Source organism: Aedes aegypti, chromosome 1, assembly GCF_002204515.2.
Source record: "Aedes aegypti strain LVP_AGWG chromosome 1, AaegL5.0 Primary Assembly, whole genome shotgun sequence".
Classification (NCBI taxonomy): Eukaryota; Metazoa; Arthropoda; class Insecta; order Diptera; family Culicidae; genus Aedes; species Aedes aegypti.
Window position 1 is genome coordinate 45764547 of NC_035107.1, and position 72089 is coordinate 45836635.

General features: G+C 39.1%; 4 protein-coding genes and 1 long non-coding RNA gene across 8 annotated transcripts in view; 2 read left to right on the forward strand and 3 right to left on the reverse strand.

The window, feature by feature from the left end:
* Positions 1-3093: 3093 nt before the first annotated feature.
* Positions 3094-3687, forward strand: LOC110675981. Its single transcript, XR_002499979.1, has 2 exons — positions 3094-3350; positions 3413-3687. It is a non-coding gene; the product is annotated as an uncharacterized LOC110675981 (long non-coding RNA).
* A 4252-nt stretch (positions 3688-7939) lies between these two features.
* On the reverse strand, positions 7940-42664 carry LOC5576277 (4-coumarate--CoA ligase). The gene is made up of 3 exons (XM_001662516.2): positions 42366-42664; positions 9218-9785; positions 7940-9160 (listed from the first exon to the last, which is right to left on the reverse strand). The coding sequence occupies exons 2-3, from the start codon at positions 9769-9771 to the stop codon at positions 8077-8079; spliced, it is 1638 nt and encodes a 545-aa protein (XP_001662566.2). The 5' UTR covers positions 9772-9785; positions 42366-42664; the 3' UTR covers positions 7940-8076.
* On the forward strand, positions 34723-40632 carry LOC110676034. Of its 3 annotated transcripts, none has more exons than XM_021842480.1 (3): positions 34723-35493; positions 36497-36615; positions 40326-40632. In XM_021842480.1, exons 1-3 carry the CDS (start codon positions 35208-35210, stop codon positions 40527-40529), a joined length of 609 nt encoding a protein of 202 aa, XP_021698172.1. In that variant the 5' UTR covers positions 34723-35207; the 3' UTR covers positions 40530-40632. The 3 variants fall into 3 exon arrangements, 1 of the variants encoding a protein (XP_021698172.1); XR_002500034.1 differs by lacking the exon at positions 34723-35493 and adding an exon at positions 36208-36419 and having other exon boundaries at positions 40326-40629; XR_002500027.1 differs by lacking the exon at positions 34723-35493 and adding an exon at positions 36212-36426 and having other exon boundaries at positions 40326-40629.
* On the reverse strand, positions 40692-42185 carry LOC110676016 (putative nuclease HARBI1). The gene is made up of 2 exons (XM_021842372.1): positions 41616-42185; positions 40692-41553 (listed from the first exon to the last, which is right to left on the reverse strand). The coding sequence occupies exons 1-2, from the start codon at positions 41880-41882 to the stop codon at positions 40762-40764; spliced, it is 1059 nt and encodes a 352-aa protein (XP_021698064.1). The 5' UTR covers positions 41883-42185; the 3' UTR covers positions 40692-40761.
* Positions 42665-70797: 28133 nt separating the features above from the next.
* LOC5574009 (probable 4-coumarate--CoA ligase 1) overlaps positions 70798-72089 on the reverse strand; it is a 2244-nt gene continuing 952 nt past the window's right edge. For both annotated transcript variants that reach the window (XM_021842648.1, XM_001661042.2), the window contains one exon: positions 70798-72089. This exon is cut by the window's right edge and continues 149 nt beyond it. In XM_021842648.1, coding sequence (XP_021698340.1) covers positions 71155-72089 — 935 coding nt within the window. In that variant the 3' untranslated portion in view covers positions 70798-71154.

Consider the following 72089-nt stretch of genomic DNA (forward strand, 5'->3'; position numbering starts at 1 on the left):
CGAGAATTTCAAGGATTCTCTCTGGGGGTATTCCTAAACCTCCTTGGATATTTTTTCCAGGAATTCAACAGGGGATTTCTATAGCAATTCCTCCAGGGATTTCGTCCAGGATTTTCTTCAAAAAATCTGTTGGGGATTTTTTTTTTCAGAAGTTTTTCGGAGATTTCCTTCAGGAATTTCTCTTGTGATTTGAATTAGGATTTTTTCTTGGGATTTCAACCAAGAATTTCTCCGGGGATTTTCTCCAGCAATATCCCCAAGAACTCCTCTGAGAATTTTCGCCAGGAATTTCTCAGGGGATTTACAATAGTAATTCCTCACGGGATTTTCTCCAGGAATTCCTCAGGGAATTTCCAATAGCAATTCCTCCGGAGATTGCGTCGACGATTTTCTCTTGGGATTTCGTCCAGAAATTCATTTTGAAATTCATCTAAGGATTTTCTTCAAAAAAGTTTTCTGGGATTTTTTTAGAGATTTTTTTCTTTTTGAAACTTTTTCTGAGATATCCTCCAGGAATTCTTCTGGAAATTTCGTCCAGAAATTCCTCCAGGGATTTCGTCCAGGAATTCCTCCAGAAACTTCTTTGACGATATGCTCCAGGGATTTCTTTCAGAGAATTCCCCCAAGAACTCCTCCGGGGATTTTCTTCAAAAATTCTTCAGGAGATCTCCAATAGCAATTCCTTCGAGGATTTGCAACAAGAAATTTCTCCGGGGATTTCATCAAGGAAGTTCTCCGGGGATTTTCTTAAAAAATTATCCTCCGGGGATTGTTTTATAGAATTCCTTACTCCAGGAATTTCTCCGAGAATATCAAATAGCAATTCCTTCGGGGATGTTCGTCAAGACCTATATTGATAATTTTCTCCAGGAATTCCCCAAGGGACTTCTAATAACAATTCCTACGGGGATTTCGTCCAAAAATTCGTTTGTGCTTTCCTCCAGGAATTGCTTCGGGAATTTCCTCCAGAAGCACCTTCGGAGATTGGTCCAGGAATTCCCCTGACCATTTCCTCCAGAAACTTTCCTGGGGATTTGCTCTAGGAATTACCAAGGGGATTACCAAAAGCAATCCCTCAGGGGATTTCGTCCAAAACTTTCTCTGGGTATTTCACCCAAAAAAATCATAGAGAAATTTCTCCGGGGATTTTCTTCAGAAATTCGTTCTGGGATTTTTTTCAGAGAATTTTTCTGGATATTTTCTCCAGGTAGTTCGTGGAAAATTTGCAACAGGATTTTTTCCGAAAAATTTTTCCAGGAATTTCTTAGAGGATTTTCTTCAGACATGCCCCCGGGGATTTCTTCCAAGAACTTTTCCGAGAATTCCCTCCAAGAAATAATCCGGGGATTTCCTTCGCAGATATTCTCCAAGAATTCCTCCGGGAATTCTTTTGGAGCTCCACCAGGAATTCCTTCGAATTTCCTTCTTAGTTTCTTCAGGAATATCTCTAGAGTTCGTCAAGCAATTACCCCGGAGTTTCTCTAGAAACGCCTCCAGAGTTCCTCCAGAAACACATCCGGAGTTCCTCCATAGTTTTTCTACGATTTTCTTTTGGAGATTCTGTAGGATTTTATCTAGAGTTCCTACAGGAATTCCTTTAAAGTTCTCTGGGTATTCCTTCGGTGCTTCACCGTTCATTCCTCCTGAGCTACTTTGGAGTACCGTCTTAGCTCCTTTGGAATTGTTGCGTAGTCCTTTCTGGTATTCCTCAAGGAATTTTACGGGTTGTCCCCATGAATTCCTCTGTAGGTGCTCTAACAATTCTTCCGGCGTTCCTTCAGAAATTTCTCCGGAGTTCTTCCTGAAGCTTTGAAGAAACTTCGATGCATATGCTGGATAAAATCCAAAAGAATTGCTGAAAGAACTCCAGATGAAATTCTGGAGCAACTCAGAAGGAATCACCGGTGAAGCTCCGAAGGAACTCTAAAGAAATTCCTGTAGGAATTTTGGACATAACCCTAGAAAATCTCCAAAGCAAATCCTGGAGTAACTACGAAGCAATTCCTGGAGAAACTAAGAAGAAAGTTCAAATTCCCACAGTTGGAAGGAAACTCCGGAGGAACTTTCTAGAAATCCAAATGAATCGCTGGATGAATTTTTGGAAGAAATCTAGGATAACTGCCGGGTTTGGTCAAAATATGCATCGTACTGAGGCGCTTCTAATTGCAAAGTTTCAGACGATTCGGCCGAGAAAAACCCCCCTGCCTATGTGGTTCTGCACAGTACTTTTTGTCTAAATGTCCAAACAATGCGGAACAAACACTTCACGTTATGTCGTGCAAACACTGTAGCTGTCAATAATGATAAACAAGAAGCAAGAATAGCAACTACCGGTGCGGAAACAGGGTCGTACTCTACCAACCTTGATATCAACAATCGGTGCAGAAATGAAAGAATAGCTAAAATAGAACCGCTTTGCGTATTCATTTTATGCACGCATCTGTGAACGCACTGGTGGGCATCGTCTTAATTATTTGGCAATGGTAACTAGATTGTAAATGATAGTGAAATGAGCAACAGTGTTAACAGTATAAATTATGTTTAAAATCAAACATATAAACATTTAATTTTACTCATAATTGATAAATATTATCAAAGTGTCCGGATATTGGTACCGTCCGGATTTTGATTCACCACGGTATTACCTTCTACCTTGAACCGGATTGTCACCAGCCAATTTCCGTTGCCTACTCCAGCTCGTGCTTCGGAAATCCGTTCTTCGAAAAGGTCGTGCCAGATTCCGCCGCTTCCAAATTCTCTCGTCGCCACTAAAATGCCCGCTCACTACTATTTAACCGAGAAGGGAGACTGTTTACGGGTATTCTTCCGGAGGGTCAACCGATAGATAACTTCACGATCAGAACTGATCTTTCGATCTCTTTATTGACATCAGAACAGCTAGCAAGTAGCTAGCAGTGTTGCGCGTAATGCTTTCTTTTCTTAACATGGTTGCTGACTATGCATATGCACGTATAAATGTTTTCAGTCAAATGTTGTTTCAATATACAATAGATAGATGGATAGAAGATAGATAGATAGATAGATGAATCATTTAAAAATAATAATAGTTGAAACAAACATAGATATAGTTAAATCAATTATAATACATGGGCGACAGAAGGAAAGTGTAATGATATGATTGATCGACCAGTAATTATGATTTACTGTACAATTATTTTTTGTCCTTTTACTTGAAAAATCTTTATGAACATTAATTGATTTTGAACGTATTCAACAGGAACACAACCATGCACCAGGAAACATGCTGTGAAATCTGCGATGTCCTTCAGAATCAGCGACCTGCCGCCACTACGGGTCCCTTGCAAAATCGCTCTGATTGGACTTTGCAGGTTTGATTACTTAGCTTAAGTACCCTAAGTACACATAATATAATCAATTACTTCTATTCTAGAGCATGATGAGGAGGATCTGTGAGCAAAAGATTAATCATATGGTCGGTATAAAAAGGCAGCTGGTCGAGCATGGTTGCACCGATCGTCAACTGTTGAACAGCATTGTCGCGCGTATCAATGAACTGTACATGGAACGGGACGAGTTCCCAAGTATGTTTGCCAACATGTAACATCGATGGAACGCGTCAACTTTTCACTATGTAAATACAACAGCTCCGAACAATCACCATTTTCTACACAAGATAAGATACAATATAAATGAATTTGAATTTTACTCGTTGCGTCTGTTCTTGGGAGAGTAAGTAAAGTAAGGTGTAAGCATTCGTCAGAATAGGCACGCTTTGCTATGTACTATATATTGCGGCGCTCATTTTAAATCCACATCCTGCGGCGGCGGCAACGCGCAGATAATAAATATGCGCGCAGTTCAGCCGCAACGTCAAAATTCAAGTAGGCCTGGATTTTTTCGTTCTTCAAGGACGCAAATGTTCCAAATTTGCTAAATCTGTAACATTTGGTGATTTTTGTTATCATTGCTACGGTGTATCGACGTTTTCAGATAATCGCATTCCGTGTATTTTTCTTGTAGAACACAATAGTTAGATTTTGGAAGAAGAATTTTGTATGGAGAGGGCTATCTAACAATACGTCCTGCCAGACATTGAGAAGGCTTTCGATAAGGTTCCACGGATTAGAGCAAGCAAACTACTCAAAATATCTTATCAGAATGTTAAGAAACTACCAGTCCAACCATTTTTTTTCTAAGTTCATATTATAGGATTCAGACGTCAAAACGGTTCCGGTTGGCGTCTCTCAGGAGAAACTTCTAGGTCCTATTCTATACAATTCCAAGGCTGGTAGCACATGAGCATCTAAGAAATAGGAACTTAATTCTCACCGAAACAAATGGCATCATGGGAAGCACCCACATTCTTTCCGACTTATTGAGGGTCCGTAAGTTCAACATCGTAGCGCTGCAGGAGGTTCGCTGGAAAGGGTCGGCGGTATATACATATAGGGATGGTTATATCATCTACCAGAGCTGCGGCACCAGACACAAGCTGGGCACAGTATTTATCAAGGTGTGTGCATTGTACCAAAACCTTGGTTTTTATCGTGATAGGCGAAATGCAGAGAAGCGTTTGGGTTGATGGCCAATCGACAACAGAATGTTTAAGTTGAGGATCAAAGGCCGTTTCTTTAACTTCAGCATAAGCAACGTGCACAGCCCTTACCTAGCAAGTGACGATGACATTTATACACCTGGAGATCACCCCAACAGACTGAATCGCAAATTAACCTCCTTTTCAATTGATGGAAGATATTTCTCGGACATCATCGACGTCAGAACCTATCGCGGCGCGAACATCGATTCAGACCACTAAACTGCCCATAACTGCATATTTGTAACATTCGACAAAAGTAGGCATTGAGTAAATGGGGTACCAAGTTTGTATTTTACTGCAGTATGGGAGGAAACTAAAATTTCAAAAAATCATTAAGAATTCAAAAGCGCTTATTTGAGGCTGAAATTTTGCACAACTCATACCGCATATTGGGTGAATAGACAGAAAATTATTCTGATATAAATTTCGTTGCTACTACATTATGAGGCTCATGTATAATCTCAATGTGACTGTTATGCGGTTACATTTGCCAGTGTGACAAAACAACTTGGTATTTTTTTCGAATTTTCTAGAACAAACTCACAGATTTTAGTAAGTTGATCGAAAGTATTTATCATTTGATGACTCTCCCCGGTATTAACTCCAATTTGTCAAAAATGTCGAATGTGACTGTTATGCAGTTATGGGCAGTAAAGTGCTAAAGTGCGCCAAAGACTTTCCGTTGTGAACAACATTCGGTACCGATGCCTGCCATGGTACAATCTGGAACCACTCAAGCTACCCGAAGTCGCAACTGATTACGGGCAAAGTCTTGAAGCAGCGTTGCTGACCGAAGCGCCTATTGAGGACAGCTGGAGTAGTGTCAAAGCAGTCATTAACAACGCAGCGGAAGGCGGTTATTGAGTTCGTGGAAGGAAATCGACGGAACGGTTGGTTCGACGAGAAGATTGCAGAGCGGGCGATGATGCTGCAGCAAGGTACGCGTCAAAATGTGGAACGATAGACAGCAAACCCATCTATTCCGGGATAGAAAATGCTGCTTGGAAGAGTTGGAATGCGAAGAGATGAAGCAGCTGTATCGCTCCCAAGAAACGCGTAAGATGTACAAGAAACTCAATGCGTCCCGCAAAGGTTTTGTGCCGCGAGCCGAAATGTGCCGGGATAAGGATGGAGGTATCTTGACGGACGAACGTGAGGTGATTGAAAGGTGGAAGCAGCACTACGATGAACACCTGAATGGTGGAATAACTAGGCAGCAGGAGGAATGGCTTCATCAGTACGGATGTTGGAATAGATGAGGAAGCCGTGCCAACTCCCACAATAGATGAAGTTAAGGATGCTATCAAACAGCTCAAGAACAACAAAGCAACTGGGGAGGATGGTATTGGTCCGGAGCTCACCACTTTCTCGAAGACAGGAATTTTCTATCTCGTTTAGGTTCCGAGATATCCTTCAATATGAGTAAACCGGAAGTGTTTACGTACACTAGCGCCACGTAGTGGATGAATTTGGAACTATGCTAGGTCCCTCGGGGAAGCTAGGCTCACTCTGAACAACCTTCTCGAAGACAGGCATTTTCTATCTCATTTAGGTTCCGAGATATCCTTCAATAGCAGTAAACTGGAAGTGGTAACGTACACTAGCGCAACGCAGTTAACCGGAAATGTTTATGCACACTAGCGCCACGTAGTGGATGAATTTGGAACTTCGCTCGGGTAAGCTCAGTTCACTCTGAACAACTTTCTTGAAGACAGGAATGTTCTATCTCGTTTAGGTTCCGAGATATTCTTCAATATCGACAAATCGGAAGTGTTTACGTACACTAGCGCCACGTAGTGGATGAATATGGAACTATGCTAGGTCCCTCGGGGAAGCTAGGCTCACTTTGAACAACCTTCTCGAAGACAGGAATTTTCTATCTCATTTAGGTTCCGAGATATCCTTCAATAGCAGTAAACTGGAAGTGGTAACGTACACTAGCGCAACGCAGTTAACCAGAAATGTTTATGCACACTAGCGCCACGTAGTGGATGAATTTGGAACTTCGCTCGGGTAAGCTTTTGTGTGTGGGCTTCGTAGCCGTGCGGTTAGTGTCACCAGGCACTTAGCCGTATCGTGCTAGGGAGTGTGGGTTCGATTCCCGCCTCAGGCTGGTAAACTTTTCGTAAGAAATGTTTGCCGACTGTGCCACTGGGCGTTGCATGCTAGTCCGTTGTCTAGTGTGGTGCTTCCTTCAAAGGGCATAAATGCCCACTGGAAGCATTAACGTGTCAGTGTCTTTTTTAAAAAAAAAAAAAAAAAAAGCTTAGTTCACTCTGAACAACTTTCTTGAAGACAGGAATGTTCTATCTCGTTTAGGTTCCGAGATATCCTTCAATGTCGACAAACCGGAAGTGTTACGTAAACTAGCGCCACGTAGTGGATGAATTTGGAACTATGCTTGGTCCCTCGGGGAAGCTAGGCTCACTTTGAACAACCTTCTCGAAGGCAGGCATTTTCTATCTCATTTAGGTTTCGAGATATCCTTCAATATCGACAAATCGGAAGTGTCTACGTACACTAGCGCCACGTAGTGGATAAATTTGGAACTATGCTAGGTCCCTGGGGAAAGCTAGTCTCACTCTGAACAAGTTTCTCGAACGCAGGAATTTTCTATCTCGTTTAGGTTCCGAGATATCCTCAATAGCAGTAAACCGGAAGTGTTTATGTACACTAGCGCGACGTAGTGGATGAATTTGGAACTATGCTAGGTTTCCCGAAGAAGTTAGACTCACTTTGAACAACTTTCTCGAAGACAGGAATTTTCTATCTCGTTTAGGTTCCGAAATATCCTTCAATAGCAGTAAACCGGAAGTGTTTATGTACACTAGCGCCACGTAGTGGTGGAATTTTGTATCATTACGTATACCATAAGGAAGCGAGCACTGCCCTGTACAACTCTTCCGAAGACAGAACCCTTCTAGCTGGTCAAAATTTTGAAATATCCGGCCGCAAACCTAGTTCCGGAATAACCAACTTGCATGCAACGCTTGTATACAACCAGCAACCAGCTTGTAAGGTGGGCAAAAAATGTGGACGGTCTTGATCCGGCCAATTCTCAGCCATGGTGGCATAAAATTTCAATCGGTCTTCACTAAACGCATCCAGGATAGTAAACGGTTGCAATGGTGAAAAAATTATGAAAATTGATTGATTATCAGCTGAGATATCGTCGTGCGAAGGTTACCGTTCACATTTTTTGCCCATGTCGGTACTTAGCGTGTTTAAGCGCCTTTGTTTTGATGCGGTGAGCACCGACAAAAAATACCTTCAATGATCCATTGAAATTCACTGACCTTCAACCTGAGTCGTCTGTGGGCTGCACAAAGGATACTTCAAATGAATATCATTCTCTTCTGATAATGTAGATATTATGGCAAACACAATTTTTATTTCTTATAGAAATTAGTTAACATGCAGAATAGTCTAATGTTAAAAAAAAATCGGCTTGGAACCACATAAAATCTTAACTGAACACAAGTGTTAAACACATTGTCCTATTTGCTGCTGTTGTTATATCGTTCGATTAAAATATCCCTACACTGCCTTCGAAGAACTTTTCCGGAGGGCGTCATGGGAAGCTCCTTGGTGAAATAGACCCCTCCACGGAGTTGCTTGTAGCTGCCTAGGTTATTGCTTATCACCCTATGGATTTCCTCAGCACTGACGTCTGTTTCCGCGCATTTCACCACCAGTGCAGCGGGTAGGTCGTTTCCCGGAACCGGAATTCCGGCCACGCACACATTCAGCACTCCCGGTACTGATTGAATAACGCCCTCCAGCTCACTCGGGGATATCTGGTAGTTGCCGTACTTGATGATGTCCTTCTTGCGATCAACAACGTACAGCAAACCGTCCTCATCGAACCGACCAATATCTCCGGTGTGCAGCCAACCTTCCACGTCCACCATCTCCGCCGTAGCTTCATCGTTTCCATAGTAGCCCAGAAACCTGTAGACGGGCTTCAGAAGGATCTCTCCCTGTTGACCGATGTCCAATGCCTCCCCGTTCAAATCGACGATCTTGGCTTGGATCAGAGGTCTCAAGTATCCAGCGGTGCCAGCTTTGTAGATGTCCGCGTCGCTGAAGGTGGCAATGCCTCCTATTTCCGATAATCCGTAACCAACGCGGCTGCTATTGTGCGGTATCATCTTGTCTAGTGCGTATTTGAGCTCCGCCGAAACTGCCGATCCTCCACTGAATAGCAATCGAATGCTGGAAAAGTCTGTATTGGGAGCTTGCGGGTGCTTCAGAAGTTCTAGTGCCGCAGCTGGTGGAAAGAAGGCCACAGTAACCTTGAACTTCTGAATGATTTCCAATGCGAGAGCCGGATCGAAAACATCCCGGGTTATGATCCGTGTTGCTCCGATTGTGGTTCCAATCAGAAGGAAGAACATCCCGGACAGCCAATAGAGCGAACTGAAGCACAGCATCACGTCCGAGGAGTAGTTTTGCGAGAGGTTGGTCACGTTGGCAATGCAATTCGAGTGCGATAGGCAGACTCCTTTGGGCTTACCAGTTGTACCGGATGAACATAGGATCATGGCCATTCGGGTGGATGCGTCCTCAAAGTGCTCCGGTCTGCAAAGAACATCTACAGTTAGTTTTAAGCAAGCTCAAGAACCACGATCAACTCACACAAACTGATCCTCAGTTCCCGTTTCCACCAGTAGATCGTTGACGTGTCTGCAACCTTCGACGCCGCCTTCTCCAAAGATGAACACCACCGCATCGTTCTTGGTCATTTCCAGCGCAACCTTCATTTCGGGCCACGTGTCCCGATCGCAGAATACCACCTGGGATCGTATCAGGTTGAGCATGTGACTTAGATCGTCGCGTTCGAAGGAAGCGTCCAGAGTGTTAACCGGGATTCCCAGTGCGAAGCATGCAAATAGCACCGGGGCTGCGTTTTCCTCGTTTCGGATGGCCATGGAGAATATGTTCCCCTGTCCGTAACCCATCCGCGTGAGGTTCTGTGCTACGCGGATCGTTCGGAGGCGGATTTCTGCGCAGGTCAGTCGAACGCCGGTGTCGGCGCTAATCTGCGCTATCTGGCGGGGACTGCGGTTCAGCACGGATAGTAAGAAGGCGCCCAGCGATTGGTTCGGATTGTAGAGGGGTGGCTTGTTGTTGCCTCGCCATATCTTCGTGGCGGGATCGTAGAATGTGAAGATGTCTCGTGGAGAGCGCATGATGCAGAGTCGAACTAAAAGTGTAAGGCAGTAGATTAGAAGTTACAACTTTGCTGAAGACACGAACGTTTTAAATAGTCGGAACTGATATAATATGACCAAGTTAAATTTACACTACCGCCACATAGTGGTAAAATTGCTAACTAAACAGTGCTGCTTTGAATTGCTTTCAAGCTTCTGGACAACTTTGTTGAAAACTAATGATATAAATGATTTTTGCTATAAAATCCAATAAGGCAATCCATGAAACAGCTGCGATCAGCTGGTTTTTTGTTTACCATGAGATTTTGACGTTTCGCGGTCGGAGTGACCGATCGATTACAAAGGAAAATGTTAAGCTCTGTAGCACTCACATGTTTTGTTTACCCTTCCGATTCGGTTGCATGCACATTTTTAGCTGTCAGTCCTATCGCGGAAAGTCCTCATGGATAGCCTTATAAGTCCAACTGGGCAAATGCGATTCATGCCATCAGGATCGTTTACACAAACCCATGTGTAGACATGTTTTATTTGAACGGTTGCAGAGAAGTTTCAAATGCAGAATTTAATGAGTTTGTTCCAATATGAACCAATGCCCAAATATTTTTTTATGTGACAGAACGTCTAACAAACGTATCCTATGGCCTTTCCCATCTCATTAACATTCTACAATATCCCGTAACACCTATGAAAGGTTGTAAAGTTCTCTGCATCTTTCATAAGCAGGTGTTCAATTAATCATTCCTTCTCATTCCTCAGCATTCGTAAGGACGTGGCCAGGACAGCCCTCGATCGTTGGAGGATGCGTCAATCTTATCTAAGAGTTAAAGGGTCCCAAATCTTTGACTTTGGTAACGGACGGGAAGGAGGCAACTAAAGAAACTATAGGCAAAGAAGCGAAATGTTCCAATTGGAATTCCAAGTTTACTGTCAATGTCATTCCAATCGAGCAGGAGACTTGTCAAACACTTTTTCACACAAGCTGAAAACAACTCACACAAAAATGTCACCGCCCACGAAAATTTTGCTTCTTCTGAAGTAGCATATTTTCTGAATACTTGAGTGTCGGTTGCAATTTTCATGCTTTGTATAAAGAATGCTCTACTCATTACATTGGTTTTCCACACATTCAGTCAATTTTTCATTCGTTACCCAAACCTGTGAAAAATCAACACATAAAACCTGTGACTCACTTTTAGCGTGGGATTCAACATTGGCAGTGCTGCGTAATAGATTTGGCATAGTTGCTAGCTGATTTATTTTGAATATGATCAGATTTCGTCTCTTTATAATTTAGACTCTTTAGAGGCAACCCTCATGGTCTAGGACTGTACCACCTACGAATTTGTGCAGGAGGCTTAATCACAGACAAACAGACGTCACACTCTCATCGATGTCCATCGACCACCTTTTTAACGGCCGATCCAAATATATGCTTGGTGGTCAATCCACCACCCGCAGTGCTCGCATCGTTTTTGTTCGTGTTTGACGTTTGCACATTGCCGCCACCTGTTGGCCCATCGGCCAAAAACAGTGATTTTAGCATTGGGCGTATATGTTCTCGCGACTATGATTTTGATCGCAATTTGTTCTAAGTGTTATGTCTGTTTGTCTGTGGCTTAATGCTAATGCTAACTTCGCCGCGTCGCGAGTCACTTCGTTATAGTGCGCATCTATGCCCTCCGCCGTGTGTATTATGCGCACTATTGAGAATCGAGTTGCGACGCGGCGAAGTTGGTCAAAAATCAAACTTCGCACGTTGGTTAACCCATTTTCTATCGCGAAGCAGTATACTTTTTTTAAGTGCTACTTATCAAAAAAAAAAAAGAAACTCCAGTGGAAATTCATCAGCGAAGTGAAGTGAACATCAAATATGATCAAAAGTGTCAAGGTTTAAATTTGGACCAAATTTTAAATTTAAGGTTAAATATGATAAAGATGCCATTGGAACAAGAAAATTTGTCAAAGTAGTAGCAATGACACGCTTTGTCGTGTTATTTAATAAAAATGAAGATTGTATTGATAATCTTATGTTATCTGTGTTTCGAATTTGAAAGGCCTGTATTATCAGTGATCGGTGCGCTTATATTTGTATTTATCTTGGGGGATTTGTCTTGAAACAGGACCCTATTGTTTTCAGTTACGTAATGCATAATTACACAAATGATTCATTACCGTTTTGAATCATATTACGGACAGCTTCAAATTCCGGACACTCTACTTTCTATGGGAAACATTTCACGCGAAATGTTTCAATTTTTGCTGTTCAAAAGTTCTCAATTTCAAGGCTCGTTTTAGTAAACTTTTTCCATAAATATCTTTGAAAATATATAATGCCCAACTACCTTAGATGTCTCTTTGGTGGTTTAACGATTTCGATTGATGATTTGACTGTTCCATTAATGATTATCATGAGCTGTCCGGAATTCGATTCAAAGTGTCCGGAATATGAGGCAAAAGTGAGGAAGCGTCCGGAATAAGAATCATGAAAAGGCCACACATTTTGATTTATTTAAAATTATTGAAGTTGCGGAAGCGTATTCTTCACCCACCGTTCGAAAGTAAAGGGCTTCCGACGCTCGATAGCGCTAAGGAATCATACAGAATGATTTATTTTGTATGCTCTATGCTGGGTTATATTTCCCTGAGTCCTTAAGTGTCCGTAATATGAATCAAAATGGTACATAGCTGAAATAATTGACCAGATGTATTTTGCTTCAAAGCGGGACAAAATTTTAAATATCACTTCATGTTCCAGCATACCACTGTTCTGTAGTGGGAAATTATATGTTATAAATTCCAATAATTTCATAAAGTAACGAACTCACATTTTATTTGACAGTTTAGTTCAAAACAAGTATGCCAACATAATTCCATAAGAAGCAAATATGGTTTTTCCAAATAAATCAGATGATTTAATGAATGTCTAAGGGCACTTGAGCCTGTTAAATAAACGCAATTAAACAAAAATTAAATTAAATAAATGACGAATAAATTAAATTGACTCTCTATTGCAAAATTAGAATAACTTTTGTACATCTGGAAAACTTTCACGTGTTTGTAGTATTAGAGATTGAGCCAAATGAAAAGAAAAAAAAGCAAGCATACGCTTTTATAAGCAACCCTATTACTACTCGCGACTGTTCATTGGTCGATCAATGGTCACGACAGTGTTCTCTCCTTTTATATCTGTAATAAGCAGAGTATCCGCAGTACCGCGTTTTATAATTTAAAACTGAAATTCCAGTTAGATGATTTGAAATTGCTTCCTGATACTTTTAAATTAACTTGTTTTCTTGAAGGCAGCGTTGCTCATTTCTTTTGCCTGATAATTTTCACGCTTGAGTTGTAACTCAATTCGCTTGATCCATTCATTCACTTGATTCATTGGCTTTTATTTTCATAGTACTCCACGCAACGCACTTAGTTATTCTTTGTTTTTCTGCTAGAAATACAGTGATACCTCCATGAGTCGATGTTCCTTGACTCGATATCGACTCATGGAACCATCTTAAAAACAAATTTCCATGGTTACTATGATGGTCCCTAGAAGCAGCTTTCCAAAGGATCGTTGTTCCATCACTCGATATTTCCATGAGTCGATGGTCCCTTCAATATCGACTCATGGAGGTTTCACTGTATAACAATCCTGTATATCCTGTAGATATACACTTCCGAGACCTAATTATTACAGAAATCTGGTAGACTTATACATAAATCTAACAGAATTATGAGATATATTTTCATCAAACCTTGAACAGAATTCTCACAGGATCCTGAGAGAGATTATCACATAATATTGGTAAGGATTCCTACATCATCCTGAACAGAATTTTAGTAGGACACCGCAATTCATTCGACAAGTTGTTTCTATTGTATACAGGTTTGGGTGGGTACCAACGGGGCAAATGCCCCGGGCCCCCCGATCAAGAGGGTCTCCCGAAAAGTGAAAAAAATGAACTCAATTATTTTTTACATTAATGATTTTTAATTTAAAATACAAATCCTATACTATTTCTAACAGAGATTTTATTAGATACGATTTTTAAGTTTTTCAAATTTAATGAAAATCATAGTGCTCTATGTCCTGGAATGATCTTGAAAAGGTAATTCGTACATTTCTTGATGTTACTATCAGGAACTGAAACTGTTAATCTATCAACCACAATTAAAATTTTAACGGAAATTCGATATTTCCATATTCATTGAATCTTGTTAACTCTATTATGTTGCTTAAAATATTACAATACCATGACCCCACAGTTATGGATCAAATAGTGTGGAGTCCAACCTATAAAAATCAATAAAACGACATGGGAAACGTAAAATTGTAATTGAAAAGCACGAATTGAATCGTTTCAAATTGGAACTTCGGTTAGTAAACTGTTTTGAGTGTAATATTTACATAGGATTACATAAAAATTAAAAATTGCATCGGTTTCTGAAAACCATATTATGGATCAATTTTCATATTATGGATCAAATTGTGACATATTACGGATCAGTGCGCAAAATCAAGAGATTTTAAACTCAATGCATCTGTATTGCATTATTTGGTGAAAGTTAACAATGTGTCACATATTACTGCAAAAAATAGCATTGTTAGAGCTGGAAACAAGGGTAAAATGTCCTTTTTTGTGATATACTGCATTGTAGTAACTGAGGCATGAACTGTTTTCGCTCCACATCAAGTTTTCCACCCATTTTTGCCTGCTAAAAAATGAAACTCACCAACCTTGATGTTGTATTAGTTTTATTCTTAGTGCTATTGTCTGAAAATATCGAATCCAATGCTTAAAATGGTAGAAATCTACATTCTTTGGTAGTGATCCATAACCGTGGTAAACAATCATTTCCTGGTCCATATTATGGATCACTAGTTAGAAGTGCTAATATTCGGTATTTAGAATCAACAATCAAGAAAACTGTTTTCTAAAGATGAATTCACACTAAATCGAAGCGAACGAGCATGTTTTATGCTATAACATATGAATTTTACCACTTGTGGGAGCTTATGAATGTTGACGGCACTCTTACAGAAAACGACCATATAATGATAGCTGTGTGGTACCAACTAAACATTTGTCAAATACACCGTTATTAAGCGGTTTAATGTTGTGCTTAACTTTACAAATGCTAGAAGACAAATAGTATAACATGGGAAAAATATGTTTTACGTCAACGTTTATGTTTTGAGCGAGTTATCCGCTGTTGAACGCCTAAGTGATCCGTCACTGTGGGTGCTCCGTAACTGTGTGGGCATGGTAATAATATTAACTTCTCTATCAATGAGGGACATATTCATGATTTGAGTGAAATGCGGGACATTTCGCCAGTGGCGTAGCTAAAGTTTTCGGGGCCGGTGCTGAGGCGAATTTGAAGGCCCCCAAAACAGAAGTATGTTGAGGTACCAATTTCCAACCCCTACTGTGGAGATGCTCTTAGCGTGCGCATCACTGGAGTTGCTTTTAGCTAGCGCGCCATTCCTGTCATCACCGTGCGGTTAGCGCGCGCTTTTTGTTACTACCTCATTCGTGAAACAGTTGTCGAGCAAACAAGACTATGTTAACCTTTTTGCCACAGAATAAAGTTGTTTGTTAGTTTAAGTACATTAAACTAGTGTAGTGTTTTAGTTATTCCGGTTGATTGTCCGTTTTCCCATAAGGTTATGGCCCAGTAAATCGCAAATAGTAAAAATTCGAGAAGATGGAGAAGGACGATTTCGTGCGCGTACCGTTATTCGATAGTTCGAACTATCCGGCGTGGAAGTACCGGATACTGGTTGTGCTGGAAGAGCACGAGTTAACCGAGTGCATCAGTCGGGAAATCGCGGAAGTGGAAGAACTGAAAATCGAAGCAGCTGATACTGCTGCTGTCCAGGCGGATAAGAAGAAGCAGTTTGCTGCGCGGATAAAAAAAGATCGTCGGTGCAAATCTTTATTGATTTCTCGTGTGGTAGAATGCTCAATGAATATTAGTTCCTTCTTGCGCACTTCGTATTCACCCAGCTGCTGCTGGTATGAATGCTATGCCTAAATCACCGCCTCAGTTTATCCCCAACCTTCTACTGGTGTGTTTCGCTAGTCCCTTGCAGTGCTTCGCGCGTGGTGTGAAATCTATAAGAATCAAGGTCGTTACCACAAATTGGCGACGAGGTTTCAGAACCCGAATTGAAAATTGTGAATTTATTGTGAGTTGGTGAGAATCAAGGTAATAAAAATTACGACAAAAAGAAAAATGTTAAATTTTCAACTAACCGGTTGTCTAATTCGTGCGTGGCAAAGAAGAGCAGCAGAATGGACGGGATTGTGGTTGAATGGTGTGATCGATTAAATACAATGAAAAAAAGAAAAAAAAATGTTATACCTAATGTGAAGAAAAATTGATGAAGTGTGATTGGGAAAAATAAAACAAACGGGAAAAGGGAATGTGCGCAGAGAAAAAATACCCAAGAAAGCAGCGTGGCGTGATTTTTTTTTCATGCTGCTGAAAAAACCAAGGTCATAAGTGACGTGAATGTGTGTGAAAGGGTATCCGCTTGGCCTCATAGCCCTCCCTGCCAGTGTTGTTGCTCTAAGCATGTGTGAAAGCGGTGGGAGTGTGAAAGCTGATGTGATGCGTTGGTTTGGTGTTGGTGGTTTTCATTCGGTTGCTTGCTGAGCATCCACAGCCAAATCAGAATAAGTGAGCGTTGTATTTCTTATCCAATTGAACGGTAATTATATTTTACACAAAGGTGATTATTGTTATGAGTATGCTGAAATTAAAGGTAAGTGATTTTAATGCAATTTTAACAATGATGGCCAACTCCATACGCCAATGGTTTTTAATTGTTATTTTAAATCCTGCTATAGCTATTTTAAAAAGGTTTTCAAATGCCGTATTGCATTGAAAAGATTATCTTTGAGTTAAAAATAATAACTGTGTTTCGCTCAAAAGAGAAAGAGATTAGCCGGAGAGTTTTCGTCAATATAATACGTATTCATTCGAAGAAGTCAATGATGATGGAATGAATCATTGAGAATTGGCTGCGCATGCACTCTTCGATGATGTGCCTGTGCATGTGTAAGTATAGTGAAAGCAAGAAAGTGCGCTCTTGAATGGTGCGCTTGTTCAGTGAAAACAAATAAAAAAAAAAACTTGCTCTTGAATGTTGCGAGATAGAGACCCATACCTATTTGTTCGCTCTTCGATGATGCGTGTGACTGTATGATAGCTGGAAAGCTCTTCAAGGTGCTAGGAAAAAGCTTGCCTTTGGATAATGTGTAGGTGCGCTCTTGGATGATGCGTGTGTGTTGATTGAAATGTAGTTCGCCATGCTTGAAAGCTCGCTCTTAAGCGTTGCGTAGGTGCGCTCTTGGATGATGCGTGTGTGTTGATTGAAATGTAGTTCGACATGCTTGAAAGCTCGCTCTTAAGCGTTGCGTAGGTGCGCTCTTTGATGATGCGTGTGTTTCGATTGAAATGTTGTTTGACATGGGTACGAACTGTATAAATAGCTCTTAAATGACGCTTGAATGTCGCTCTTAAATGATGTGTAGGTGCGCGCTTGGATGATGCGTATGTATTGATTAAAATGTTGTTCGTCATGGTTACGGACTGTATGAATTGTTCTTAAATGATGCTTGAAAGCTCGCTATTAAATAATGCGTAGGTACGCTCTTGGATGATGCGTGTGTGTTGGTTGGAAAGTAGGGCTGAATGGTTTAGAATGATTATCACTCTTGAATGATGTAAAATAATACCACAAATGCATATAATGAAATGCAATGATATGAAAACTAAATTGATACAAATAGAGCAAAGCTGCAAAGAATGTAATGTATGTGTGTGTAACATGCCCTTATAATAAACTGTGACGTACAAGGTTGAAAGTTGATTTTTTTATTAACAGCGGCAGTGTTGTCAGAATGGCGAATGACCAGAATCGAATCGATGAGGAAATCGTTCAAGTGGTTCAACAAAATGTATCGTTGTTCAGTCCGTCATCCTATAATCTACCACATTTTAAATACAAACATTTGCCACCCTCTGAGATTCGTAATACATGGGTTGGATGGATACGGTGGTTCGAGAGCATTATGGCAGCAGCCAATGTGACTGATGGCGCCAGTAGAAAAATGCAGCTTTTGGCAATGGGTGGTCTTGAACTACAGAGCGCATTCTACGGCATACCTGGATTCGATGATATAGTCCCAAACCATGATCCGTATCAATCCGCAAAAGAGAAACTAGATCAACTCTTCTCTCCAAAACACCATGATAGTTTTGAGAGGTTCATGTTCTGGACTATGACCCCTGAGGAAGATGAGACGATCGATAAATTTGCTTTAAGAGTTCAGCACAAGGCTGCGAAATGTTCATTCGGGAAGTCCGAGAGTGAGAGTAGAAACATTGCCGTTGTTGACAAAATTATTCAGTTTACGCCAAACGATTTAAGGCAAAAATTGCTTGAAAAGGACATTTTGACTCTTGACGATACCTTGAAGGTAGTAAATGCATACCAATCAGTGCGTTACCAAGCATCAAAGATGAACCCCAAGAATGCCATATCGAATTCCACAAGTGTAAATCGATTGTACGATAAACCAAAACCGAACAATACAGTAATCACGAATCTACGTTGCATACGATGCGGCTATAAACGCCATTATGACAAAGATCGTTGTCCTGCTCTCAACAAGACTTGCTTGAAATGCAAAAAGGTTGGCCATTTCCAGTCTGCCTGTAGATCGAAGCCACCAATGAATAATGCTTCTCAAGATCGTAAACGAAAATCAGCCTATCCCAACAACCGCGATTTCGGCAACTCAAGCAAACGTCCTCGAAATATCTTCAATATTGACGAGGCTAATCAACGTGATCCGGTTTTTGAAGATTTACCTGTCTACAATGTAGGAGACAACGACGAAGAGTTAATAACATGCCGTGTTGGAGGTGTAGACATTGTCATGCTAATCGATTCTGGGTCAAAACACAATTTGATTGATGACACTACTTGGGAACTGATGAAATTGAAAGATGTCCAAATTACCAACCAAAGAGTCGACCAAGAAAAGAGGTTTCTGGCGTACGGAAGAATCCCCTTGAAGCTCATCACGACCTTCGACGCGACATTGGAAATTGACGATGGTGACAGGTACTTATTTTTGATATTTTAGTTCAATTAATTGGCTTAATTGCCGAAAATCAGACATGATGAGAAGTATTATTCAGGTAGTTAAATTGTACAAAATTTCACATTTATACAGGGTGTTAAGCACTACAACATCGTTCTATGTAATAGAAAAAGGACAACAGCCTCTAATGGGAAAAATAACAGCACAAAGTCTAGGAGTACTCAAAATTGGCCTGCCGAGCCAAAACAATGTTGTGGACAGAGTTGAAACTAAGAAAGAGTTTCCTAAAATTAAGGGTGTCAGTCTAAGCCTTCCTATTGATCGGAGTATTCCTCCGGTCATTCAGCCGCTGCGTCGTTGTCCAATACCGTTACTTCAAAAAGTCAAGTCGAAACTTGATGAGCTGTTGGAGATGGGGATAATAGAGAAGGTCACACGACCCACATCTTGGGTTTCGCCTCTAGTTCCAATCATTAAAGATAATGGGGAACTCAGACTGTGCATTGATATGCGAAGAGCTAACCAAGCAGTTCAAAGGCTCAATCATCCACTGCCGATTTTTGACGATCTGAGTCCGAAATTCCGAAATGCTCGATACTTCACAACGCTCGACATTAAACAAGCGTTTCATCAGGTGGAGTTGAATGAAAACTGTCGAGATATAACCACATTTGTTACAAACTGGGGCTTGTATCATTACAAAAGGCTTCTTTTTGGAGTAAATTGTGCGCCTGAACTGTTTCAGAATCTCATGGAGAGCATACTGGCAAGTTGTAGGAATACCGTGGTGTTTATTGACGATATCATGATATTCGGATCGTCTGAAGAAGAACACGACAGCTGTGTAAAGGAAGTACTAAAGGTTCTTAATCAACAAGGAATATTGCTCAATGATCATAAATGCAACTTTAAACAGCGAGAAACAGTGTTTCTAGGCCACAAGCTGTCTGCTGACGGAATCGCTCCCGCAGATGAAAAGGTAAAATCAATCCTTCAGTTCCGGGCACCGCAAACAAAAGAAGAATTGAGAAGCTTCCTGGGTTTGGTGACATATGTAGCAAAATTCATACCTGATCTTGCAACAGTTAACTCTCCATTGCGAAACCTACTGAGGCAAGAAACACCCTTTGATTGGAAAGCAGAACACCAGCAATCGTTTGATAAGCTCAAGAACCAGATAGGATCAGTCATGAACCTAGGATATTTCGACCCTCAAGATCGCACTCTTGTAGTCACAGACGCTTCCGGTGTAGGGTTAGGAGCGGAGCTTATTCAGTTTAAAGGGAATCAGCCTCGTATCATTTGCTACGCGTCAAAAAGTCTCTCAGATGTCGAAAAGAAATATCCTATTATTGAAAAGGAAGCGCTAGGAATAGTTTGGGCCATCGAGCGATTTAAGATGTATCTGATGGGAATAACGTTTGAATTGGAAACCGACCACCGCCCATTGGAAACTTTGTTTGCGATAACTTCCAAGCCAACAGCAAGGATTGAACGTTGGATATTGCGCGTCCAAGCTTTCAAGTTTAAGGTAGTTATTGTTCTGATAAGGTCTGTTTCTATTTTTTTTCTCTTCTAACTTAAAAACGTGTAATTGTAGGTTGTGTACAGAAAAGGTTCAGCAAACCTAGCCGACGTACTGTCACGATTAAGTTCTCATGTTGAAGATAGTCAATGGGTTGATGATTCAGAAGTGTACATACGGCATATTATGGTCAAGGCAATCTCTACTTTAAGTGAGAGTGAAAACCGCGAAATCTTCGATTCCAACACTGAATGTATGATAAGAACAGTCCAAGAGAGTGCAGCTTTAGATATCGTAGAGGTCATTACTGCAACAGAAAATGATTCTGAAATGCAAGCCCTGAAAGACTGTATTTTGAGTGGCAAATGGAGCAACGAAGCTTTAAAGCACTACTCGGCATTTCAGCTGGAGTATTCATTTGTAAATGGACTTATTATGCGAGGAACAAAACTTGTCACTCCCATGACATTAAGGCAGCGTATGTGTCAGTTGGCACATGAGGGTCATCCTGGTCAATCCATGATGAAGCGTAGGTTACGCGAACGATGCTGGTGGCCTGGCATAGACCGAGATGCTGTAAAATTCTGTGAAACCTGCGAAGGTTGTAGATTGGTTCAAATTCCAGATCCTCCTGAACCAATGGCACGGCGGCAGTTACCAAATAAGCCGTGGATAGATATCGCGATCGATTTTCTGGGACCATTACCAACCGGAGAATACGTCTTAGTGGTAATAGACTACTATAGCCGATGCATGGAGTTGGAGATCATGAGAAAAATAACTGCACAAGAAACCATCAAAAGGCTCAAAAGAATATTTCGAACATGGGGTTTACCAAGAACTATTACCTTGGACAACGCAAAGCAGTTCGTTTCGGCGGAATTCGAGGATTTTTGCAAGTTCAGTAGAATTCATTTGAATCATACTTCGCCGTACTGGCCGCAAGCCAACGGCGAAGTAGAACGTCAAAATAGGTCTTTGTTGAAACGGATGAGAATTTCTCATGCGCTTCACGATGACTGGAAGGAGGAACTCGATCAGTATCTGCAGCTTTATAATAATACACCGCATACGGTTACAGGAGTTGCACCCAGTGAATTGATTCAGAACCGGAAAGTTCGAACTAAGTTGCCACACATCGATGATCTAGAAACGACACCATCCAGCACTGAGTTCAGAGATAGAGATATGGAACACAAGATGCTTGGAAAAGAACGGGAAGATGCTGTACGTAAAGCAAGGACCAGTGAAATAAAAGTTGGAGATGTAGTTCTCATGAGAAACCTTCTACCAACCAACAAGCTTTCAACGAATTTCATGAAAGAGAAATTCACTGTTGTTGACAAGCAAGGCTCTAACGTGACAGTTCAGTCTGATGATACTGGAAAGACATATGATCGTAACATCTCGCATCTGAAGCTGATTCCTTCTTCATCGCCGGAAGAAGCAGAAAGTAAAGCAGAATCCAAAAGAACAGAGTTGCAGGATACGCGTCACACGGAAACTTCAAACTTCGAACCATTGTTAACATCGCCAAGCTCGAAGGTTCGGCGTTCGACAAGAGTAGCAAAACCTGTGCAGAAGTTCAACATATCAAGATAAGTATAAGTTTCAGAATTGATTTGTTTTCATATACTTTGAATCATTTTAAACTATAAGTATAGTTAACTTTTGTTGAAACAATATAAATTTACAATACATAACTTTCTACAGGGAAAAAGGGATGTGGTAGAATGCTCAATGAATATTAGTTCCTTCTTGCGCACTTCGTATTCACCCAGCTGCTGCTGGTATGAATGCTATGCCTAAATCACCGCCTCAGTTTATCCCCAACCTTCTACTGGTGTGTTTCGCTAGTCCCTTGCAGTGCTTCGCGCGTGGTGTGAAATCTATAAGAATCAAGGTCGTTACCACATCTCGGATTCATGATAATCAGCTGGAATACGTTCAGGATCAGCCGACGCCGAAAGCAATCTGGTCGGCGTTGCAGCGGGTGTTCGAACGGAAGAGCATAGCTAGCCGTTTGCACCTGAAAAGAAAGATGCTGACACTCCGTCACGAGAGGGGAAGTTTGCAGGAGCATTTCCTCGTGTTCGACAAAATTGTGCGGGAGTATAAAAGCACCGGAGCACAAATCGATGCTCTGGATATTGTTTGCCATCTTTTGCTAACGTTGGGGCCGGCATTCGCTACCGTCGTGACGGCGTTGGAAACAATGCCGGAAGAAAATTTGACAATCGAATTCGTGAAGTGTCGTCTGCTTGACGAAGAGATTAAGCAGAAAAGTGGTGGTGTGGAAGCTAGCCTGCCGGCTGGTGATTCAGCAGCATTTTCTGGAGCGAGTAAGAAGAAAACCGGCCAGTATCAGAAGAAACAGTTCAAGTGTTTTGGTTGCCACAAAGAGGGACATAAATTGTCCGAGTGCCCGGAGAAGAAAAGGAAGGGATCGAATAGGAGTAGTGCGCATTTGGGAGAAGAAGAAAATGGTGTGTGTTTTGCTGGTGCAAGGAAATTCTCAAGCCGTGAAGTTGGATGGATCGTCGATTCGGGTTCGTCGGAGCACTTGACAAACGACAAGAGTTTGTTCAAGCAGCTGTCGCCGATGAAGAATCCGATGCAGATCGCAGTAGCCAAGGAAGGAGAGTGCATCGTCGCAAAGGAACACGGTGAGGTACAACTTTACTCTCAAGTGAATGGTAAGTCGATTCCGATTACTTTGAAAAATGTGTTGTTCATTCCCGAAGCGAGAGTAAATCTGCTATCAGTGAGAAAAATGGAGACGGCCGGACTAAAAGTGATTTTCGCGGAGGGTAAAGTGTCGATTGAACGAGAATCCGGTGCAGTTGCGGTGGGTAACCGGCGAAAAATACTTTGTGACTTTCATTGACGACTGGAGCCGTTTCACCGTCGTGTGCTTAATCAGTTCGAAGGATCAGGTAGTGGACGTTTTCCGCGAATATGAAGCCATAGTGTCCGCGAAGTTCGAAAGAAGTATCTCGCGTTTTCGTTGCGACAACGGTACGGAGTACATGAATCGGGCTTTCCTGAGTTTTTGCAAGGAGAAGGGTGTGCAAATAGAGTGGACGGTGCCGTACACGCCGGAACAAAACGGTACCAGCGAACGCATGAACAGAACGCTTGTAGAGAAGACACGATTGATGCTGCAAGATTCTGGGGTGAGTAGTGAGCTGTGGGGTTCCGCTGTTCAAACTGCGGCGTTTTTGGCGAATCGCAGTCCAGCAAGCGCTATCGGCGAGAAGAAGACACCTTTCGAAATGTGGGAAGGAAAGAAACCAAACGTGGAAAAGCTTCGAGTATTCGGATCGGACGTTTTTGTGCACATTCCGAAGGAGCTGCGGAAGAAACTCGACGGCAAATCATGGAAAGGAGTTTTCATCGGATACTCACATAACGGCTATCGAGTATGGGATCCAAGGCGGAAGCGGATTGTGGTGGCACGAGACGTGATTTTTGTCGAGGATAGATGTGTGAAGCAAGCGGATCCTAGAAGAAGTATTGGAAACAGTGAAATCGTTCGGGTTCCTGTATCTTCCGGAGAAGCGGATTCTAGTGATGATGAAAGTGAAGAAGTACCGGATCCGGCGAATGAACATGAAAACGCAGAAGAGCAAAGTGACCTGGAGCAAAATGAAGAGGACAATGAGGGAGAATATGAATCCTGTGGGGACGATACGCTTCGTGGAGAAATATCGCAGGAAATGAGTGAAGAAGCCAGGAGTGACTGGCGGCCGCGGCGGAATCGACATGCTCCTTCTTGGCACAGTGATTACGATATGAACATTACCGGATATGCGTTAAACGCTACGAGCTACGTGGAGAACTTACATAGTTCGTTGTGTGAGATGGAAAAACGAGCGGATTGGCCAAAATGGAAGACAGCTGTTCAAGAAGAGATTGATGCACTGGAGCGGAATCATACGTGGACGCTAGTGAAACTTCCAGAAGGGCGTGCTCCGATATCCTGTAAGTGGGTTTTCCGGGTGAAGAGAAGTGAAAACGGCGAAGAAGATCGGTACAAAGCAAGACTTGTGGCACGGGGGTTTACGCAGCGATACGGATTTGACTATTCCGAAACGTATTCCCCGGTGGCAAAGCTGGACACGCTCCGTGCAGTTTTAGCCATAGCAAACCAAGAAAAGATGACAGTCCACCAAATGGACGTGAAGTCGGCTTTTCTGAACGGATCGATATCTGAAGAAATTTACATGACTCAACCGGAAGGATATGTGAAAGGGAAGAACCTAGTGTGTAAATTGAATAAATCGCTCTATGGACTAAAGCAGGCGTCAAGAGCATGGAATGAACGTTTTCATAGTTTTGTGGAGAGTCTTGGGTTCCGTCGAAGCACAAGTGATAAGTGTTTATATGTGAAGGGTACAGGACAGAATCAAATGTTTCTTGTACTTTATGTGGATGACGTTTTGCTAATTGGACGACACTTGAAGCTTATTGAAGTTGTGAAAAAGTGCCTTTCGACGGAATTCGAAATGACTGACGTTGGGGAAATTAACTGTTTTCTCGGCATGAAAATCAAACGAAATGTCGAGGAAAGGTTATTGAGAATTACTCAGCGGAGTTTTCTGGAAGGACTTTTAAAACGGTTCAACATGAGTGATTGTAAACCAGTATCAACACCGATGGAATGCAGGTTGCGGCTCAAGAAAGGAGAAGAATCGATGCGGACGGACAAGCCATATCGAGAGTTGGTTGGATGTTTAATGTACGTTACGTTGACATCTCGACCTGACCTGTGTGCGGCTGTAAATTATTTCAGCCAATTTCAAAGTTGCCCTACGGAAGAGCACTGGGTGCATTTGAAGCGCATTCTCCGGTACATACGTGGTACTATTGACCTTGGGCTGGTATTTCGAGGAGACGATGAAGCGCCGGCAATGGAAGCATACTCAGATGCAGACTGGGCTAACGACCTGGTAGATCGACGCTCGCTGACAGGATTTGTTTTTCGTGTGCACGGATGCACGGTCAGTTGGCTAACAAGGAAACAATCAACGGTCTCACTCTCATCTACTGAGGCAGAGCTCATCGCTTTGTGTGTCACAGTTTGTCATGGAATCTGGCTGACTCGGTTGCTAAAGGAACTAGGAGTGAAGCTGGAAGAACCAATAGTTTACTTCGAGGACAACCAGTCAACCATTCGAGTCGTGGAGGATGAACGAGATGTCGGAAGATTGAAACACATTGATATAAAATTCCGATTCGTACGAGAACTGATTCAGCGAGGGCAGGTAGCAGTACGATATATTCCAAGTGCAAATCAGCTTGCAGACGTTATGACGAAGGGATTACCTGGTAAGGCGTTTCTGCAACATCGTAACAATTTGGGATTGATGAAGTTCGGAAATTCAGCGAGGGTGTTGAGGTACCAATTTCCAACCCCTACTGTGGAGATGCTCTTAGCGTGCGCATCACTGGAGTTGCTTTTAGCTAGCGCGCCATTCCTGTCATCACCGTGCGGTTAGCGCGCGCTTTTTGTTACTACCTCATTCGTGAAACAGTTGTCGAGCAAACAAGACTATGTTAACCTTTTTGCTACAGAATAAAGTTGTTTGTTAGTTTAAGTTCATTAAACTAGTGTAGTGTTTTAGTTATTCCGGTTGATTGTCCGTTTTCCCATAAAAGTATGTACCGCTTCTAAAAATTAGCTACATAACAGGATAAAGTAGATTTTTGTCAAGCTACCGGTGAAGTGGCCTGGTGCAGAAAAAGCTGAACTTCTAAAAAGAAATCTGCCTATTTTAACGATATTTCATGTACCTTTATTATTTTGTCGAAAACATTCAAAAACTCTTGGAAGACTCGTTTTAAGTTAAGTTTTAAGTCAAATTAAAAAAAAAAACTTGCCGAGAAGTTAAATTATTTTTGGACCTCTGTCGAAATTCTTTAAATTCTTGGAAGATTTTTTTGAGAAACTCCTTGTGATGCCACGGTGTGCCAGAAACCGTTATTAACAGAAAAAAATGTCCAAGAATTTGGCACCCACCATTCGAAAGATATATCACTCGAGCATCATCTCCGTGAATTTTAAAATATTCTAACGAGGGAATCGAAAGTTATCGTGATTTGAAAGTTTTTAGCTATTTTGGAAGGGAAATTCACATGCTTATGAACATTTCCCAACGGTGCATCATTATTAACTTGTAAACCAGCCAAATTATCACCAGCTTTGCATTAAGCATTCAAAACATGTGATATCCAAGCACCTTCTCTGCAAATTTGAAATCATTTGGTCGAGAAAATCTGAAGTTACAGTGATTTGTATTTTTATGATTATTTCTATGAAGTTTATATTAGAGCTTATTTATGTGCCTTTGTTATGAAAGTGTACATAATTTACAAATAACAATGTCTATAGGACTGACCCTCGGCATTCAAAAGATACAGTAGTCAATTATCTTCGCAGTTAATTTGAGAATATTTTATAAACAGACAACATAACTAGAGTACTTTGAAGTTTTGGAGTAATTAAGATTTTTTTTCAATCGTTTGAAACACGCATTTAATAATTTTGACACAAATTAACTTAACAGATTTGCATTCAACTTGTATCTTTCATTGAAGAAATCCAATGCTTCATTAAATCACAACCAAATGGGTTCGTTTTAGTAAATTTTGTTTCATTTCCGCGCGTTTGGCGGGGCAGTGTTTGCTTATGTCCCAAATAAGCATATTGGTGAAACTGAATAATTTGAAAGTGGCACCTTGTTGCTCAGTCGAGTTTGGATTATCAACTGGTGAGATCGTTTTATTCTAGTGTTTTAAATAAGCTAAATATGATGGTTTACATTTTATCCATGACAGCGAAGGGGATACGTTTATATAAGTGTTTGCTCAATTAATACCGGGGTGTACCCCCGTTAATTTGAACGATACCTCATGCAAACCATCGGGGTTCATTTTTAATTTGAACATCTAGTTCCATTCCACTTTACTCCGTTCCATGAGCTAAATGACGTTTGAACCATTTTTAATCTGAACGGTGTGCAAATTAACGGGGTACAAATTAAAAAGTGTTCAGATTAAATGTGGTCAAACCAACGGGGATACCCGGTAGTCAGTAGGAGTTTATTGTAGAAATTAACCTTGTTTCATGTTTTGCAAAATATGTAAATGCAACAAGCCTTATATTTTGTTTAGTTCCTTGAATTATACGATACTGTAAGTGTCGACTTTTCCTTTAGATACTGATAAATTATTTTTGGATTGATGCTGCATGATTTGCATCATGCAAAATCTTTGAATGGTTCGTCATCAAAGGTATCGTAATATTGATTCTTCAGTCATGTTTTGGGCATAAAAGGGTTACTTATTCATTATGTTGTTGACTTCATTATGTTTTGAGGGAGATATAACAGGGTATAATCAGAGAAAATGATGTGATGATCGCTAGGACTATTGTAATTAAGCGTTTTGTTTACCAAGACGAAACTTTTATATAACCCCTTCCAATTTTTCAAACTACATTGACTTATCGTGGAACTGCAGAGGATTCCAACGGCTTCCTCAAAGATAGTAACACGTAAATATTTATTCCACAACCCCAATTGACCTGTATTCGGACGCAGCAGTACCGCGTTCTGCTTATTACAAGGAATGAGAACTCCATTACTTACACACTAAGAGTGGTGCGATTAATCTTAAGTAGCATCTGTTGGTTGCTTGTGCTTGTATAGTTGCTCTTGTAATAACGGAGAAGCAACAGTAGGCGGTCATTCACGCTATTAAATCACATTGATCAACATATTGATAAGAATTTGTTGCAATTAGTAGTGGTTGGAACATTGAACATGGCAATTTAATAATCAAAATATACTTCCAAAACTTCAAAGTACTTTAGTTATGTTGTCTCTAGATAAAATATTCTAGAACTAGCTGCAAAGATGCTTGAATAATACATCTTTTAAATGCCGAGTGTCAGTCGTATGGACATTTTTATTTGTAAAATCTGTGCATTAATATAACAAAGCCATAGAAAAGCTCTAATTTAAACTTCATATAAATCATGGTAAATATACAAATCACTGTAACTTCTGATTTTCTCAACGTAATGGTTTCAAATTTACAGGGAAAATACTTCGATATCACATGTTTTGAATGCTTAATGCAAAGCTGATGGTTACTTGACTTGTTTACAAATTAATAATGATGCACCGTTGAGGAATATGCAAAATAGCTCAAAACCTTCAAATCACTATAACTTTCGATTCCCTCGTTAGAATATTTTCATATTCACAGAGAAGTTGCTTGAATACTATATCTTTCGGATGGTAGGTGCCCAATTCTTGGACATTTTTTTCTGTTAATAACGGTTTCTGGCACACCGTGGATGCTTCTTCTAAGAATTTAGAAAAATCTAGTGGAATCGCTGAGGAGTATCTGGAGAAATGTGCCGCTTGAAAAACTCGTTGCAGTAGTTCTTGGAGTAAGTCCTGGACAAATCCAAAAAGGACTGCCTGGAAAAACTCAATGATGAATCCAAAAAGATTGCCATTTATTTGAGGAATTTTCGCGAACTTCTATGATGAATACCAGAAAGACATACTCAGAAAAATCTCATTCAGAATACTTAAAGTATCTGAAATAATTCGTTTGAGAAATCCTAAAACTATTAGCAAAGGAACACTTGGGAAATTCTTGGCGTACCTTTGGGGAAAACTGCTTGGAGGTTTCCTCAGTACCATTATTGCAGGCCTCTTCAGAAAAATTCTTGATTGAATAAAAAAGTGCTAGAATAATTCCTATATGATTTGTTGAAGAATCCTCTAAAAACAACTGGGTGAAATTTTGACAATATTCCCGAAATCTGCAAATTTTAAAAAAAAAACCTCGATTAATTGTAGAAATGTTTATATAGGAACGATTTATCACCCCTGTTCTTGTTTACGTTCGAATGCGCTTTCGATCGAAAACCGTTCGCATTCTCGTTTACGCCAGCAAAATCAAATAGGCCATGGATTCGAACGAATAGGATTCGATTGAAAGTTGGATCCGCCGTAAGCAAGAATGAGGGTGTATATATATTTAACTATAAATTGTTAGTGAAATCCATGGCATAACTTCGAATAAATTACCAGGAGAAATTTCAAAAGAAATTCCTTGATGAGTTACTGGAAGTCACCCGAGGGAAAAATTCTGATTATTTTGCGTGAGAATTTTTGGACTATTAACCCCTCTACCGGCAGCTTCATTTTTTACAGCTAAAAAAAATATTCAAATCGCCATAACTTTTTTGTTTCTTGATATTTTTGCACCACTTGTTCACAAGATCTGAAAAAAAAAACTCTTCTAGTTTAAGAATCCGTGTCGATATTAATCATTGGTGATCTAGTTATGAAGATAAGGTGTGGCCCATTTAGTATTGGAACATACACAAATTGAAATAAATTGGATATAATTAAACAAAAATGAATTCTGTTTTAACTCAAATGTTGCATTGTTTATAAGCTTCAAAGGAAAAATAAAAAAAAAATCATTCTCTTTTACAAGTAATTGTCGGACTTTTCCCGGAATACGGTTAATTAATTTGCGCACACTATTTTCATCCATATTTTTGACAAGTTCAGCCCATTTAGCTTACAGTTCGTCGATGTTTTGGCGATACTTTCATTCGCTCTTAGCTTCCGCTCCACAATAGCCTAAAATTTCTTAATTGCGCTGAGTTGGGGTGAATAAGATGAGTATCACCTATCATGAAAACATCCTTAAATTCCGTCAACATTTGATCAAACAACTTCATGGCACGGAACTTGGCCACATTTCTCCAATTTGCTTCCCTAAGTGGTTGTCTTCAGACATGGTATGATCGGAGGCTTCAATATCCGAAGTCGAATCCATTTCGCGGTACTACACGGCAGCATCGAACTTTTTGGCCAAATCGCAGTTTTAAATTTTTGGGTTTGAATCAATGGTCCTGATTTTAATCCACAGCTGACGGTGCACAGTAACTGCCCGACGCTTCCTTTGTGGCTTGCTATCTGTCAAAATAGTTACTTCGTACTTATTCAGTACAAGCCACACAGTATTTATTGAAAAACCTAACACTCTTGCGATTTCTATTCCTGATCAAGACGGTTTTTTCAAATTTTTATGCGCAATTAATTTCCTTTTCTCTTCTTGCATGTTGAATTTCTCAGAAGTGCGTTTGAATTAAGCTGCGAGCATGTGAGGTTATTATTGTTTTAGAGCACACATGGACGGTTCAGCTTCTAATTTTTACCACTAGAGTCGTTATAAGAAGATGTTTGTTCCAATTCTAAGTGGGCCACACCTTATTCCGATGTTCCTTGGGGGAACGACATTTTCCATATAAAATGTCTTTGGCAACCATTTTGTCTTTGATTAATTTATAAAAAAAATAAAATGTGGACTATAAAATGCCAAGTAATAAGGAGCTACTCTTATAAATCATACAAATTGGTTCAGTATTCTTGGAGAAATCTGAAAATTACGATATGAGGTTTTTCAGAGTTTTCAACATATTTATTTGTCCAGCGTGGTATCAGAAACATAAATGCTTATTACTCAAAGACGGCTGCACCAAATTGTTTCATTTTTTCACAACATACTCGCAGCAGTGTATCATTCCGAAAAGTAAATATCCGAATACGATAAAAATTCTGTCTCAATTTAAGTGAGTTATGGCTACGCGTCGGTCCTCCAAAGAATTTTGGAATATCTCCGGATCCAGATGACCAATTATCAATATTGACACATATTCTAAAACTAAAAGAGTTTTTTGAGAGCTTGTGAAAAAATTGTTATCGAAAAACAATAAAGATATCGCGATTTGAATATTTTTTTAGCGGTAAAAAATTTAGCTGCCGGTAGAGGGGTTAAAACAAAATCTGGACAAAAGAACTTTCGATTTATGAGAAATTTTATGGAGGGATCACCAGCAATTTTTTGTGAAATTTGTCGAAAAATCATCAAAGTACATTATAACATAATTTATTAGAAGAAGTGCCTGTAGGAATCATTGTTACAATAGCAGAAACGCAGGAGTGTTTATATAGGATTAATATTGAGATAAATATAAAAAAACAATGTTTTTGACTTACTCTTTTGTCAACTCACGGATTTGAAAATATCTCAGCTATATTCAGAAATAATTTGTACAAACCCATGCCTTTGCTTCAACTTCTCTAAGGTTATTATAATAATTTCAATATGAGTGAGACCTGCTTGATTTAGTTCGTAAAAATGGATTGAAGCCCCCATATCTGCCAATTTTTTATGTCGTACAAACTTGAGCAAATTGTTGGGAATTATTTATGAGAAAACATTTATGAATCAAAAGTCGTTACTCCAATTCTGTGTGTTTTTTTTTAATATGAACCTGAGTCTAATAAAGTATGTAAGTACCTCAGGGCCGCATTAAGCTTAGGACTATATCAAGCGTATAGATGAATAAACAATGAAAGTTAAATGAGAATAACGTACAAAGACCATAAAATTTGGGAGCATGGCCCACTTCAAATTTGACCTTGAATGATCATTAATTAGGGATAATCTATGGACCCCTATACATCGCTAATCTACGTCTACTCCAGTAATTCATTCTTGCCAAGTTTATATTCATTTTGGGGTCTTACAAATTGTCAGGTTTTTGCGAGCTATGTTAAACATGTAAAGCTATGGAAAATCCTTACCGTGATTTGGGGGCCCCTAGGAGCTCGAGGCCCGGTGCGGACCGCACCCATCGCTCCCCCTAGGTACGCCACTGCATTTCGCGGGACAAAAGCGAGTTCAGGTCACTTTATTTTAAAATAATTTTAAATGCATATCGAAATTGCAAAAAAAAAATTGTAATCGTTGCAGAATTCGATTTTTAAAGCACTCGTCGAAATTAATGTATGTTTCGTGTAAAAAAAAAACAACTTTTGCAACTGGTTTCGTAAACTAAGATTACAATTTCAATAAATATAAGAAAAATCTAACAAATTTTGTGCCTGATTTTTAATTCAAGCATGTGTTGACGTTCAAAACATTTAGAAAAGTCGAGGTCGGGAAGGGGCTCAATGCTTCTTAATTTTGCAATAATTAGGTCGGTTGTTAGCGTGTACACAATAATGGAAAATTTATCCAATTTGAGGAGCTCATTTTGCCGCGACTTATCATAGGGTAAGGGATCTAATTTTCGACCCTGTGCTAATTTTCGAACCATTGATAGAACAAACGTGATTTAAAATACTATTTAATATTTTGAACCTTCATCAATCATTGGAATGTGTCATTGCTGTTATATCAGTTGTCTGAATCAGTCCTGTTTTCTTCCAATGATGAAAAATCTTCACATATGCAAAAGACTCAAATCAGTATAAAAATTGATCAAAGAAATACCTGTTCAATGAAGGTTAACAAAAATAGACCAAATTTAAGCATATTGTATTGAATTATATTCATTTATAAGCAAACATACATATAATTATACGTTTAAAATTGTTCGAAAATTGAAACACCATATTTCAATTTTCGACCGGTCGAAAAAGCATGCCATGATTTCAGCAAACGATGTGTTTCAGTTTTCGACCCACCATCCGAAGTAAACATTCGTTCACCGTGATGGTGGTGCTTATTCTGTGAAGTTAAATAGCTTGTTTCAACGGTTTTCATCAAAAATGGTTAGAAATATACTAATCTTGCTTTAATTCCATCGAAATTATATTTATTGACTTATTACAGCGTCCAGAAAACTACAGATAAGTCTACGCAGAAACCGACATCCAGGATACGGTTTCAAAGGTAGTCAATAATGAAGGAATTCCGATATCGACAGTATATTGGATTCGAGATTGACGAAGAAATCGCAGTCCGTCTTTCGTCCTGGACCGGCCACAATACTACCCGAGCAGAAGAAAATAACTACTGAATACCAAATTGAGGTACTCCATACCAGATAATTTCCAATACTTACAACCTGAATGAGGTATGAACGAGCCCTACATAAGTGGTAAAATACCTCAAATAATATCTCAAGCATATTCTACGAACACCAAACTGATAATTAGATCAGGTATTGTAATACCTCAATAATACTTCATGGATTTTCATATAAAAGTGAACTTTTTCTATAGTAGTTCAATACCTCCAGCAGACCTCAATAGCTGTCTAATACCTCAATTAAGTATTTTTAATTGTTTTAAAGATTTTTTTCAATACCAGTTTAATACCAAATGAGGTATTGACAACTAAACAATACCTAATTTTGGTATGATACCAAAATATGGTATGCAAAAGTTATTAGGGAGTTATTTGTTCCTCCTCGGGTAACAATAGAATAGGAGACAGAACTCGAAGAGTGGATATTCAACAGTCTGCGACGCGGATGGCCAGAGACACGTGACTCAGTTTCGGAATCTGTTAAAGGGTTTCTTGATGCTGCTGAAAGGCCTAACAATTTTAAAAACAATCCGCCAGGTAAAACCATTGTAAATTGGATGCGTTTATTCTTGAAAAGACACCCAAACATCATAGTTAGAACTCCTGAATTCATCAGGAATGGTTTCTTAGTTGGACATAAAAAAGTGGTTTGCCAAAATTGAGGTTTATTTGAAAGCGAATTCAAAGTCAGTTTTGGAACTACGTGGAAGCCGTAACGTATACGGCATCGAAAGAGGATCCAGCAAAACCAACATCACGACTATGTACCAAATCAGCTAAAAAAATCCAAGCCAAAGACTAAGAATCAAACGAAATCGAGTGCTAATTAGCCGAAGAGTAAGTTTTTTGTTATCTTTTTTTTATTAATTACACATTAATCAAATGAAATATATGCTCTCAATAAAATGGTGTTATGTGTTTGCTACAAAAATCAGTTAGTGTCCACGTCTGCTCTCCTTGGCTAAAAATGTCTTGATCTTCCCATGTTCGTTTATCAAAATTACAATGCACCCAAACAGAAAAAAAAAAATGATTTCCATTCCCTTTAGTGAGACAAGTACAAACTTTATAAAAATACCATAAATTAGTGTTTTCCTCATACAATACAACGAATATACTGCTGCAATCATTATCACAAGTATGGGTCGAAAAATGAAACAATGGGTCGAAATATAGCACAAAAAGATAAAGCCATTTATCTCGAAAAATACAAAAATTATAATGAAATATCACCTGAAAGCAGCTATACATGAACAAACAATGTTTTTTTTATCCAATTGTCAAATTTAAATATTGATTATGGCATTTTTGCAGGTTTCATTGGAGTTTTCATCACATTTGCTGGTTTCATGAGTCGAAATATAGTGCTTTTACCCTATAAGCATAATCTCAAGATAATAGGTGATATGAATAAAACCAAGCATTTACTCGTGCTCAACATGACTTGAGTAAAGTAAATGGTTTGAGCATTTACTCAGAACCGTATGAATAAAGTTGAACTTTACTCAAAGTAAGTTCGAATTTCGAACATAGCATTTGCTTTGTCAAAATTGTTGTTTACTTTTGAAAGGTGCCATTTTTATGAGAGAGTTCAACGGTTTGAAATTGATTTCCGTACGCGTACGAGTTTAAACTATCTTTTGCATATATTTTTCATTAAAAAAAAAGAGTTTGTTACAACCTATTTGCAAAATGTCAGACGGAGAATTCACCAATGAAGAATATCTACTGGATCCGCAAACAAGTAAGCAAATTAGCTAAATGTTAATTATGAATATGAAATATTTTTTATTTTATTTTTGATCTTAGGCACTGATGAAGACGAAAGCTTGGATGATGGCGTGAAGCAGAAAACAGGAAAAAAGATTCTCGATGATACTAAGTTCATTGAGATAATGATCATCCACGGAAAAGTGCTGCTTGAGAAATCACAAGCACCACCTATAAAGGAAAAGAAGAAAAATGCTGCTAAGGACATGTGTATACAACTGCTTATACAACATGGCATAGATATGACGCCGAAGCAGGTCATGAAAAAGATCAACAACCTAAAAGCAAGGATCAAGGCAAAAACTGACCGGAAGCAAACCGGCAATCGGAAAATCAATTTAAATGGGCCTGAAAGAAAGTTTTTCGATCTGATGGGAGGTGTTGACAATCCGAGCGTGAGCAAGCGTCCCTGTAAGTATTGTTTTATGTAAAGAGATTTTAAGAGACAGGTCATGTTCTAGCAAAAGCGTAGAGTAACGTATTTGTATCCTAAGGCACGCTGTCCTTATACTTAAATTCCCTACCAATCGGTTAGATTTAATATTCTTGTGGTGATTTTCAAATAGCCGTAGCGGTAAACGCGCAGCTATACAATAAACGACCTTCAGCTGCGTGATTGAATCTCACCGGTCTAGGGATTTGAGATTTGCTCGACTTCCCAGGGCGGAGAGTAGCTTCGCGCTTGTCAGTTGCCACTATTGCAATTGGCAAAAATGGCTTTAAGTTAATAAGGACGCATTTAAATATAACGTAACGCTCAAATTACCAATTTCAGACCACCTCCCTCCCCCACGTAACAACCTTTGTATGGAAAAATTATTTTTTTGTATTGCTCGTAACACTAGAATATGCACCTCCCTTCCCCCTGTAGCGTTACGTAATATTTGAAGGATCTCCGACTGTGGAGGTGTTCATAACTACACTCAGAAATAAAAATAGTCACAGAATTACTAAAGTTTATGCATTAATGACTATTTTCTATCTGCCTCTCTTTTATTCTGCTGAGAATTTCTACACTAAATGTCATTTCGCCTGGGTTGCCTATCGATGCTTCAACCCAGGTGAATTGACAAATATGAATAAATTTCCCTGCAGAACGAAAGAGAGGCAGATGCAAAATAGTCATAAATTACTAGAATTTAGTAATTCTGTGACTATTCGTGTTTCTGAGTGTACAATGAAAAACCGGCTCTGCCTAAGTTGGGACGTTACGTCAAAAAAGAAAGATAATCTATATTTGTCACGCTATTTGCCACCACTTCTTCCATCCATTTGTTTCGATTTTTTTATAAGTTCTCTTTAGTTTCCACCAAGACTTACTTCCCTTAGTGCATGACGTAATTTGTACACCATCCCCTACAAGTATTAAGCTTACGGTATAGTTCACTTTATTCGTTTTTTTAATAATTTGTAGATGGTGTCGCTGTTGGATCATCTGGTAGGCAGCAAGATACGGCTCTTGAAGAGGACGAAGGACAAAGTGCGGTTAACGAGGAAGCCAACAATGAAACTGCAAACATTTCTGTGGATCAGGTAAGATCGTTTTTCTTCTTCCTTTTTTATAACATACTGACACTCTATAGGGCGTCAGTTCTCGGCATCAGTTCTCGACAAACATTAGAAAAGAGCCCAAGAGGTCTTGAGCCTTTTTTCATAAACGTTGCTGTTGAGCCTTTTTTCACCCGCCCACGCAAACTAACTCCACTATCAGAAAGATCAATATTAGCTCTTCCCAATAGTGTTATTGATAAACGTGATCGAGTTAAATGGGGTACAACAGCGTCTTGAAAAGCCATTGTTTACCTATGTCAATGTTTGTCCAGAATTGTAGTTTTACGTCCGCTTATTTCTGAGACTAAACCTAAACACCAGACGCTCAGAAAAAAATTCACATGTTTTACAATATTTATCGAACCCATCATCATATGAACCGGGACCAAAATCGTACTTCCCAGTCGGAGGAGATTTCAGAAAATCCCGACGGCGTCGACGATAATTGATACTCAGCCGGTTAGGCAATCTTGAACCGTTCCTCAGATCGGTCACATTTCTAATTACGTTTATATTTAAAAATGTTAATATGTACGTAAACATACCACGTACATCCTAGGCCAATTAGATTAATAATCAATAATTAAAAATTATTATTAATGCATATAGTCTTCAACCTCAATTTGAATTATATGCTTTTCCCTATACATGTTCAACTGGATTTTTGGTACAGTGTCCGTTAGATTTTGGAAACATGTGAATTAAATTACAAAGTAATCCTACAACCTTGGTTATGATGAACCCTCGCTTTTCCATGATAGCTCCAGAGTTCCATTGGTTTTCGACAAACTGAAAACAAACCCAATAAGATGAATACTATGCAGTAGTTACTAGAATATGATTCCATGCTTATTCGATAGAGTTAACAATTTGTTTCAAAAGTAAGTAATCAATTAGCTATTGAAAACCAATCCAAATTTTATTAAATTACTTCAAAAAATTTAGCCCATTTACAACAGCGTTTGTTTAAGCTCTCTACACAAAAACACTTTTTATACCGACGTTATGAAATCAGCTCTACTTCTCAGCAGCGTACAGCTCAAGTAATTTCGATAGCGGAATCATTCCTTGACCGTTTCTTGTCCTATTCTTTTGATCTAACAATAAATTTGTCGCCTTTCAGTTATTTTGTTTGATTTTTATATTAGTTTGTTGTTTTGAAGTGTTTTAGTCTACAGCTGTTTTGAATTATTCCCAACCTTCTAGGTGAGAATAATTCTTCAATCCTTCAGATTTTTTTTTAAATCTGGGATTCTCATAATAATTCCCTCAATGATTATTTCATAGTATAGCACAGCAATTCTAAAAGTTTTATCAATGATTTTCAGGATTATATTTGGGACTCCTGCATAATTGTCAAGTCTCTGTAGATTTTTCCAAAATCTTAAAAAATCTAGAAAGCCATCATTTTTCGCAATGTCTTCACAGATAACTTAAGCTTTTCCTCAAGGGATTGTATTAAATTTCCTACTAAGGATACTCCTGATTTTTAATTACTCCATAAAAAGATTTTTTAATTAGAAACTTCAAATAATTTGCCAGGATTTCTTTTCTTTTAGATGTATTTTATTCGTGAAATCGCGTAAAATAAATATACAAGAACTAGCTAGTTTTCCCAAAATTTTCGTAGAAATTCATAGCAAATTCATATTTAATGCAACGTATTCAAAAAAATCTCCAAAAGTTTAATCTGGAAATCCTTAGCTATTTGTTACCCAATTCATCTATTTTTACGATAAGCATTTCAGGGATACTGTCATAAATTCACCGTTTATTTTTTTCAGATTTTTTTTTCCAAAAAATACGCTAGAAAAGTTTTCTTCGAAAATTTCAGAATTCAGAAATTTTATCCAAAAAATATTCCTTTAGAAAAGTTGTGAGAAAACTACCTAGATTTTTTAAATAATTCCTTTAGGGATTTCCACAGGAATTATGATACGACAGGGACGCCATAAACATTTTGAAAACATTTGTCATGCTTCTGATTGCCCAAGCAAACAAAACCTCTAAAAAATTCTAACATCAATTCAAATTGAATTCAGAATAATTGTTTTTTTTTTTAACAATTTTCGGTGGCAAATTTCTTGATGAAATGCTTGATCGAAGATTTTTACTCGAATTTTTGAAAACATAAAGATCTACAAGCAAATTGCTACGAATACCAATGTACAATCAATCTTACATAAGTCGGTTCAATGATCTATTTCAAAATAAAATTTTAGTACAAGTCAAAACTTAGCGTGACATAATTTGTGTTTCATCGCTAATAAATTAATCAGAATCTGATTCAGAAAATTTTACAAATACTCCTCTAATAATTTCATCTTCAACACCTACAAGAAATTATCATATTTGTATTGCAGATTAAGCAATTCCTTCAGCAATAGTCAAAATTTAAATAAAAATACTATTCATGAAGAATTCATGATTTACCTCTATTATAAATTCCAGTAATGATTTGACTAAAAATATAATACTAAAATTCTTGGACAAAAAATCCTGGTACAGTGAAAATCTATGAATCGATGTTCCATTTCTTGATGTCGACTCGTTCAACCATATTAGAAACGAAATTTTATGGTTACTATGGCAGCCATCTCGAACATTTTTTAAAGCATTCCATTACTGATTTTTTCCATGAGTCGATGGTCCCTTCATATATCGACTCATTTCCATACCAGGGTTTTTTGCCCAAGAAATTTGTGCGAAACTTTTTGGTATAGCTTCTAAACTGTCCATTTAACAAAAGTAGGCATTGAGTAATAGAGTACCAAGTATGCATTTCTTGCCAGTATGGAAAGAAACTAAAATTTATAAAAAATAGTAGAAGCTCAACAACACTTATTATAAGCTGAAATTTCGTACAGCTCATATCGCATATTGAATGAACAAACAGAAAATAAATGTGATATAAATTTTCTTCTTCTTCTTTCTAGCGTTACGTCCCAACTGGGACAAAGCCTGCTTCTCAGCTTAGTGTTCTAATGAGCACTTCCACAGTTATTAACTGAGAGCTTACTATGCCAATGACCATTTTTGCATGTGTATATCGTGTGGCAGATACGAAGATACTCTATGCCCTGGGAAGTCGAGAAAATTTCCAACCCGAAAAGATCCTCGACCGGTGGGATTCGAACCCACGACCCTCAGCTTGGTCAAGCTGAATAGCTGCGCGTTTACCGCTACGGCTATCTGGGCCCCTATAAATTTTATTACTACTATATTATAAAGGCCCATGTATAATCTCGATGTGACTGTTATGCGGCAATGTGACAAAACAACTTGGTATTTTTTCGAATTTTTTAGAACAAGTTGGTTGAATGTATATAGGTATGATTTGATGAAGTTCCACAGTATTAGCTCGAAATCGTCAAAAATGTCGAATGTGACATATATGCAGTTATGAAAGTAATTTACTTACATTATACTTTATTTAGTTATTTTAAACGGAGTACTTGAAAAAAATCTTGAACGCTTATGAAGAAGTCCAGTATTCAACACTACACTAATAACTGTCGGAAATACTGCGACATGATAGTAGGCTATGATAAACTGTATATAGAAAGTAGAAATATGTTTTTTTCATTCTTGTTCCAACTGCCAACTAAAGTAGTTTGGTCTCTGGCTCTCACCACATTTTACCATAAATAACCAATACTAATAATTACTAATTGAATATGAAATGTTTTCAGCTCAACAGACAAAGCGATGTTAGACAAACTGTCAATCAAAAAACGATCCTGGAAGAGCAGCTGAACCTGATTAAGGCTCAACAAGCGTATACGGCACAGCTTCAGGCGCAACAAGATGAGCGTCACGAGAAGGAAATGGAGTTGCTGATGCTGAAACGCAAGTTGACTTTATTGAAAATACAGCAGCTTGAAAACGAGGATTGATAATTTTTTTCCAGGCTTTACTATCAAATATATTGGATGCGATATTCTTCAGCAATAATAGAGACAAATCACTAATAAAATACAAAATTTAATATTCAATTTGATTTTTTTTAAATAAAACTATCGACGAAGCGTCATTTGAATTTCTGTACACATTATATTTATTGTCCAACGCTTAATATGTTTTTATTCTAGATTATAAAAATCACTTATACATATATTTATTTCTTTTTCAACGATTACTTCCACCTCGCAAATATGACGCAATACAATCGCGACGTCGTTGGCCTCTCTGCAATACTGTAGCATCAGTCACGGTTGGTCTGGGTACTTCTATATCATAGGTGGTTGTTTCCGCTGGTTCAAAGTCTTCATCTTTAAGATGTTTCGCCACGTTGTGCAGAACAAAGCATGCAGCGATGAAACGAGGATTTTTTTCGGTTTTTACCCTTACTTTTGACTGCAGTAATGGAAATCTTTGTTTCACTTGTCCAAAAACGCGCTCTATGACGACTCTTTCTCGCTTGTGAATCACATTGAACACTTTTTGTAAGGATGTCACAGGATCTCGGTATGGCGTCATTACCCAAGGGGTAAGAGGGTATGCTTCATCAGCCAAAAGAATCGCACCTGCCTGATTTTCCTGAATCAAATTGAAGACATTTGAGTTTTTCCATATTCGTGCGTCATGTACTGATCCAGCCCATTCACAATCCATGCTTGTAAACTGCTCTTTGGCATTACAGGTTGCTTGTACATTGAAGGAATTCAGCCCTTTCCTATTTACAAACTCATCCTTGTAGTTGCCTGGTTTATTGATCAGAATGTGAGTGCAATCTATTGCACCAATGGCACTTGGAAATTTGTATTTAGTTTGCCACATTTTCTTTTCCTGTTCAAATTCGTCCGGTGTGTTTGGAAAATGTATCCACTCGTCAGCTTTCTCAACTATTTCTTTGCACACAGACCAAATCGTTTTGCACACTGTTGTTTGGTGGATACCCAAGTCCTCTCCTACACCTACCTGTAACATACAATGAAAAATTCATATCAATTGGAAAAATCACTGAAATACTTATTCATTACCTGGAATCCTGGATCACCGACATATCTTAAAAAGCATTTCATCCTTTGAACATTCGATAACGCACCACCTCGATTTTCAAAACTATCTCCCAGAAATGCTTGTGTTACATGATCAACATTTTCACGAGTAAATCGATAGAGATCTTTGAAATTATTATCATCGCCTTCTCGCCTAGGCTTATACATTTTTACTGAGCGATTTATATAATTTCCATCTATGTCCGCTACAATCGGGAAAGGTAAATTAATAAAATCACCAGAATACATTGTTTTTTTACATTAAAATTTCAACACACGAATCTGCTACTTTTGGCGCCTGCTTATGTCAGCTGAGCATGGTCAGTAGGTGACTCACATTTTTTTGAGCATTTACTCAGATTTTACCGCTTTATTCATACGAATCTCAATGTTCGAAAAGTAAATGCTCAAGTTCTTAGTTTTATCATACCAACTTGAGTAAATGCTCAAGAAAATGATCTGACAGGTGGATCTGAGTAAAGTAAAAGCTTTTGCTCAGTTTATTCATACGACCTAATACTAGATGGTTTCGGGTTCCATCAATGTTCCAGTTGCACTATTCCATCTCTAATCTCAGTACTAGCATAAAATCACTTGACCAACGAAAATTTTCCTCTAATAGTTTATTTCATAACCGTTTTCGAATTGTTTACTATTTTTATTCCAACGTCTTCTCTCGTAGTACCATTTTTGATAACTGCCTGACCCAGCCAAAACTATTGAGATAATTACCTTTACAAGTTTACGACGTATGATTCTTCTACTCGCACCGTATCGTGCCTGTTTCTGCAACTGACCGTGTATTGATCACTATATCGATTAACTAGTTTATTATCACTCCTATCACAACTGCTGATCGAACCACCGATATTACAATAATTGTCTCCGACTTTCTACAGACTTGTCGACGTCTTCGTCGTCGTTGTGATCACACCGAAACTAGCGCCAGGAATAACGATCGTTTCGGAAGGGTCGTCGGCTTAAATGAGTGCCCATTCCGTGAGCGGTGCCGTCGAAGGCCGTTATCTGTTTACCGGCCCTTTTCGCATCTGTCGTGATTAACAATGTCAACTATTAAGGGGGTCGTCCCTAAACCACGTGGTCCTGTTTTGGTTAGATGAAGGCCTGCCCCCTCTCTGTAAGTGGTTTATCATGGTCTTTTGACTAACCCCGTTTGATCACGTGGTTACGTCTAAAAATCGGTGAAAGATTGTGTTTCGATCCATAAGACAACTCATCTTTTGTTTTGTCCTCAATTTGGTAGGGTGATGTGCTAGTATCCATCGTATTAAGCATTGATCAGTGAGAACTGCAATTTTCTCAGTATTGCAGTGAATGATGCTGATACAAACCGATGCCAAACAATTCTTTCTCAAAACGGCTTTAGCATTGTACAATAATATTTTGATAAATCTTGATCTCTTTTTGGAAATAATGCAAATAAAATGCATCTTACCGTATTCTCAATCCGTCGTATCGTTTTCAACTCCGTCGCAATCAGTTTCCAGATTCGTCTCACAGCTTACAGCTCACTGTGATGTATTGAGTGGTTAAAACACGCTATAATAAAATGTTTTACTAGAATATATAGATCTACGGACATCTCCCTCCATTCCTTCAGCATGATGGAATATACTAATTTCCTTTAAAATTAATTGTTCGTCGTCAAAATTCAGCCCAAACATAAGAACACATCGTACAATTATGGCATTTCTGGACAAACATTTGAAAAGGGCCCAAGAGGTCTTGAGCCTTTTTTTAGGAACGTTGCTGTTGAGCCCTTCTTAGCCCGCCCACGCAAACTAACACCACTATCAGAAAGATTGGTGTTAGCTCTTCCTGATAGTGGTATTGGTGAGCGTGATCGAGTTGAATTGGGCTCAACAGCGTCTTGCAAAGCTAATGTTTACCAATGTCGATGTGCCCTTTTGAAATGTTTGTCCAGATTTGCTCACAGTACAGTGAAAACAACACAATCAAAGGAACCGTATTTTCAAGTCGAGCGTCGCGCACACATTGATGCGCACAAGCTTTTTTTTTCCAGGGTGGCCACTGAACCGGGAAAAACGGGAAAAGCGGGGAAAAGACGGGAATTTGAGATGACTACCGGGAAAATCGTGTTGAACGAACATTTTGGAGCTATAAATCTACAAACCAGAAGTTGTCGAAAATTGTTTTGTTTGAATAACACATTGGAATGCTGAAATTCCTTCTTAAAAATGTTCCACTTTTATCATAACATTGCAAACCATGTTTCGAAATATTTTTTAAATCTTTTCACTACTGTCAAGGTCCTTGACTCAAGAATTATATTTTTTTAGCCTTTTCTCTAACTTTTTTGATTCGATGTTTTGAATCAAGGTTCAATAAAATTTTTTTTCTCACAATCAATTATTTTTAAAAGTATCTAATATTTCATTCTTCAAAAAATCGTCGAATAATTTAATAAATATGTTGATGTTTTATTACATCAATCGATCTGTGAAGCTGGAAAAAGTTCAGCTGTCAGAAGTATTGAATAGTTCGGTGATATTTTATGAATTTCTTGGGATTTCATTTTCTGAATTGCGAGAACAAAATTAGACATGTGATGATTGAAATGAAAGTACTCAACAACAGAAGCTATTTGGTATTATAACTTTTTTTGACACTGATCGTTTATTTAACGGAATTCCATAAATCATTTATAATTACAAAAATACCTAGCGTTTCATCTTGTTTTTGAAATCCAGTATATTTATATAAATATACTAATATATAAACTTTTGCGAAATGCGCAATTATAAAAACGCCGGCCAAGCCTAATGATTTCACAGATTTTCAAAAAGTTTGATTTTCACCGAGCTTCATGTTAAATTTTCACATACTTTTGTAAAATATTAGCTTTTACCGAATTTTTAGTGAATTTTTGACAGTTATGTTGAAATCACTGTTGTTCTACAGAAAAATCTGTTGAATCATATTTCACAAATTTTTGTTTCATTCTATGTGTGTTGTTTGCTTTGGAGAACTATTTATTTTCACGAAGAAAAAATCAAAAGATTAGAAATTGAGTTGAAATATCTTCAATTAGCTAAACAAAAAACCGGGAAAATTCTAGCGACTGTACCGGGAAAACCGGGAAAAAAGCGGGAATTTCAAAATGGAAATTTGGTGGCCACCCTGTTTTTCTAAGTACGACGGATTGAACTTTGTTTACATTCTCAATTATACGCGGCGGTTGAGGAAATTTCGTAAAATTTGGTGATATATTTGAGTTTTACGGCGTGTGATTGGGATGAAATCCTTCGGTGAAGAAGTACGAAGGTTTTCCATAGTGAAAATAAGTGCCCGGCGAAGTAAGTCACCCACGGGGGCGGGAAGGAACTTGTGTTGGAAAATGGTGTGGCTCAGTCGATCGCTAAGCATTTCTCTCAAATCGTGTTCGTCCAATACAATTTCACCTGACAAGTATAACATCAAACTAGATGTGATATTTACGATTCACTTACCTTCTGTTTTATTGTTTGTTTTTTTTTTTTCATTTGTGTGATATCTTCTTCCTCTTAGTATCAATGTCCTCACAGAGATATAGCCTGCTTCTCAGCTTAGTGTTCTTATGACACTTCTACAATTATTAACTGAGAGCTTTCTTTGCCAAAGTTGCTATTTTCGCATTCGTATATCGTGTGGCAAGTACAATTATACTTTATACCCAGAGAAGTCAAGAAAATTTCAATGACGAAAAGATCCTGGACCGACTGGGAATAGAACCCAGACAACTTCAGCATGGATTTGCTTTGTAGCCGCGAACACTAACCACTCGGCTATGGAATTTTTCGTACAAACCAATAGAGTTTAATGTTTTTCTATTGCGTAGTCACTGTCGATCAAAGTAAGCATGCATATTTCAGATGTCAGCCTTTGCCTCCCAAAGAAGAGTGCATGGTGACGTCACGAAAAATTCTTCTTCTATTTCCCTCTTTCATCACGCTCAATGGTCCATAGCACGGTGACGTCATAAAAAATCGTTCTTTTTCTCCCCTTTGAGAAATCTGAAAGCAACGGTGCCGGTATCTGTCAAAGTTAACAGGTACTGGCACCATTGTTTTCAGGTTTTGTTGAAAGAGAAAGAATTTCGCCTTGAAGTGAACTATTGACTGTCCTGGTCTTTGGCGCTCACTGCTGGAATTGTTTAGATTTTTTTATATGGAGTTGACATTCACTGCTGGAATAGGGTCCTAAAATGTTTAATGAAATCTTGTTTTTATTTAATTACACGAAAAAGCATGTTACTGCAACTACTTTAGCATTTTTTCCCGCTCAAAAAACGAATATATCATATTAAAACTTTAATTTAAAAATTGGATCCATAAATGAACCTTGACACTTGAGATCATGTTTGACGTTCGCTTAGTCGACAAAAATACCACAGGGGTTCAACTTTTTAACACCGGGGTTGTTCCTTTCTGACATTTCGGAATGGACACGGAAAACAAAATACACCCAAAATTTGAGTTTAAACCAGAGGGTGTAACAAAATTTAAAAAAAAACTTTAAAAAATGTTTTTTGGACTTAAACCATCGAAAAACATTAAAAAATTGAGTAAACATGTGTTCTTGGCCTAAACTTAATCGTTTGGCACTAAAATTGGGCCAGGGCTTTAGGACCCTATTGTTGTCATTTTTTTATATGAAGTTTCGAGGCAATGTCAGGCGTGCAACGATTGTATCGTGCCATATAAAAGGAACGAAGAATATTGTATGAAGTCTGCAGTTCAGCTAAAAAATCGATTTGTTCGGAATTGAAACATACAATTTAACATGAAAGTTTGAGTTATATTCCACATGGTGATTTAGATCACTAGAAAACACTTTGTTATCAATGGATTTTAGAGCGATATCACAAATTATGCGAGAAATGTATCGTAGACTCTATTGTACCCCTAGTGATCTTTTGCTGGGTCCCCTTATCTCCTAAAGCACCACGTGGTTTATGGACAACCCCTGTTCAAGCTATATAGTTGATGCGTTGAATCTGGCAGAGTGCGACACAACACAACGCACACGATGACTAGTCTAGAATCCTATACCTGCCTGCTACCCAACATTCTGGTGCCTGATAACAGTGTAATTACACGTACAATGGGTCATGGAATGAGAGAATAAAAGATGAGGATGATTGAGGAAAAATGCGATAATGAGCCGTGAGGAAAATGTCTGCTGCAGATCGACTGATATCTACCTTAAACCACATCTGGAGATAACGATACGTTTTATCAGTTAAGCTGTCATATGGGCCCGATGCACTTTTTTTTTGGCAAATTAGCATTGGACAAAGCAAATAAGTAGGTTTCTCTTTAGTTCATGAAATAAATCTCGCGTTCAGTATCATAAGGGCCTAACTGCAGTGATCGATTTTTCTTCATCGTTTTCTTCTTTTTCTAATTACATGGCCAAGCGACTGATTTCGACTGCTATTTTTGATTCAGTAGAAAGTACTCATAGCCCTTCGTCCTACTGCACCGTAAAATATAACCAAAATCAATTGAATTTTGCATACTTATGCAAAGAGAAAATCGACGAAGAGCAATCGATCTCTGTAGATACGCCTGTATGATACTCAACGTGAGAAATATATGGTTCATATTGCGAATTATAACAACTAACCATCCTAACAGTCATTCGACCCAAATGGCGTTTCCTTTGTCCTTGTCCTAACCTAACCTAAACTTAAATCTGAAAGATTTTTTTTTTTAATTTTAGAACATTATCTTGTACGGATCAGGCTTTCTTTGCGTATTTCAACCATAGAAGTAAATTATAATTCTCCATTTTAAGACATAGGGGATCTATTGTTGGCAAACTCGTTTTCTTCGGCAGCTTTCCCATAATGCAGCCCACTGACGCTCAGACGGTTTGACCAACATTGACTCAAGTTAAACCGACTTATGTTGATACAACCGTTTGACCGACTGTCAAGGTTGGTTGCAGCAACACGATATTTCTTCGCATGTTTTTAGACTTGTCGAGAGTCTAGTGAATATGTGATTGTTATTTTTTCGAATGCTGTGGCTGTGAGGAAGAATCTTTTCGCGATTTTCTGGCAATAATCGCAGTAAGGAAGAGATGAACTTTCAACATTTAAGTACCGGAAGGAATAAATAGTTAAGAGGAATTACAGTTATAATTCGTATGAAATATTCCGGCAAAACTCAGACATCATGACGGGTCTCTTTCGGGAAATATTCTGAGCAGTCATTGATATAGGAATGGCCATGGGATTTTTTTTTTCAAACATTCTATCCAGAATCTTAGTCGTTTCCTCTAGTTATTCTGTTTTGAAGTTTTTTGCAAGAATCCATAAGCTATATTAAGGATTCCACCAAAAGCTCTTCCTGGAATTCTACCACGAATTTTATCAATAATTCCTTTAGAAATTTATCCACAGATTCAACCAGAAATTCCTCCGGGAACATTTTTTCAACCACTGATTCCGTCAAAGATCTGTCCAAAAAAAATCCCAAGGAATTTCTTCAGGGCTAACTCCAATGTTGCCTCCTAGAATTCCTCCCGATTGTTATAACAATTTTTTCAAAGCCGAGTGGTTAGTGTTCAGAAATTTCTCTAGAAGTTAGTTCCAAGGATTCCATCACGCGTTACCCAGGAGTCACATCACGAATTCTGTCAGATATTTCTCAAGGGATTTCTGAAAAAAAAAATCATCACCAGAAATTCCCCCAAGGATTTCACCAGGACTTTTTAAGGGCTTGCTCCTAGGACTCCTCCTTCTCAAATTCCTCAAGGAGTTACATTAGAAAATCCACCAGGAATTTCTTCAGTGATTCTTTCTAGCAATTTTTCAACAGATTTCTCCAGGGATCTATACAAATACTTCCCAAGGGATTTCTCCAGTGGTTCATCCAATGCTTCCTTCAAGAATTCCACCAAATAATCCTTCAAAGATTCATTTAAGATTTCCTCCAGCGAAACTTCAAGCATTTTTATAATTTATCCAAGGATTCATCAAGCTTCTCAAGGGATTCCACCAACAATTCCTCCAAGAATTCTATCAGAAAGCTTTCAATGATTTCAAGAAAAATACTGCAAAAAATTCATCAAAACTTGATCGGCAGAAATTCCTTTAGAAATTCCACTTGTAATTTTTTGAGAGGATCCTCCAGGTTATCCTTCGGTATTCCTCTAGAGAATCTTCAATAAATTCTTTTATAAACTCCACCAGTGTTTTCTTCAAAGATTCTTCCTTGTATCTCTGAAGGAACCCTACGAGGCATTCGTCCTGGGATTTCTGCAGGAATTACTTCAATAATCTAATAAAAATTTCCGAGGATTTCTAATTGAATTTATCCATCAATTCCATCCAGCATATCTTGAAGGATTTTTTCCAAGAAATCTACCAGGAATTATCTTAGAGAATCTTTCAGAAACTGCTTCAGGGGTTGCTTTAAAAGTTCTTCCAGAAATATACTAAGGAATCTCTCCAGAAAACTCTCTAGGAATTAATCTATTGATTTCTTTGGTGATACCTCCAAGAATTTCTAAAAATATATCTCCATGGATTTTTTTTTCAGAAATGAAAAAAAATCTTTTAGATCTACTTTAGGGATCATCCTGAGGTATTTACAGAAATGTGTTGTTTAAAACTTTGAGTAAATATCAGTTAACTCCCTGAAGGAATTTATGATTATCCTGAAGCACAATGCTAGTAACACCTTTGAAGTATTTTATGGTTGAACTTCTGGCGATACTCTGGTAGATTTCTCTGGTGGTAATTCTAGCGAAACTCTGGTGATATTACCAGTGTTAATGCTAGAACAACTCCTTGTGAAATTCCTTAAAAAACGCGAAAAATTACAGATGATATAATTAGGGAATATACTGTTGAAGTATCTGAAGGATTTACTAGTGGAATCTTTATAGGAAATTGTGGTCAAATCGCATAGGAAATTCGTTATGGGATAATTGGAGTTCATCTTGGTGGCATCCACGAAGGAACCTCCCAGAGGAATCCCTGAAGGAATTCCTGTTTTAAATCCCAGGAGGAATTCCTGATAGAGTCACTGGATGATATACTGGTAGATTCCCAAATTACAGGTGAAACTATTACAACAAATTTCTGGTAATATCGCTGGAGGGTTCCTGAAAATCTTCAAGAATTCCCGGAGTTATTCCATGAGAAATTCCTTGAAAAATCCGGAGGAATCCCTTGAAGATTTCCGGGATTGATTCCTTAAGGAAATCCGGGAGGAGCTCCATGATGAATTCCGCGAGGAATCCTTTGAGAAATTCCGGAAGGAATCTCTTGAGTAATGGCGGTAATTGAATACTTATAAGAAATTTTTGATAAAATCCCTGGAGGAAATCCTGATAATCTTCGAGAATCGTTGGAGATTTTGCTGGAGGAATTCCATGAGGATTGATTTTTTAAGGAATTTCGGGAGGTATCCGTTGACTAATTCCGGGAGGAATCCCTTAAGGAATTCCAGGAGGACTACCTTGAAGAGTTCTTGGATGAATGTCTTGAAGTATTCTCTAGAAGTTCGGGTAGTATCTCCTAATAAATTGCGAAAAGAATTCATAATAAGTAACCCAGAATAACCCTAGAGGGATTCCTAAAGGGAATTTTAGAAGAATTCCTGATAGAATCCCTGACAGAACTTCTGATGGAATCCCAGGAGGATTTATGATAAAGTCTTAGAAATTTTTCTAATGGAATCCATGAAAGAACTTCCGATGGAACCCCTGCAGAAATTCTCAATGAAATTTATTGAAGAACTCCTTCAGATGGAAGCCTTGGAAAAACTTGTGATGTAATCCCAGGAGTAATTCCTGATAGAATCATTAGAGAAACTCTTGATAGAATTCCTAAAGAAATTCCAGGTGGAATCTCATGAAGAAACTCTAATGGAAATCCTAGAGGAACTCCTGATAAAGTCCTTAGAAGAACTCCTTATGGAATCCCTTGGGAACTTCTATTGAAAGACTTAGGGGAACTCCTGATGGAATCCCTATAGAAACTCTTGATAGAATCCCAGAAGGAATTCCAGGTGGAATGTCTAAAGAAAATGCTTATGAAACCCCTGAAGGAACTCTTCTTGAAATCTCCAGAAGAACTCCTGATGTAATTCCCAGAAGAGATTCTGATGTTATCGAGGATCCAGGTGAAATCTCTGAAGAAACTTCTGATTCAATCTCTAACGGAACTCCTGTTAAAATTTCTGAAGAATTCAATAATGATTCCCGAAGGAATTCCTGACGGAATAAGGAGGAACTCCTGATGGAACTCCTATAGGAATTCCTAAAGATATTCTTGCAGGAACTCCAGATGAAATCATTGGAGGAACTCCTGATGAAATCCCTTGAAGAATTTCCTATGGAATCACTATAGGAACTCCTGATGAAAACCCTGCAGGAATTCCTGATAAAATTCCTGATGGAACTCCTGACAGAATGCCTAGAGAAATTCTTTATGATAGCCCTAGAAGATCCTGATGGATTTCTTAGGTGACCTCCTGATGTTAATTCTAGAGGAAGTTCTAATAGAATCTCGAAAGAAATGCTAGCTGGAATCTCTGAAGGAACTCTTGGTGGAATTTCTGGAGGAACTCCTGAGGAAATCCTCAGAAGAACTCTAATGGTTGCCCTAAAAGTACTTCTAATAGAATCCCTATTGGAATTCCTGAGAGAATCCCAGGAGGAATCCTTGGAGGAATATAAAGATATTGTTGGAGAAACCCCTGATAGAGTCCCGATGAAATCTCTAGATGAACTCCTCATGAAATTTCTGGAGGAATTCCTGATAAGTCTCCTGAAGGAACTCCTGATAGTATCTATAGAATAACTCCTGATAGAATATCTTGAGGAATTTCGGGTGAAATCTCAGAAGAAACTCTTTATGGCATCCCTGGAGGAACTCCTGATGAAAGCCTTGGAGGAAATCCTTAATATATTGTTGAAGGAGCTCCTGATGGAATCAATGAAGGAATTTCTGATGAAATTCATAGAATAACTAGTGATGGAATTTTTAGAGAAACCCCTAATAGAATCTCTGGAAGGAATTCCAGGTGGAATCTCTGAAGGAACTGCGGATGGAATCGCTGGAGAAACTTCTAATGGAATTGCTAGAAGTATTTCTGATGGAATCTCTAAAGAAGTTCCAGTTGCTATCGCTGAAAGAACTCCTGATGGAATCCCTGGAGGAATGTCTGATGGAACTCCTGTAAGAATCCTTATGATCTCCCTAGAAGAAGTCTGTTAAATTTCTTCAAGGAATTCTTGATATGATCTCTGGAGGAAATCCTGGGAAATCTGATGAAATCCCTAGTTGAGTTCCAGGTGCAATCCCTGAAAGAACTCCTGATCGAATCTCTGGAGGAATTCCAGATGGAATCCCAGAAGAATTCTTGATGAAATTACTAGAGGAACTTCCGATGGAATCCGGAGAGGAACTTCCAAAGGAATCCCTAGAGCTAGTCCTGATAAAAACTCTGAAGGAACTGCTGAATGAAACCTTCGTGAAATTTATGATTGAATCTTTAGAAGTTCCTATTGAAACGCCTGGATGAAATCGTGTTTGATTGCCTAGAATAACTCCTGATTCTAGAAGCCTTCATTAGCCGAGTGATCAGAGTCCGCGGCTACAAAGTAAAACCTTACTGAAGGTTTCTGGTTTCAATTTCGTAATGGAAATTTTCTTGACTTCCCTGGGCATAGAATATCATCGTACCTGCCACACGATATATGAATGCGAAAATGGCAACTTTGGGAAAGGAAGCTCTCAGTTAAAAACTGTGGAAATGCCCATTGCACTCTAAGCTGAGAAGCAGGCTCTGTCCCAGTGAGGACGTAACGCCAAGAAGAAGAAGAAGAAGAACTCCTGACTCTCAGAGGAATCACTGATGGAATCCCTGTAGGAACTCCTGATAGAACCTCATGAGGAATTCCAGGTGAACTTTCGGAAGGAATTCATAAAAGAATTCTTACAGGAATTTCTTTTTAAATCACTGGACAAAATATTGATTAAATTTCTGGAAGAACTCCTGGTGGAATAATTGAAGAATTCTTGCTGAATTTGCTAAAGAAAACGGTTAGAGATAGTTGGAAACGATAGTGAAATATATAGAAACAACTCAAGAGCGTGCATTTGATAGATCACTATGGCACCGACGCTGCGTAAATTCACGCATTTTGACTTTCCATCCATCTGCATCGGAAGTTCATGGGACGTCGAAGCTTCAATTTGACATGATGACGTCGGTGTTCGTGCAACATCCCTACAGACGGTACGATCGGTTCGTCGAACATTTGGCTCCGCCCACCGGTGGTTTGAGCAAAATCAAACTCGTTTGATTTTGGCCGACCGAAACGTAAACCGTCAAGTTGGATTCAAAAACTGTCAAATTGGTTCGTCGAGCAGCATCACACACGGTCAAACATAGCACCAATATGAGCATCAGCCTGGGGGGCGGAGACAATGTTGGTCAAACCGTTTGAGCGTCTGTGGGGTGCATAAGAACTAGGAGCGGCTCACAACAGCGTCTGTTCTCCATGTGGGATGGTACGCAAACTATGTCGCGCTAAATTTCAACTTTTTCGACCCCCCTTTGTCACACTTTTTGTATGAGTCCTCCGAAAATTTTGTAAGGTTTGTCACGCTTGGCATGACCCCCTCCCCTCCCTTGCAGCGTGACGACATAATTTGTGCACGACCCCTGTCAGGGGCGGCTGATCCAGGGGGGGTGTACGCAACGAGGTTCGCCTACCGTTCATGTTTTGTGGGTGTATTCGTTTGGCTCACAACGCTGCTAGGCATCCCGCTGTTTGAGTGTTGAAATGCATCAGCATTTGCTGTCTGGCATGGCCGCGTTTCGACCTGTGCTGTTTGGGTCGGCCCGCGTGAGAGATGATTGTTAGGCGAGCTTTGTTTGTAGTTGACAGCCGTACACCCACCCTGGGCTGATCATCGTCCAAGCGCCAGAGAAAGACTCTAAGCTAAACTGCGCACTATGGCCCTCCAAACATTCAGGGGGAATGGTCCTCCGGAAATCTAGGGGGGTTGTTGTCAGGCCTTGCAAGCCAGCCGTAAATCTCTCAACTTCATCGGGAGCACACGCATACAGCGGACCGCGGATTCGGCATCGTAGAGTTGCAAGAAGTGTGTTGGGAGGGATCAATTGTGCGAACTTTAGAGGTAACCATACCATCTACCAGAGCTGCGGCAACACAAACGAGCTGCAAACAGCTTCTATAGTGATGGGAGATATGCAGAGGCGCGTGATCGGGTGGTGACCGTTCAACGAAAGAATGTGCAAGTTGAGCATCAAAGGCCGGTTCATCAACTTCAGCAAAATAAACGTGCACAGCCCTCACTCCGGAAGCACTGATGATGATAAAGACGCTTTCTACGCGCAGCTCGAACGCGAGTACGACAGCTGCCCAAGCCACGACGTCAAAATCATCATAAACGGGAAAAAATCGGTGGTAAAAATGACTATTTTAGCTGACTACGGTCATTCTTAAAACTACCATGGAATTTCAGAGAAAATTACTATGTTTACTACCGTGATGCATCAATACCCGGACGCCTAAGGTGATACGCGTAATCAAATGCTTGTATATAATTGGGTAATCGTTATTTTATTATGTATTGCTTTTAGACGATAACTATTAGGATAGAACTTGATAATTTTCACGTAATTTGCAATGAATTTATTGAAAATACCGTAAAAATTAAGTTAATTCTACATCATGTCGTGTCCACAAATCCGGACGCATGAATCAAAATCCGGACATCGATGCATCAAATTCCGGACATTCAATTAATCACAGCTGTTTTTCACATAAAACTAAAAAAATATTAAACATACCTTCAAATCACGATACGCAGATTGATAGATTTGTAAACATAATATTTTTTCTCTGTTGGATGGTCATGAAACATCATAAAACGTTGTTTTTGAAGTCTTCAGAAATACTGTGATGTGTGCATTATTCCTCATAGTATTTACACATAATTTACACTCATTTTCCGTTTATATTGTTCAAAATCACAGTGATGTAACCTTTTATCACTTTTTTCAGGTTTTCGAACAATTATAATGCAATATTTTCTTGTTGAACCTTGGGAAATTGATGTTAAAGCACAATGTCCGGATTCAAAACCACACGTATAAGTATCCGGACAGTCTTCTTCTAGCACTAAATTTTGTGTATTTCCAGTGAATTCTTCAAAACTATTGAATTTATCAAGAAAAAGACACAAACAAATCACTGCGGAATATGTATCACAAATGATAAGCACATAAAAAACGCGTGATTAATTGTCGAATTGCGATGGCGCATTGAGAAGAATTCCTTCGGTTTTCTTTAATTTTGAAAGTAAACGCTTCCGAGTGAAATTGACTTTTGTTTTAGTCATTACCGTTGTTTTACAAGACTAACTTGATGTCAATTCACGTTACAATGGTCAACAGTAGTTAACATTATTCGTAGGAATAATATTCTTACATGTTTAAAGGATATTTAACATTGAAAGTATTGAATTTCACCAGAGTGTCCGGATATTGATCCCGTCCGGATTTTGATTCATCACGGTATGTTTGTTTTAGAATAGTAGTTTCTACTGCACAATTTTTTTGCGTGTAGGAGATCTAAACGCTCAGGTTGGCCAGTAGGATGAGTTCAGACCGACTATTGGGAAGTTCAGCGTCTACCGGCTGACGAACAAAAAAGGGTTACGTCGCTTCCAAGAATATGACCATTCATAGCACATACTTCCATACCGATACACCTGGAGATCACTACAGCAGACAGAATCACAAATCGACCACGTTCTGATTGATGGTCGGCACTTCTCCGACATTATCGACGTCAGGACCTATCGTGGTGCCAACATCGACTCTGACTGGTGATGGCTAAACTGCGCCCAAAAATCGCCGTCGCGTCGCTAACAACGTAAGGAACCGGCGGCCGCCCCGGTATTACCTAGAATGGCCTAAGCAACCGGATGTCGCAGCTGCATACGCGCAGCACCTTGAGGCTACATTACCGGAAGAGGGTGAGCTGGATGAAGCCCCTCTGGAGGATTGCTGGATAACAGTGAAAGCAGCCACCAACAATGCAGCTGAGAGCAACGTCGGGTACGTGGGACGGAGTCGACGGAACAATTGGTTCTATCAGAAGCTCATCGCATCCCGCAACGGCTTCGTGTCGCGATCCGAGATGTGCAGGGATAAAGATGGGAGCATTTTGACGGACGAGCGTGAGGTGATCGAAAGGTGGAAGCAGTACTTCGACGAACACCTGAATGGCACTGAGAGCACAGGCAATGAAGGACGGGACAACGGAGGAAATGCCTTCGTCAGTACTGCGGTCGATGGAAACCAACCAGCCCCCACTTTGAGGGAGGTTAAGGATGCCATTCACCACTACCGACCTTATGAGCGTTTTGTACATGGTACATTTGGTGCGGGTGTGAATCTTTTTTGACCGCAGCTTCTTCTGGAGGTCATAGTAGGCCCGACTTCCACTGATGATGCGCCTTCGTATTTCACGGCTAAAGTTATTGTCAGCCGTCAGCAAGGATCCAAGGTAGACGAACTCGTCGACCACCTCGAACGTATCCCCGTCTATCGTAACACTGCTGAGCTATGGAAAATCATCGACGAGAACAGCTTTCTCGGGAAGCTCACGAGAAGAGCGACGATGGAAGGTGTGCAAAATTGTGTGAAGGTTTCAGGCGTACATTGCAGTTCATTTGGATCCCGCCGGGGACTACGACAAGATGATGGACTTTCGTGCCTGTTGTTCAATATTGCGCTAGAATGTGTTATGCGGAGAACCAGGTACGATTTTCATGAGATCCAGTCAATTTGTTTGCTTCGCGGATGATATGGACATTGTCGGCCGAACATTTGACAAAGTGGCAGACCTGTACACCTGCCTGAAACGCGTGGCAGCAAAAGTTGGACTGGTGGTGAATGCGTCCAAGACAAAGTACATGCTAATGCGTGCATTGCTCGCCTAGGTAGAATTGTTACGATTGACGGGGATACGTTCGAGGTGGTCGACGAGTTCGTCTACCTTGGATCCTTGCTGACGGCTGACATCATCAGTGACTGACGGAGGCGCATCATCAGTGGAAGTTGGGCCTACTATGGCATTCGCAAGAAACTGCGATTAAAAAAGATTCTCAACCGCACCAAACGTACCATATACAAATCGCTCAGAAGACCGGTAGTCCTCAACGGGCATGAAACGTAGACGATGCTCAAGGAGGAGTATTCGAACGCTCAGGACGATCTTTGGCGGTGTGCAGGAAATCGGTGTGTGACGGCGAAGGATGGTTCACGAGCTCGCCCAACTCCACGGCGAACCCAGTATCTAGAAGGTGGCCAAAGCTGGAATGATACGCTGGGCTGGACATGTTGCAAGCATGCCGAATAGCAACCCTGCAAAGATGGTGTTCGCTTCGGATCCGATTGGTACAAGAAGGAGTGCAGCACTGCAGCGCAGCGAGCTAGGTGCACGGATCATGTGCCACGAATAGAGTTTTGTGGCGTGAAATTGTTGATTCACACAGGACTGAAACGGCTGTCATCCACGAACAACTAGAGGGAAGCCAAAAATTTGGTGCTGAAGAAGGTGCTGATTTGACAGATCGCCTAAAAGTATGTATTTGAGCTTGAAACACACTGGTTTACGAATGCAACATTTATATTTGACTTATCATTCTGGTGTTTAGTGCGTATAATTTAATCCAATTTTTTTGCAGTCCTAAGATAATTTAGCCACATTTTATTCGGCACAATGATAAACGATGATCAATGGTATTGTTTGTTTTCTCATGCTACCGCGCGTGGTTTGAAGCCTAAACTTGTTTAGTCAGCACTAGTGCCACGCCGATAGTGGCTGGCTTCAAGAACTAACGCTCACTTCAGGGGGTTGTTGATTCAGTGTTATCTGTTTAGATGTTAACTAGGGTTTTTTACGGTTGCGCCTTGTTTAGACTATTATCGGTAATCAAATTTGAAACGTCAAATTCACAGTATTTTTCTTTAAAAACGCACCAATGAGCCTATGTATGCTATAAAACGTTTGAGTTTTACTGTGCGCCCTGTTTTCAAATTGTCCTTGAGAGAGAGCGAGACAGCACCAACACACGGCGCACAGTAAAAGTCAAAAGAACAAAAGGATTTATGGCACGTACAGAGGCTCATGTAGTCATTCAGATGGTTCTTTGTTCTGTCAGCATCCCGCTGACGAGATCTCCAAGACTGAACAAACAATTTCGCCAATGATATCATCAATTCGAATGAAAACACCTCAGCCAATGAAGATAACCGTCGTACTTGTTTTCCTACATTCAGTTGTTTGGCATTGGCACCATTATAGAAAACATACATGGAAAACCGTGAAAAATGATCAATTTTACCCGAAATTACGGTAATCTGGTGGATATGGAGGTATCGTGATAAGTAGGATATCGTCATAAGTAGAGGGAAATTGTCCTTTTTCACCGAAATCGCATGGACAAAAACAAAATCCGAGCAAAATGCTTAGCGATCGACTGAGCCACACCACTTTACGATACAAGTTTCTTCCCGCCCTCCTTTGTTACTTACTTTACCGGGCACTTGTTTTCACCATAGAAAACATTCGTACTTCTTCACTGAAGGATTTCATTACAATCACACGCCGTAAAAGTTCTATAATTCACGAAATTTTATAAAATTTCCTCAACGACTCAACGAGAATGTTAACAAAGTTCAATCCGTCGTAGGGTAGGTGTACCAATAGGGTCCTAAAGCCCTGTCCCAATTTTAGTGCCAAACGCTTAAGTTTAGGCCACAAACACATGTTTACTCAATTTTCCAATGTTTTCCGTTGGTTTAAGCCCAAAAAATATGTTTTTAGATTTTGTCACATCCTTTGGCTTAAACTCAAATTTTGGGTGTATTTTGTTTTCCGTGTACCTTACGAAATGTCAGATAGGAACAACCCCAGTGGTCGAACTAAAACCCCTGTGGTGTTTTTGTCGACTAAGCGAACGTCAAACATGATCAAAAGTGTGTGGACCAAATTTTTAAATTAAAGTTTAAACATGATATAGCCATTATTTGAGCGGGAAAAATTGCTAAAGTAGTTACAGTAACATGCTTTTTCGAGTTATTAAATGAAAACAAGATTTCATTGAAAATTTTAGGACCCAATTATGGATGCAATATGTCAACAGTAGTGATAAAAATCAAGTTGTAACCGCGATTCTAAAACGCAAGCATGACTTGTTGGTGTCTATTACTAGTTTAAAGCCTTGCGAATCTGTTGATTTAAACAGTTTTAGTACTAAATTGACTTTAAGCTTCTAAAAATGGATTTTAAAAAGCGTTGTCTTTGTACCAATTATGGCAATAGCGTTCCTAGCATTCGACATAAAAGTGTACCCATTATGGACTATCGAATATTTGCACGCAATGAACTCAAACCCCATGAAGAGCGAATGATAATGCAACGCTAATATGTAATGAAGATATCGCTCATAAAATTTTCCAAAAATTTTGAGTTAAATAGATGTTTAATCAATTTTTTGTAATGGGTTCATGGGAGAAAATAAATTTTCGAAAAAGAAGTTAAAATGTAGTGTAAATGCAAATTATGATACAAAACAGCATTAATGATCTCACATTACCTTTCCAGTGCCAATTTTTAACGAAAAAAGAAGGAAAATTCGAAAATCGAGTGTCGCTGAAAACCCCTCTCTACCATGAAATTAGCATCTTCCGCTCGCGAACGTTTTCGAACGTGTGATTGAAAAATCTTAGTAATTGAGTACAAAATATGAAGATAATGCCTTACCGAACCGTCCCGTCGTGGAAGTCACCCGAAAAATAGCTTTACTTCTTTTATTTCACTGATCAAAAAATGTAAACAAACCGCCTCCAGAGTATTGCCATAATTGGGCTCTCATACACTCTTTGTACCAGTTATCGACATAGTGGAAATAACACGATTTCTAACTTAAAACAGTAGAATTGATTGCATACCAGCTAAATTTATTCATTTGATCTCACTAGGCAGCATACATTCATCGGTTGAAATAGTTTATCCGGTTGAAAACATACATTTCGTAACGGAGGTCCCTTAGCCAACGGCTAAGAAGGTGACATATATGTGAGGCAAAATTTTCAAATGTTCATTTTTCGAAGCTTATTGCACGAATGTTCTTTTCAAGGTTTAGTTACCATCAAAAACAAATAGTTTAATTATTCCTGTGAATATGAGCCATCATAGTCTAGTGAAACAATAAGAAAAATCTCTTTTTGTTCCCACTATTGCCATAATTGGTACTTCTACCCTACTGAGAAAAAAAAAAGCTTGTGCGCGAAGTTCGGCGGAGAAAACGGTTCCTTTGATTGTATTGTTATTTTACTGCACTGCGTGCGGATTTTAGAGGAAATGAATATAGTTCGTCATGCTGAAGGAATGGAGGGAGACAGTGGCGTAGCTAGGGTTTTCGGGGCCCGGTGCGGAGTCTAATTCGGAGGCCCTTCCAAATAGTCAATTAATCGAAACAAAGATATCACAGCGTAACAAAAATGACATTTTTGCGTGTCTCAAGAATCAAATTATGTGTCTCTAGTAGATTTGGGGTTGCTTAATCTGATGCCATTTTCAGAGATTTTCCAGCACGTCACAATTTTTAGCTACAGGTCGCCAAAGTTGTATAAAACATTGGTTTTATTGATGTTTACCTAAAATTTGAAGTATATTTTATCAAACTTTTTTGTAATCTTATCCACCAAGCATGCAAAAAAGGACTTAAACTTTCGTTTTAGATATATTTTCGTTGAAATCGCACGATTAAATTTAGATTAAACCGATTTTTTCAACATGCTTGCCGTCTCCATACAAAATTCTTCGTTTCTCTTATATGGCAAAATACAATACTTTTCTAAACCATCAAAAAATAACTTTTCCGCATGAAAAGTATTATAAACTTTGATGATAAGTATTGTTATACACATAAAGTTTGAATTATGTGGCAAATTAAGCAAATAAATTGCCTTACAATCAATCAATCAATCAACAGTTTATTCATCATAAAAGAGTATTATACAATAAATTCCTTATTCTACAAATAATGAGTTCGTTAGCAACTTTCAACATTAGATCGATTTTTTAAGTATCTTTACAATATAGTGATGATGTTATATCATATTGATTTTTCATTTAGAGGAAAACAATCTTTTCAGATAAAAAATCCTCTTACTTGAAACAATTAAAAACTTAAAAGCTAGGACCCTAACACTAATTACATAAAGCACGCAACATATCAAAAGAAGAACTTTCACATTTCTGATAATAGTTTGATCTAATTCTATTGCAGTACTGATCTAGGGTTTCTATATGACTAATGTCATGTAATTCGCTGGTGCTAAACCAAGGAGGTAAATTATGAACCATTTTTAAACATTTGTTTTGAAAAACTTGTAGCTTTTTCCTATGAGACATGGCACACTCGGACCATACTGGCGAAGCGTAGGCTAGAGTTGATCTAAATACAGTTTTGTACAGCAAAATCTTATTTCGAGTATTTAGTTTTGATTTTCGATTAATAAAAGGATACATAATTCTAATCAATTTCTCACATCTCTCAAGTATATACTGAGAATGTTTTTGAAACGTAAGTTTTTTATCTAAAATTAAACCTAGATACTTCGCTTCATCTTTCCACGGTATATCAAATCCATTCAAATTCAGACATCTATTAGGAAGTTTTCTTGGACTTCTGAACCTTGTAAAGAAAACAGCTTCGGTTTTATTTTCATTGACCTTAATTTTCCATTTTTTGCAATAATTGGAATACTGGACTAGACTCGCATTGAGATTGATAATCACCTCAACTGGATCGCTAGATGACGATGTTATGGCTACATCATCAGCAAATTGATATCGTACACATCCTCCAAAATCTGGAATATCATGTGTGTAGACGTTATACAACACGGGAGATAAAACGCTCCCTTGAGGGACACCAGCAGGAACGGTTTGTAACTGAGAGGTTTCGGAACCTATCGTTACTACAAAGCCACGATCTGATATGTAGGAATGAATTAATTTTACCAGATAAGTAGGGAAATTCAAATTGATCATTTTGAAAATCAAACCTTTGTGCCAAACCGTATCGAATGCTTTTTCATTGTCTAACAGAACTAGTCCAGTAGACTTCTTGATTTCGCGGTTGTTTTTTATATTCCTAGTTAATCGATGCAATTGGTGAACTGTAGAATGCTCAGTCCTGAATCCGAACTGAGTTTCTGAAATTATATTGTTTTCTGAGATATGTTGATTGATTCGGTTTAGTAAAACTTTCTCGAAGATTTTACTTAAACTGCTCAATAGACTAATAGGACGGTAGTTTCGCGGGTCAGATTGGTCTTTATTTGGCTTCGGAATTGCTATAACCTTAGCATGTTTCCATGCCAAGGGGAAGTAATTCAGTTTTATGCACGAATTGAAAATAAATGTCAAAAGTACGAGAGCTTTTCTCGGTAATCTTTTCAAACACCGATTATTTATTTGGTCAAAGCCTGGAGATTTGTTGTTTTTCAACTTTTTTAGAAAGTGTAATATTTCCTTCGGTTTGACTAGCCTCCGAGTATCAAGATCAACTTGTTCGTGGTTTGCAAGAAAATTATCAACTGCTGAATTAACTTCGAATTCGATGGGACTTTGATCATGAAAGGTAGTGAGATGTGCTCTGGCAAAGTTATTTCCAATTTCTTCACATTTTTCTTTATCGGTAATCAATAATTTACCGTCTTTTTGAAGTGCTGGTATGAAATTATGTTTGTTTTTGAAAAGTTTACCAAATTTCCACATTTTGTTGTGATTATTTCGATCGTAATTCATGCTCAGCAAATTATCTGACCATGATTTGTTCCTGAACTCGTCGATACGTTTTTTGACTAAAGTACATACATAGTCATAGACGGATTTAAGGTATGGATCTCTTCGATTTCGTTGCCATTGTCTCCGGCGACTATTTCTTAATCTTATCAAACGAAGAATATCATCAGGTAAAATAAGCTTGTACCTGTCTGGAACAGTTAGCGGAATAAATCTTTCATGAGCTTGGTGCATAACAGTGGTAAAATATTCAATATGGTTGTCAATTTGATAGGTTTCGTGAATTGTACTCAAATTAAGTTGTTGTAGATCAATGTTATCATTTAGGAAAGATTTAAATCCTCTCCAGTTGGCACGGGAATAGTCTGGAATGGATCGAGGATGGGCTAAGTTTGCCGTAGCGGAATCAATTTCAAATAGCACTGGTAAATGGTCAGATGTTAGATCTTGAACAGTTCGTATGTTTAATATTGAATGTATACCATTTGTAAGCACTAAATCAAGAGTAGAGCATCGACGGTTTGGATCAGTGGGAATATACGTAGATAATGGAGGATGTTGTACAATAAAAGTACCAGATTGCAGTTCATTGAAAAGCAAATTGCCTGCAGTGTTAGCACGAATGCAGTTCCACAGACGGTGGCGGGCGTTTAGATCTCCACAAATGAAGAAGCTGTTTCGAATTTTAGTGAGCTTTTGAATATCTTGTAGAAAAAGCTCATTATCTCTGTTAGCGCCAGGATTGTAAGCAGAAACTAACGAAATTGGACCCGTAGATGTGACAACCTCAATACCTATTGCCTCGACAATTTCAAGGTCGAAAGAAGGCAGCAATGTCCACGACGAGAATGGCAGTTGACAGCCTATACTCGTAACCGTCGGACGCGTTTTGAAATTCTCCCGTGCTTCATATCAGCAAAATGAGTGGTGTTCGCAAAAACACTTTGGTGATTGATTTTAGTGTCGTTCCTGCGCGACCTGAGGTTCGAAAAGTCGAACAATTTTTGGAACACGAAATCAAACTGAATCTATCCGATGTGAAAAGTATTCAGCTACACAACACGCGTAACTGTGTATACATCGAGATGGTGGACAACAGTACAGCGCTGCGCTATGAAAAAGCGCACAATATCAAACGCGTTATTGTCTATAAAGATAAACAGTTTAAAATACCGGTATATGTGGACAGCGAGGCAGTGACTGTGAGAGTGCATGACCTGCCCCCATCCGTCCCTCATGCGACTGTCGGTGACTTCATGATGAAGTATGGGGAGGTGTTTTCAATACAGTCCGAGCGTTGGAAACACTACTTTGCCGGAATACCTAACGGAGTTCGAGTGCTTCAGATGCGAATAAAGCACCCTATCCCGTCGTATCTCACGATAGCCAATGAGGTCTGCTACGTGGAACACCCGAACCAAATCAGGACCTGTCGACGGTGCTCCAAGCCATCGCATCCTAACCAAAAATGTTTGGAGGTGTCCTTAACTGGACGCGAACCTGTAACAGCAGCACCAGCCGCTTCATCAACCGAACAAATTTTCAACCAGGCGGATTTTCCGCCGATTAGCAGTGAGCAATCGACCCCATCTTCCCCTGAAGCGAGTGATCCGTTTGCCAAAATATTGGCAAAAGGTAAACGTGCGCTTACCGAACTGGACAACAAAACACCTATAGAACAACAGAGCTCAAGTGAAAGCGACGACGACAACGACGGGAACGGCAGTTCATCTTCTCCATGCGAGAACAACGATGGCACAAACAAGAGACGGCTGTCAACGAAGCGCGGGAAGGAGAAAAAAAAGTTGTGTGCTATTCAGGGATCACAGAGTAGCTGTGATTCCAATTTGTCAAATAAATGATAATTATTATCAAGGATAATCGGCCCCGTAAAGCCTTTGAGCGTTTGGGCCTGCCAAATAAATAATTTGAAAAAAAAAAAAAAAGGCAGCAATGTATGCGCAACATTAGAACGAACGATTATTGCAACTCCGCCTTTACGACGGCCAGATCTGTCTAAGCGGTAAATTTTGTAATCAGAATGAACAAGTTTGATAGCTGGTTTGAGAAAAGTTTCGCAGATGAGAACAACATCAATCGAATTATTAATGAGGAATCGGAAAAGGTCATGCGATTTGCTCTGAACACCATTAGCATTCCAGTATGAAACTGTGATGTTTCTGGTATTATTATCCATTACACGGGAAACAGTACTGAGCTGTAATTTCAAAAATCACTTTGATCTGTTGTTGCTTGGTCGTACAAGTACTTAACCTTGAGAAAACATCAGACACAATGTCGACGATTTCTTCTGGGGAGAAAAGATCGTTTTTTGTGGACTGGTTACTGCTATACCGGGGATTATGATGTTGGCGGAACTGGGGTGGAACGGTTCGATCTTCACGATGGGACACAACGTTGGAATACAGCTGAGCATGTTGACGAAACGGTTTCTGGAACGACCCTCCCAGTGGCCCGGATGGGGGGAATTCTTCTGGACGAAACTGGAACCCTTCACGGCTAGATCTCTGGGTTTTGGACTTGAGAAGTTGATGATTCCTGGCGTTGATGAACTCTTGACGTTTCTCACAAAGGTGAAAGTTAGCGGTATGTTGCTGACCACAATTCGCACATGCAAGCTGTTCTTTTGGAAGCTTAATGGACTTATCCTCACGGTTTGCCGTTAGCGGGCAATCAATAGTCTTGTGATCATTTCCACATTTGACACAACGTGGCCGGCGGAAACATTGTGCAGATCCATGTCCGTACATTTGACAATTGCGGCACTGAACGGGTCCTTTTGTCTTTGTGGAATAAAAGTCCCACCTAACGATGCAATGGCCAACCGTCTTGATTTTCCTAATGGCGTTGAGCTGCACGCTTCCTTTGTTGAAGTACAGGAGGTACAAAGCATGATCTTCGTTCCGTTTTCTCTTGAGCGTCATTTTTCGGATTTCTTTTGGAGACACATCCACTTCCTTGAGTGCTTCGGATACCTCTTCGACATTCATGTCTGGAAGCCCAGTCAAGACTATTTTAGTCATTCTGTCTTCATCTCGCACGTAAGTGAAGAAGTTTGCTTTTTGCTGTTTCAGGTAGGAAACGAGCTTGGAGTGGTCTTGGGTTGTGTACATGAACACATTGACCCCAGTTGATGTTCGCTTGACGTTGAACATCGAGACGCCTGCGTTCAAGGCCATTCCTTGTACAGCAGGGATGTTGGTCTCAGTAATCGTGACCAGCGGAATCTTTTCTTTTCCTTTTTTGGCATTTTTATTTTGCGTGATAGGCAGCACGTTGGTATCACTGCCAGCTAGAGTGCCAAACTGATTTGATGTGGCGATGTTGTAACCGTAGCTGATAGAAGAGCACGTGGCGTGATCTGTTGTATCCATGATCGGAAGCTCAATCAGGGCAGATGTGCTCGGGAAATCCGTTAAGGGGCGACGAAGTTTCTGGGTCGGGCCATTTGGCTCCACGCCGTTTGATATTACTGTGGAACTATTCCGTTTTTGACCAGCGGCCGCCGGTGCTAGATCGATGCTGCAACAACGATAGGAGATCACGAAAACAAAAGACTATTTGAATAATAGATCGAGAATAAAGCGCGATGAATAACACGTCCGATCACAACGAGAGCGGGTTTCAAACTGAATTGCCTTACAAGCTGGCAAACTTGCATGCAATTTAGCTGAAATAGTCAATTTTTGCATTTTCAACAACCAATATCTCAAAAACTAGATGTGCTATGATAATTCTGTGAAGGGCAATGAATTCAGCAACCCTTAATTAAGTAAATAGAGGTATTTTGATGCTGGAGACAAAAACGTGTTCCGCAGTGTATTCACTCCCGTGCAAAAGTTTGGGTTCATTCCCTAAAAAACATACATAAGTGTTTTGTTCATATCTCTGTGATTATACGTCCAATTGAAACTCTCTTTGGCGCATTCTAAAAACAATTAGTTATTCTTAATTCGTATGTATTTTTCCAAAAATAATTTTCGAATTTTGTATACCAAATTTTTACTTAAAGTTTAGACATTTTGCTAAAAATACACTGAAAAACATGGCTGATTTCCTCAGTATTGGATTGACCAAAATTTTTTATCAATGTGTCATTATAATCGTAATCTTATATTCTTTGAACAGCACCCACGAAATTTTGGCGGAAAATCTAAAAACTATTTAAAATCAATGAATCAGTCATTCAAGTCATCGTACAAAAGTTTGGGATCACCTGAGCCGTGCGCAAATCATTTTTATCAATATCTCAGCCATTTTTTAACCAATTTTAATAGTTCATAGCTTTTTCAATCACAAATAATGGCGCGTACCTGATTGGTTTGAGATTTCACAGAACTTCCGCGTTTTAAGTAAGTTCAGGTGAACCCAAACTTTTGCACGATACACCATACTGAGGAATGAACCCAAATTTTTGCACGATGATAAGAATGATTGGTTAATTGATTTTGAATAGTTTTCAGATTTTTCCGCAAAAAATTCGTGAGTACTCTTCAAAGAACATAGGATTACGATTCCAATGACACCTTGTTTTAAATTTTGTTTTGATCCAATGCTGAGGAAATTAGCTTTGTTTTTTTCAGTGTGTTTTTTGAAAAATGCAACTTAAAAAAAATAGTATACAAAATTAAAAAAAATGTGTTTGGGAAAATACATACGGAATAAGTAGAACTTTTTGCCTTACGGGAGCGGCTTAGAGAGTTTGAATTGGATGTTTATTCGTAGAGATATGGACTAGACTGGCCCACCTTAGTATGGGAGAAAATTAAAGTTGTATAATTCCACGGGGCACCCTCCAGAATTATTCCTTAGAGTTAGAAGAAGACTTCCTGAAAGTTTCAGCTCATTTGGTCAGTCCATGAGCTGGCGCATTTGAATTGAAGTTAATATGGGATTTTCAGCTCAAACATATGGGATTCAGTGCATCATCTTATGTTTGGTTCAGGAAAATCGTTGATCGCGTTCAATTGCACCCAGAATGTCAAAAACACTTGATACCATAGCAAACAATATTGTAGAAGGTTGTATCATAATTAAAATTGATAAAGTTGGTGTTTTAACTATTTGAAGTAGATTTGCTAAGCTCATGCTATACTTCTTTGTATTTCCTCAACATAGCCACTAAGCGCATCATAGCCACCTATGATGCTGGGCGAGGTGCTGCACAAGGCACATGTCTATGTGTGACTGTAAGGGAGGCTGATCTAAGCCTAACTTTCAATAACTGAAATGATAATGAAAACGAGTTTATATCTAGGTACAACCTTCTGCAATTATGTTCATTAGGGTATCAACTAGTGTGTTTGTTATTCTGGGCTCAATTAAACGCGATCAACTAGTATACGGAACGAAACAGTGACATTGGGACATTTTTCCATATATTTGGAACGAATATTCCAAACAAACTTCAAATTGAATGCGCCAGCTGGTGAAGCAACCAATCGAGTTGAAATTTTGTGAGCGCTTTTTTCTTACTCTAAGGCACATATCTAGGGGGTGCCCCGTTGAGTTTTACAACATTTTTGTTTTAGGGCCAGTCTAATATGGACTGAACACTTTTGTATGTTTTTTAGGAGGTGAACCCAAACTTATGCACGGAAGTGCAGCTTCTTTCAACATTAATATTTGGGATTGAAAATAATGGACCTCGTGTTTGTAGTCGTTTTCATCTTCATTTAGTAATCAAAATGTCAATTAATGAAGTGTAATATATTAATGCAATCACTTCAGGGCTGAGAGTGGCAACATATCTAAAAATTGAACTTACGAACTTACGAAATTGTAAAGATATCACTGATGAAATATATGATAATCCTATGAGATAGAAGTCTTTCAAAAAACTCCAGATCTCTTCTGGACTCATGAGAATGTCTTTGATGAATCTTCAAAGAAACTAATAATGAAATATTTGGAAATTACCCAACCAGAATTTGCTAGAGGAGACCTCTGGAAAATCTCGATTGTGAGTCTTTGAAGCTGTACAAGAATAACACTGCGGAACACGATTTTGTCTCAAGCATCAAAATACCGCTATTTACTTAATTCAGGGTTGCTGAATCCATTGTCATTTACAGAAATATCATAGCACGTCTAGTTTTTGAGATATTGTCTGTTGAAAATACTAAATTTGACTATTTCAGCCAACTTGCATGCAAGTTTCTCAGCTTGTATGGCAATTTATTTGCTTAATTTTCCTCAGAACTCAAACTTCATGTGTATAACAATATTTATTAACAAAGTTCGTAATACTTCCGATGCTCAAAAGTTATTTTTTGTTGGTTTAGAAAAGTATTGTATTTTGCCATATAAGAAAGACGAAGAATTTCGTATGGAGACTGCAAGCATGTTGAAAAAATTGATTTTACCTCAATTTGATCATGCAATTTCAATCAAATTATATCTGGAATGAAAGTTAAAGTCCTATTTTGCATGCTTTATAGATACGATCATAATATTTTTCGATAAATCATTGTTTAAATTTTATGTGAACATTGATGAAACCTGTGTTTTATACAACTTTAGCGACCTGTAGCTAAAAATTGTGACGTGCTGGAGCATTTCTGTGAACGGCATCAGATTCAGCAACCCCAAATCTACTAGAGACACATAATTTAATTCTTGAGACACGCAAAAATGTCATTTTTGTTACGCTGTGTAATTGCTGTAGGTTTTTGTGGTTTTGAATAGTAAATATTTTTTAAATTGAAGAAGCCAAGTAGAAATTCCAAAAATCTTCGAATGGAACAATATATGAGGAATCCTTAGTTGAATTAATAGTGAAATGGAAAAAAAAAATCTTCAAACAATCTTTGTGGTTTAATCTTAGGAAGAATTTATGGAGTATTTCCTGGGACAATCAGTGGGGTAATTACTGAAGGATTGGTTCTGAAAACGGCTGGAAGTATTTCTGAAAAATTTACAAGAGGGATTTTCTTGTTTGATTTCTCGAAATAAGTTTTGCACGAATTACACGAATCGTAGAATAAACATTTGTTAGTTTCCTGAAAAAAAATCTGTAGGAATGTTTTAAAGATATCTCATTGACCTGGAGAAAGTATCACATGGTTTTTTGAAAGTATTTTCGTTGTAATTCCGTTGTTGGGCTGCTGAAGAATTTTCTAGAGCAAATTTTGAAGGAATTCCTATTAGAACCATTAAGAAAATTTCAAGACAAATTCCTGGGCGAAGTGCTAGGAGAATCTCCTTAAGAATACTTGGAGGGATTCCTGCAGAAGCCTTTATATGTATACCTGAAGAAAGCTCTGAATGAATCTCTAGAACAATACCTGAAGATGAAAATCTATGAACCTATAAAGAAGTCGAGTAGTAATCTCTGGAGCTCCAAGCATTTACATCAAGATTCATTGCAATGTATAAAAACGAAAAAGAGACTACAGATAGATTTAAAGTTTTGCGTAAAAAAGAGCCTTGAGAGACTTCTGTTCACCTTCGTTTGCGTTATCGAAATATGGTTTGATACTTTTCAAGAATGTATAAAATTCTTTTTAAAGAATGCATTAAAATATGACGTCCATCATTTGGGGGAGGGGGGGAGTCTACGAAAGTATGACAGTACGTGTATGAGGTATTGGAAAAAGCGTGATAGAGGGAGGAGGAGGGTTCAGAAATCCCAAAAATCGATGGACGTCATATTTGAATCGTCCCTGTAGAGTTAAAATTTTCATTTCGGCTTGACTCGGCTTTGATTTGACTCATAATAAAATGTTTCCAAACCCGTTCCTGGCTTCCTCAGGCTCAGGTTATAGAGGGCCCCTGATATTTGATGATTAACAGAACAATGTATTTTTGGAACCCAAAACCACGATATTCCTTTCAAAAGTAATGTTCCATAGTGATGAAATAAACGCTATTTTTATCAATATACTAGATGATATAAGGGCCCCTAATCAATTCCAATTAAGGGCCCCTCCAAACCTAATTTGCCTTTCCCCGATACATTTCAATGTGTAAAAAACTCAATTTTTAATAGTATGAGAAATTTTCACTATGATTTCGGGGCCCCTAAGAATCCGGGGCCCGGTGCGGACCGCACCCACCGCACCCCTCTAGCTACGCTACTGGAGGGAGATGCCCGTAGATCTATATATTCTAATAAATCATTTTTATCATAGCGTTGATATGTTGTATTTTGACCTCTCACTATATCACAGTGAGCCGTTAGTTGTGAGACGAATCTGAAAACTGACTGCGACAGAAATGAAAACGATACCGCGAATAGAAAAAACGGCAAGTTATAATTTCATTGTATTATTTTCAATAGGTAAACGATCAAGATTTATCAAAATCTTATTGCACAATGAGAAAGCCGTTTTGGGAATGAATTGTTAGCAGGCATCGGTTTGTATCAGCATTATTCACAGCAATACTGGGAAAATTGCAGGTTTTCCCTAACTAAAGCATAATACGATAGATACTAGCACATCACCATATGCAACAAATGCATTATTCACTAGAAAATTTTAATCAAAAATAAAAAAAGGAACATTTAAGATAGTTTGTTGTATCTGTAAATTTAAAGGTAGGTTCACCGGAATCTGGAATCAAGTTTAATTGTACATCTTTAACCGTCATCTCACATGTTACTATTATTATACAGTCCAATTAAAATGTCTCTACAAAGCCTGCGCTGAACCTTCCCGGAGGCCGTCATTGGAAGCTCCTTGGTGAAATACACTCCTCCACGAAGTTGTTTGTAGCTGCCCAGATTGAGATCCATCACTTTGTGCACATCCTCAGCACTTACGTTCTCCTCGGCACTCCTCACTATCAACGCAGCCGGTAGATCATTCCCCGGAACCGGTATGCCAGCAACACAAACATTCACCACTCCAGGAACGGTTTGAATCACTCCTTCGATCTCACTAGGCGAAATTTGATAGTTGCCGTACTTGATGATGTCCTTCTTGCGATCGACCACATACAGCAGACCGTCCTTATCGAACCGACCAATGTCACCCGAGTGCAGCCAACCTTCCGGGTCCAGCATCTCCGCTGTAGCCTCATCGTTTCCGTAGTACCCTGAGAACTTGAATTCGGGTTTCAACAGAACCTCACCTTCCTGATCGATATCCAAAGCATTGCCATTCGCATCAACGATCTTGGCCTGCACTAGAGGTCTCAAGTATCCGGTGGAGCCGCCTTTGTAGGTATCTGGGTCGCTAAACGTTGCAGCCCCTCCCACTTCCGACAGTCCATACCCGACGAGACAGGTTGAGTTCGGTATCAACTTGTCCAGCGCGAACTTAAGTTCTGCAGAAACGGCTGACCCACCGGAGAACATCACTCGCATGCTGGAAAAGTCCGTTTCCGGGGCTTGCGGATGCTTCAGCAGTTGAAGAGCCGTAGCCGGAGGGAAGAATGCCACGGTGACTCGGTATTTTTCGATGATTTCCAACGCAAGTGCCGGACTGAACACGTCTCGTGTGATAATCCGCGTTGCTCCAGCGGCGGTTCCTGCCAACAGGAAAAACAACCCCGACATCCAATACAGGGAACTGAAGCTGAGGA

Coding starts and splice junctions, on each gene's coding strand:
- LOC5576277 (XM_001662516.2), bottom strand. CDS start 9,771: ATGCGCTCTCCACGAGACATCTTCACATTCTACGATCCCGCCACGAAG. Junction 9,161..9,217: donor GGAACTGAGGATCAGTTTGT/GTGAGTTGATCG, acceptor TGTTCTTTGCAG/ACCGGAGCACTTTGAGGACG.
- LOC110676034 (XM_021842480.1), top strand. CDS start 35,208: ATGATCATCCACGGAAAAGTGCTGCTTGAGAAATCACAAGCACCACCT. Junction 35,494..36,496: donor GAGCGTGAGCAAGCGTCCCT/GTAAGTATTGTT, acceptor AATAATTTGTAG/ATGGTGTCGCTGTTGGATCA. Junction 36,616..40,325: donor CAAACATTTCTGTGGATCAG/GTAAGATCGTTT, acceptor AAATGTTTTCAG/CTCAACAGACAAAGCGATGT.
- LOC110676016 (XM_021842372.1), bottom strand. CDS start 41,882: ATGTATTCTGGTGATTTTATTAATTTACCTTTCCCGATTGTAGCGGAC. Junction 41,554..41,615: donor TCGGTGATCCAGGATTCCAG/GTAATGAATAAG, acceptor TGTATGTTACAG/GTAGGTGTAGGAGAGGACTT.